General features: G+C 48.9%; 2 protein-coding genes across 3 annotated transcripts; both read right to left on the minus strand.

Moving 5' to 3' along the window:
* Nucleotides 1-3,667: 3,667 nt before the first annotated feature.
* LOC118581498 lies at nucleotides 3,668-21,700 on the minus strand. Its single transcript, XM_036183657.1, has 15 exons — nucleotides 21,592-21,700; nucleotides 20,309-20,525; nucleotides 18,315-18,419; nucleotides 17,219-17,350; nucleotides 16,453-16,537; nucleotides 16,300-16,363; nucleotides 15,820-15,905; nucleotides 15,018-15,200; nucleotides 12,875-12,928; nucleotides 11,962-12,114; nucleotides 10,906-10,973; nucleotides 10,708-10,753; nucleotides 8,625-8,688; nucleotides 5,804-5,883; nucleotides 3,668-3,697 (listed from the first exon to the last, which is right to left on the minus strand). Exons 1-15 carry the CDS (start codon nucleotides 21,698-21,700, stop codon nucleotides 3,668-3,670), a joined length of 1,476 nt encoding a protein of 491 aa, XP_036039550.1.
* A 4,698-nt stretch (nucleotides 21,701-26,398) lies between these two features.
* Nucleotides 26,399-59,753, minus strand: Bpifb1 (BPI fold containing family B member 1). Of its 2 annotated transcripts, none has more exons than XM_036186412.1 (16): nucleotides 59,725-59,753; nucleotides 48,325-48,481; nucleotides 46,250-46,388; nucleotides 45,522-45,629; nucleotides 44,577-44,726; nucleotides 43,822-43,903; nucleotides 39,387-39,450; nucleotides 37,620-37,705; nucleotides 36,093-36,272; nucleotides 35,640-35,693; nucleotides 35,142-35,300; nucleotides 33,960-34,027; nucleotides 33,082-33,127; nucleotides 32,125-32,188; nucleotides 28,499-28,575; nucleotides 26,399-26,561 (listed from the first exon to the last, which is right to left on the minus strand). In XM_036186412.1, exons 2-16 carry the CDS (start codon nucleotides 48,437-48,439, stop codon nucleotides 26,529-26,531), a joined length of 1,425 nt encoding a protein of 474 aa, XP_036042305.1. In that variant the 5' UTR covers nucleotides 48,440-48,481; nucleotides 59,725-59,753; the 3' UTR covers nucleotides 26,399-26,528. The 2 variants fall into 2 exon arrangements, with proteins under 2 accessions (XP_036042305.1, XP_036042304.1); XM_036186411.1 differs by lacking the exon at nucleotides 59,725-59,753 and adding an exon at nucleotides 49,550-49,582.
* Nucleotides 59,754-70,272: the final 10,519 nt, after the last annotated feature.

Genomic DNA, 70,272 nt, shown 5'->3' on the forward strand with positions numbered 1-70,272 from the left:
AGTCCTCTGTGTACCCAGTCAGTCAAGGCTGAGCTGAGCCCAGACTGTCATTTAGAACACTGTCAGCAGCACTGCCGTTTTGGGAGCCCTCTTTGGACCTAACAGTTATCTCCATGCCCATGTTCCTTAGTCTCAATATCACTATCTTCCTTTTTTTATTTAATTTTTTTATTCACTTTACACACCAACCACAGATCCCCCTCTCATCCCTCTACCTCTCCTGTACCCTCTCTTCCCTCCACCCCCAACCCACTCCCCATGCCCTCCTCCAAAAGTGTAAGTCCTCCCATGGGGGGCAGCAAAGCCTGGAACATTCAGTTGAGGCAGGACCCAGGCCCCCCCCCGCCCCATCAGGCTGAGCAAGGCGTCCCACCACGGGTAATAGGATCCAGAAAGCCAGCTCATGCACCAGGGAGAGATCCTGGTCCCATTGCCAGGGACCCCTCAAACAGACCCTGCTACACAACTGTCTCCCATATGCAGAGGGTCTAGTCCGGTCCCACGCAGGTTCCACAGCTGTTGGTCTAAAGCTCGTGAGTTCCCGTGTGCGTGGTGCAGTTGCCCTTCTACAGCCTACATTTATCTTCCAACGTGTTCTCATCCATTTCCAGTGGGGACCAATCTTTACCTTACCTCACTAAATCCCTTCTCATCCAAAGACATTTATTTCTCTTTTCATTGACCTCTCTTTACCAAAAACACACTTAAAATACACTTTATATCTCTAACTCCTTTGTATCTTTTTAATTGAATGGTGTTTACATCTAATTTTATTTCTAATAGTCATAAGTAAGGGCAGTATGTGGTCATCAATTTAAATACACTGTAAAAGAGAAGTTACTTTCATGACATAATCAAACACATGGGATTATTTGAAAATTTTTAAGACATCTTGGTATATCTTTGAGCAGGTTGTATAGTTTTTATTTTTATTTTATTTACTTATTTGTTATTGTTTTGTTTTAGACAGGCTCTCACTATGTATAGGTCTGGCTGTCCTGGAACTCACTAATGTAGACCAGGCTGGCTTTGAACTCACTGACATCCACCTGCCTCTGGAGTGCTGGGATTAAAGGCATGTGCCACCACACCTGGCATTTGTATCGTGTTTAAAATGGAATTACCTTAAAGTATTTGTATAAACATACATAACAATGGCTATACATGTATACTGTATGTACACATCTTAAAAATGACAGCTGGTAGCACACGACAGCACATCGGAATAACATGTAATGTGATTACATTGACCATTGAGAGAGCCAAAGGATAGAGCGGAGGGTTTTGAGTCTGTTTTGTGTAGTTTCTTAAGTTTTTAGGGACGCTTACTTGTGCAGGACGGAGGAATTCTGCCACCTGAGTGTTTTTATGTCCTCCTCCCTTTCCTCCAAAATAACTTGTCTTTTGTGGCTTGGCTAAGAACTGAGCTGCAGGTGGGTGGGAAAAGCAGGGGATGATCAAAGCTTTATGTGTTTGGTGTGTGGCTTCTTGGGGTGCTGAGGGGACAAGAAAGAGGTGTGGCCAAAGGTGTTTCTGCAGGCTAGAGAATGAGGGACTTCTCTGTGGGTTTTATCTGGACTTGGTTTGAAAGCCAGTTTTACTTTGTTCATGTGTCAGCAGCAAAGAAGGGGTAGGGTGGAGGGACAAGCGATTTGTAGGTGGAAGCAAGTGACTCCTTTCTGTGAGGAGCAGTGGCTGCTTCCTGTGTATGCAGTCCTGCAGGCAGGTCTGGACAAGGCACCCACGTGGAGGGCAATGGGCCAGGAGGCAAATGCTAGTCCTGGGCCATGGAAAAGGCGTGAGGAGCAGAGAGAAAGGGGGAATATTTGACTAGGAAGCTCCCAGAGAGAAGGAAAATCACCATGGGAAGGGATAAGACCGTTTTTCTGTTCTTTTCTATCCACATCTCCTATGCACAGTACCAAAGGCAGTGCTGGCTGACCTTGACAGATCTAATTGGTGATGAAATCTGCCTGGGGACGTGCAACAGACATAAACCCTACAGTTAACAATGTGTAGACAAGTAATCTTAATTTATTATATTACATTATGTGTGTAGTTTTGATTCAAATCTTTAAAAAATCAGACAATATCATTATTTGTTAATGTGACCATATCACATGACATTAAGAAAGGACATAAAATGGAAGGGAACCACTAATTAGAGGAAGAAAATGTTAGAAGGATGTCAGCAGAAAGATATTTTAGCAAAGAAGGGTTTCTTCTCTCTCTCTCTCTCTCTCTCTCTCTCTCTCTCTCTCTCTCTCTCTTTGGTTTTTCGAGACAGGGCAACTCAGCCAACCAACCCCCACGACCCATTTTTCTGCCATAAGTCATATAAAAAGTTAAGCCAGGCAGTGGTGGCAAGCACCTGTAATCCCATCACTTGGGAGGCAGAGGCAGGTGGATCTCTGTGAGTTTGAGGCCAGCCTGGTCTACAAAGTGAGTTCCAGGACAACCTCTAAAGCTACAGAGAAACCCTGTCTCGAAAAACAAACAAACAAACAAACAAACAAAAATAAATAAGTAAATAAATTTTAAAAAGTCCCCAAACTAGCAGCTTAATGGCACCCCATCCCCAGGACCTTCTCTTTCTACGTAGGAGCTTGACTTGCTTCCTCTCTCTTAAGCTTTCACCTGTGAACCTATAATGAACTTATTTCTAAAAGCTCATCCTCCTCATGGTCCATGACATTCACTTGTGAATTTATGAGACAAGAGTCTGGAGCCATGACTCAGTGGAAGGAGTTTTGCCTGACTCCTAGCTACTGATACCCAAACTCCTGAATTAAGACTGTCTGAGGCTAGAAAGTCTCTGTTATACTCAAGGACCCCACTTTCCTCATTTGGATGAGCCCTCGATGGAGAGGGCATTAGTGTGTCTTTGTTGATTAGCCGAGAGCCTCTCAGTAGACAGTAACCTTATGAACCTCCCGGCAGCCAGATAGTCGTGATGCAGGGCCAAAGATGCAACTCAGATCCCATATCTTTGACAAAGAAGTCATGTAACACAACAGATGAAAAAGGGTTGAAGGAAAAAAATCTACGGAAATAGCCACTTGCCTCTGCCCTGTTCCTTTGCACCTAAGGCCTCCAAAATGCCCCTGGGCTCCTGAGGGTCCCGCCTCCTAGTCACCTCCACTTCTTCATCTTGCTTCTATCTTTCTTCTTGACCAGAGAGGCTTTCCTGGTGTGCAGATTCGGCATTCTTCCTAGACGCCATCCTCGCAGGGCCTGATCTTTGGAGAGCCAAGAGGCTTTTGCTCTTTTCTCTTTCTCTTTCTCTCCCCTCTCCCCTTTGTGGCCGGGTCTCCGTCTAGCCTGTATTGACATGAACTCACTCTGTGGCCTAGGCTTACTCAAACACATGACAGTTCCTGTCCCTCAGGCTCCCTCCTTCTGGGTGACAGGTGTGAACCTCCACTCCTCGTTTTTTCTTCCACCGAGGACAGAGCACAGAACTTTCCTGAAGGGTCACAGGAGAACTAGAGCTGGGCAGGATGCCCTTCATTTAGACATTTCAAGGCCGCTTCCCAGCTGGCAGGAGACACAGCAAACTCAGACCCAGACTCAGAGGAAAGAAACATCTTTATTACAGCTGAGAACTCCACGGGGACTGATGCTGATCATGGACTGCTGGGGCAGGGACTGGGCCTCGGCAAAGCAGCTACTCGAGAATGGTCAGCAGTATGTAATCCTGTGGGGAGAGCAGAGGCCCTGTATGTGCACTCACTCTCCCAGTCTGCTATCCTGGAGCTGCTCCTGACACTCCAGAGAGGACCACGCCTGTGACTAAGAAAGGAGAGCCAGGGACTCTGGATAACGGTGTAGAATGGAGAGGAAGACGGAGTCTTGGGAGTGTTTATGAGGACAGGAAAACACTAGACTTTGGAGCTCTTCCTGAGATACATTGACTAGTGAGCAGAGGACCATGAAGGAATGAATGAACAACCAGGGCAGCCATGGAAGGGTGTGTGTGTGTGTGTGTGTGTTGCACACTGCCCAGCTCCAGATAGTCTTTAAATCACAGTCTGCATGGTGCACTCTGTAACTTGCAACCTGAGCCACGGTACTAGGCAGCTGCAAAGCAGAACAGCAAGTGAGCCTTGCTTTTCCCAGGTCTGGTTATGAGGTAGCACTTCCATGGCTTGAAGCACTGGCTGTGTGTCCTGTCTCTGGTCATTTGGATCTGTCACCCAGGGCAACACCTGACCTGGTGGCTCAGGACTGGTGTCATCATTTTTACGGCAGTCACAAACCCTGGGTTACCTGGATGTATTCTCCATGCCTACTCTGGTGGGGTTTTCTCTTGACTCTCTAAGGTCCCTAGGCTGATGTTCAGGCAGGAACAGCCGTGGTGGGGGCAATAGGGAGGGAGAGACACTGAGTGGCCCCATGAGGCAACAATGCCTGCTGCCTCTTCTACCTCAGGTTCTGGAAGGCAGGCTTCTGTCGTCAGGAATGGGGATGGGAGGCCCAAGGTCTAAGCTTGGGGTCCTAAAGCTCAAGATCGTTCATTTGCCTTTTTGTTTGTCCTTCTCCTTCTTTGTCCTCCTCCTCCTCCTCCTCCTCCTCCTCCTCCTCCTCCTCCTCCTCCTCCTCCTCCTCCTCCTTCTTCTCTTCTGTCCTTCCTTTCTTTCTGACACAGGGTCCCATTATGTAGCCCAGTCTGGCCTGGAACTCAGATCCTCCTGCCCCCACCTCCTGACTTCTGGGATTACACTACCTTAGAAATCATCTCAAGGCAAGAGAAGGAAATAAAGAGTATTTGTGAGCCCTACTCTTCCCACTTACCTACTTCTCCATTTCCTATCTCCCTGTCTCTGGCTCTAACTCTCTCTGTTTCTGTCTCGGTGTCTCTGTCTGTCTCTCTGCCTCTACCTTGCCCCAGTCTGGAGTTTAGTATGGTCATGTTCAGATTTCAGAAGACATTCCATTCTGGGAGATGTATTCTATTAACTGTGAGATTGTGTGTCTGTCTCCCTTCCAACCTGTTTTTCTACAAGTTCCTTTAACTATTTCTTTCACCTTTTTAAAAGGTGTCTTCATTTTTTTCTTTTGTTGGTATCTATTTGTCTGTTTGCATGTCTGAGAGTGTATGCCATGTGGTTTAGGTAGCAGTGGAACCAGGGTGGGTGCCAGGTCCTCTGGAGCTGGGGTTCCAGGTGGTTGTGAGCCAGTGCTGGCTGTGGGTGCTGGGAATGGGCCCTGGGTCCTTCAGGAGAGCAGCAGCACTCTTCGGCACTGACCCACATCCCTGGAACTTTCCCTCCATGGACTTTTCCTCTTTGGGAAGAAAAGGGAGCCAGGACAGGAAGCAGGACAGGCCTGGGGCAGATCCCCAGGCAGCCCCTCAGGGCTCTCTAAGCTTATTCCTGCTTCCTGCCCTGCCCTGGGGTGTTTGCAGAGAGTGGGCACCGGGTACAGCAGCACTGGCTGGGAACCAGGACCCCTCAGTTCTAGGGAGGTGGGTGGTCCTGGCTAAGATAATAGATTGGAGGTCAGATAAAGACTCCTGCTTTGTCACCCTTGCCCTGCTTTTCTGCCTTCCTGAGCCTTGAGCTTCTTCTCAGTCAGAGTGGGGAGAATAGCATTGTCTGTGTAAGGGGAGATGCTCTTGAGGAGCCCTGTGTTCTGGCTTCCTGAGGGACTCATGTTGGCCCCTAAGGCCTCAGTCACTTTTCTATAACAGGTGTCACATACCAGCATGGTAATAGAGAGGCAGAGGGTAGGAGGGGCCTCAGCTTCTAACTTCCTGCTCATTAGCTGAGCATCATGGGGAGACCCCTCCCCCTTCACCTACCTCAGAGAAGTTCACTTGGGCATGGTTGAAGGAGATGCCTTTGATGTTGGGTAGTGGAAGGCCATGCCCTCTGAGCCACTCTGCAAGAGGAAGGCAGGAGCTCAGGGCCTGGTGGTCAGGGCTGTTTGGCAGGTATGCTTGGGAGGTTCTGGGTGGCTACCCTTCCCAGCCAGGGGACCTTCTGCACCCCAATCCCCCTTAATCAGGCAGCCCTGAACAGCAGGTAGCCTAGGGAAGTAGACGTTACTAGAGATGTACAGCTTCTAACATTTCAACATGACATTGCGTCTGCAAATGTGTTGCCCTGGGACACATGCGTCCTGCAAGCCACAGACAGGATACCCCGATCCTCTCCTCGTCACCTTCAGGACCAGTCTTGTTTTTGGAGCTGAGGATCGAACCCAGGGCCTTGAGCTTGCTAGGCGAGCACTCTACCACTGAGCTAAATCCCCAACCCCCCGTGACCAGTCTTTTAAAGGAACATTCTCCTTAAATATATCCCAGACCTGTGACCACGTTTTTAGGAATCTATTCTTCTTTGCAGTGTTTAAGGAAGATACAATTTGTTGAAGATTGAAGGTTTCCTGGTACTCAGGAAACGCATTCTACCTAATGCTCACACTGAGCTTAAGAACTGCTGACATGTTGGTAGAAATAAAACATCTCACAAATAGACGAGACAGGGGTCAGAATCAACTGAAAACCTGAAATGCTAGAAATGTGGCTCCGTTAGACAATATCCACCGACTATATCAAAGAAGGCAAATATTCACAGATATGCTTGCTCGCCAAATATCTGAAAACTAAGCCTCAAATCAGTAAAGTCACAGAGCTGGCCAGCTTGCTATCAGTGCTTGTCAACTCTTTGGCTAACTGATTTTCATAAATGGAGTTGTGAAAAATTGAGGGCCTGGCATGGCCTCCTCCTGTGCCCACCACTCGGTGTTGAGCAGCCTTTCCCACCCCATTTCTCCCAGGCACTCTGGCCTTGGAGTAATCTGGCAATCCCTTGCTGACTTAATGGTCACTTGGAGGTCAGGTGTGGGGTGGATGGAGGAAGAAGAGCCCATGCATTTGTTCTTCCATTGGCCCTCAGACCTCACGGGGTCTCCAGCTTGAGGACCCCTCATTCTAGGTCTCTTCCAAAGGACTTTCCCAAGTCTCCCGACTCGTTTCTTTCTTTCTTTCTTTCTTTCTTTCTTTCTTTCTTTCTTTCTTTCTTTCTTTCTTTCTTTCTTTCTTCCTTCCTTCCTTCCTTCCTTCCTTCCTTCCTTCCTTCCTTCCTTCCTTTCTTTTTTTTTTTTGAAGCTGAGGATCGAACCCAGGGCCTTGTGCTTGCTAGGCGAGCACTCTACCATTGAGCTAAATCCCCAGCCCCAACGACAGTCGTTTATTATCTCAAGTTGTTTCATGTAGCCCTCTTGGGTTTCCTCAATGGCCTTGTACTGCCCTTTTCTCCTTTGGGTGGGATTGTAGTATGAGCAGCACCCCATGGCACTAAGCAGTCTCTTGGCCTGGTGTTTAGACCTTGCGTGACCACATCAACTTCTAGGCCTGGCCCACTTTCTTGGTTGTCTCTTGACCTTTGTGGTGTTCCAGGGTGTGACACACAAGCATTGAGTGAGAGCCTGTGGCGGGCACAGAAAGAGTGAACCCTATCTCTCCAGCCCCTTGCAGGTGGCATCCTTGCCTGTCTGGCCTCTCTGGCTGCCCTGATAGACCTTCTACTGCCCCTTGCTCTGTGCCCAGCTAGTCTCCCGTTTTAAACAGATTTGCTCACTGCATACCCAGACCCTTCCCTGGCTACCAGAGTCCCTCAGGATGGAAACATGGGCAGTGCTTGAGTCTCTGCCAACTTCTCAAAGTGATTGTTCTCCTAATGTGACTCAGAGCACAAAGACCATCAATTGAGAAAGCAAGAAGTCAGGATTCTAGACTCAGCTTGGCCAGAGATTTGCTGAGTTACTTCAGACAAGTCACTTAACCTCTCTGGGTTTATGGAGTGGGCCCATCTGAAAGATGAAAAGACTGAGCTGGATAATCTCTCAGGAGTAAGTGGGGCTGGGCTGTATATCCTATATACATTTCTTTGGTGTGAGTCACTGGACAGGATGCTATGGACACAATGAGAAACGTGAGTACCTGTATCCCTGGGAAACTCACCATGCAGTGGGACACAGGTACTGACCAGGTAGCCATGGAGATGTGTGATGGGCACACACTCTGCCCAAGGAATGGCCATGCTGGGAAGCCCAGGGCTATGGATTGCCCCTCCATCTTCCTGGCTCACCTCCCCATTTGTCTATACTGCCTTGTCTCAGCATCTGAGGAGCCCAGGGTGAGAAGGGAGTTTTGGAAAATTCTGGATTCCTGATAGCTAGAGGGGAGAGTGATGTACTGTGACATCCAGCTTTCAGCTGTTCTAGTCCTATACAAATGCCCACCCTGCTGATCACATTTACAGTGTGAGCTGCCTACTTTAGCCATCTTACTGGCCTCAGTCCATCTGGCATTCCACTTGGGACCATCGACCTGGCCCTGCAGTTGCTGAGGCTGAGTGGCCCCTCCCCCTCTGAGGGCCCCCTCCTTTACAGCCTCCCTGTAGCTGCCCTTCCTGCCACTGGTCCATGCTCTGAGCTTGCATCAGAGTTAGTTGCCTTTGCAACTGCATCTGACAGCTTGGAGAAGTACTGCCTCTTGCTCTGCCTAGGGGCCAGTCTCAACCCTGGCAGCTGTTTGCAGCCCCTGTGGACAGGTCTGGTGCTGCCTCCAGCAATATACTGTGACGTGTGGTCTGACAGAGAGGGACAGTGAGACTTACTGTTATGGTGAGGCAAGAACCGCCTCTTCAGGACCGCCAAGAGCAAGGCCTTCAGATGCTCTTCCTGCAGTGGGGAAACAGTATGCAGTTCAGTTGCATGCAGACTCTATCGGACAGATGCCACACAGATTCTGGAGAAGTCCTACAGATACCACCTTAAAAAATACCCAAAGTCTTCCTGTTCAGGCTGGGCTTGCTTTGAACGCACTATCCTTCTGTCTTGGCTTCCCTAGTGCTGGGATTACAGATGCCGCCACAGCTATCCACATGCCGCTTTCGAAGGACTTTGAAGTTTTGGGGTCAGATTAGTGAAGGGTCAGGGGAACCCTAAGGGGCCCCAAAAGGAGACCCCTCACCACCAGCCAGGTATCATCTCTGTAGGGAAGGAAATGGATGGGTCACAGGGACCAACTTTGGGTCAGTGTGAGAGAAATTCTTCTCGTACTGAGAGCTGCTGGCAGTGGGACACATTGAAACAGCAGGCTTCCCAGCCCTAGGGCTGCACAAGGGGGTCTTGATCAGGACTGTCCCGACTCTGGTAGATGCTTTTTGTCTGGTAGGAGGCTGCTATTACTACATACGTATTTTTACATGTCCATGGTGTTGGTGGCTTATATAGTGTATAAATTGTCACCCTGGTCTCATGGATGCCCTGTGATTTGTCACAGATGATATTCCTGACTGGAGAGAAAAAGAGTCCTAGTGCCATTGACCCAAATTATAAGCAAGTGAAAATCATGTGTTAAGGACCATAATATTCTGTACAGCAGGTCTGCCAGTGAACTCTCCCTACAGAGTTGCTTGGTTTATACACTCAGTTAACCCCATCTCCCTGTGACTCTTCTCTTTTAGGGTTGGAGTCTGTGACACAGGCTTACAGAGAGGACGGGTGGGCTGTGGGGAGGGGCCTACTGTGGCACTATTCTTCCCAAGCAGGAGCAGGAGCAACCCTTGGGGGAAAGGTTCAGGTTGTATCTGCAGTGGTGTGGGCTCAGGGACTGAAGGCCAGTATGTTCAGCCATGTTGCCCAGCTCCCTGCACCCCTATGTTTAGCCTGGAGAACAAGAGTGGCCCTGAAAATTTTACCCCATCCTAGATGACTCCCCACCTCCTTCCCCTTCTCTGACCTATCTGGGAATTTTGTTGGTTAGGACCACCTTCAAAAACGCCAGTTCCTGACTCTTCTGTGCTCAGCCACCACCACATCCCAGGAGCCTCATCCACCTGCTGGCTATGCCTTGCTGTGGGCCCTATTGGCTTCTCTTAGTGTGCGTCTCCTCTGCTCACACTCTCTCAATGAGGCTTCCATCTCAGTCTGAGGAGAGTCACCCCAGTATGACCCGCCTCCACTGCCCCTCTTGATGTCCTGCACTCTGTCCAGAGCCCTGGATCTTTCCTGAACCTTTGGGGGCACATTCAATACTGGGTCTTTGGTTCACCTCTTCCCTGATGTCTCTGGTCTCCCCGCTTCTGCTTAAAGCTCACCCCAATACATCCCCGAGACTCCTTTTTTTTAAAAAAAAGAAATGATTTATTTATTTTTATTTTATGTGCATTGGTGTTTTGCCTGCATATACACCTGTGTGTGTGTGAAGGTGTTGGATCCCCTGGAGTTACAGATAGTTGTGAGCTTTCCTGTGGGTCTTTTGGAAGAACAGCTAGTGCTCTTAGCTGCTGAGCCATCTCTCCAGCTCCCAGACTCCTTTCTGATGTTGCCGATCTCCATACTGACCCTGCTTCTTTCTTCATGGCGCTATCACCTAATTCTATGCTGTATAATTTGCTTTGCTGAAGCTTATATGGGTTTAGGTCTGCTAGCCTGTGAGGAGTGGGGACCTTTGTGCTGATACCCAACTCATCTGTGTACCTAAGGCAAGGCTAGGCATATATATTATATATATATGAAAGAGACAAGCCAGGGCCCCAGAGGCCACATCCTACCCCAGCAGGAGTCAGGGACTCCAGGGTGAGATGAAATTAGGGACAGATTAGGACTTAAGCTTTCAGCCCTATATCAATGACACAGGACTGTTTACATTGCATATGGATCCTTTAGGACACAAGGCTGAAGAAAGGGACTTACCTGCTTCTCGATGATGGTGGGGTAGGGACCCAAGGTGATCACAGCGCTGTTAGGAGTAAGTCAGTGAGTGAGCTGGGGGGGGGGTGTCTAAGTACCTGCCCTGCCCTGGGCACAGAAGGGGGCTGCCATCCCTAACCATCCCTTCTCCTCATCCCCCACTCCCAGCTGTCTTATATTTCCCAAGTTAAAGCCCATTACCTGTGTGGCATGAACTGGAGTTTTAGTTTCTGATTTCTTGAGGAGAACATAGCTTTGGAGAGGATTTGCTGAGATGGATTGAAAGCAGACAGGCAGGGCAGAGTTGGCGCTGTTTCCTACAGAGCCTCCCATGCCCCAATCCTGTCTCATCCCCAACCCAACTTGTGCTCTGTCCCATGGTCCTCACCCTGTACCCATGTCACTGTCTTCCCCATCCTATGCCTATATGGCCTCACTCGGGAAGGGGGCACTGGTGGGGCTGGCCACTCCTGGGCGGCTCAATGGAAAGGTCTTAGTCCTGGAATCATCATTTCTGGAAGCCAGCAGGCTTCTTGCCTGTTGGGATGAACCCAAGGCTTTGTACTAGGCTAGGACTCTACCACTGAGCAACAGTCCCAACTGACTGTATTATTATTATTACTTTATTATTTAAAATGGATTCTTGCTATGTTGGTCTCAGACTTCTGGACTCAAGTGGTCCCTCTGCCTCAGCTTTTCAAGTAGCTGGGATTATAATGTGCACCATCACAACTGGCTCCCCTTGGTTTTGTGGGGGAGTAGCTAGGCCTCTAATTCATATGTGCAGGTTCAGGGCTCTTTGCTACCAGTAGGGGGTAGCTACTTCTTGGTCATACAACGAAGTCTTAGATAAGATTCAAGGACCCCGCTACATCCTTAGGATACCATCCAGTGCACCTGTGGCGCAGTGACTCTTCTGCTTTCTCATCTGAGGCACTTTCCAATTTTGAGGTCAGGGATTTAGAATTGAGCCATTGGAATTTGGGGGCGGGCTATGTTTCCCAGAATTCTCCCCATAATGATTAGTATGGTTGCTTTGTGACTCAGGCATCCCTAGGGGAGTCTTTGAAAGCACTAATAGCACCCTACAGGAGGGTCTGGAGCTGAAACTTCTTCGGAGGTCTTTGGTGAGTACAGAAACCAGTATGTGAATGTCTTAGCAGTAGGCACAGTTGCCCACGTGTAGACTACTAGCAGATGGTGGTCTCCCTGCCCTCAGTCTGCATCTGGAAATCCAGTCCATGCAGTTTCACTCACCCAGGCAACTGCATCAGAGGAGGCATTCTTGGTCCCCTGTAGCATCAGTAAGCCCTGCTGGGTGACTGTGGCCCTGGAGCCATCCAGGTGGACAGTGGGTGGATCTGAGGTGCTGATGACTAGTCCCAGGCTCCCTCTGGTCAGATTATAAACCTGGATTAAGTTAAAGCAGGAAAGGTAGAGGGAGGTAGAGGAAGGTAGAGGTAGAGGTAGAGGCCCTGGCTGGGAAGGGTGGGAACAAGACCCTCTTGTAGGGCACTGGGTTTTTCTTCTAGCCCTACAGCATCTTGCTGTGTGGCTTACAGGAAGTTACTTAGATCCTGTGAACTTCTCTGAGGTAAGATCGCTGGGCATGCACAGTGCTGTGCTGGTTTTGGCAGTTAAAGTATGGATCTACCTCTGAAAGCTGTGTAGCCTGAAACAAGATTCTTTATCCCTCTGTGCTTTACATTTTTCATTCTTATAAAGTACCCACTCCACAGAGTTGTGTGGATTAGATGACCAACTGCGGTGCTCAAGAGACATTAGCACCTACGGTGCTACAGGATTCTCTGCTGTAATTGTTTGCCCATCTGGTGAACAGCAAGTTCTTTGGAGAGTTCAATGCATTCAGATTCTAGAGCAGGGACTGGGTTCAAATCAGGTTCTTCTAGTTACTCAGCAGTGATGAGCCCCACCTTGCTGTTATCTGGGTGAGTCTTAGCAGGGTGGGACATGCTCAGTGGTGAACAATGACAGCCCATGGTCACAGTCACTGTCTTGACTAATTCCTCTTGTCTTACATCCCTGACACTGTAAATGGGTGCACCTACTTCTGGAGTCCACAGCAGAAAAATGGAACATGTCCATGAAGTTCTTTAGGTCCAGCCTGCCTAGCCCAGGGTGCTGAAGGAGGGGCAGGCATCATACCTACCTCTGGCTTGGGCGTCTGAGCACTCAGGGACAACAGCTCCCAGAGGCCAGTTTCCTAGAAAGGTAAAGGCCGGGTCAGCTGTGGCATCCTGAGGGTGTGTCTGAGCAAACTGTAGGCTCAGGGAGATAGCTGCCTCTACTGGACACATTGTCTGCACACGAGTCAGTCTCAGCTCAAGGCCAGTTACATATCTGGCTTTTCAGAGCTGTTATTTGGAAAGATTAACTTTCTGTGGTTTTGATAATTTTTATCCTAACATTTTATTATATATATTTTAGCCAGGGTCTCGTATGTCATGTATCAGTCTTGCCTCAAACTCACTATGTAGCTGAGCTCCTGATCCTCCCACAAGTGCTGGGGTTACAGGTGTGCACAATGTCTGAGATCGAAGCCAGGGCTTTGTGCATACTAGGCAGTCTGCTCACTGAGCCACACCCACAGCCTCTTAACTATGAGAAATGCTACAAACACAGTGAAGCTGAGTTTCATAGAAGACATTTGCATGCTCGACACAGTGTTCTATTAATAATTTCTGCCGTTGCTTTATCATACTCCTACCCATCCATCTATGCTCAACTGATTTTCAGGGAGGTGCTGGGATTGAACTCAGGGCCTCACACATGTTAAGCTCATTTTTGACCTCTGAGCTACCTTGGATCCCTGCTCCATTGGTTTTCCAAAATCACAAATCATCATAGAGAAAACGATAGAAATGTCTGAAGTAAAATTCACTCAATATATCTTTCCTTTTCTCTCTGAATCCAATCTCAGAGGTAACTATTGTTGACATTTTGAAGTATAAGCAAATGGACTTTTTCTGCTCACATACAAGCATGAACAGAGAGGAGCATTCTGGCCCACATAGCCCTATGCCTTGTTAGTGCCACTTAGTGCCAGGACCTGTAGAACCATCTTGTTCTTACTAAGCATTGTGTCTTAGTTTACACTGCCTGTGGTCTTAGTAAGTTTACTAGTTGCTTAGTGATGGGCCACAAATCAACTTTGAGTTTTACTCTGTAGCAAACGTGGCTCTAAGGACTCCCTGCACATGTGCTCCTGCCCACCAGTGTAAGCATTTCTTCATATGTAGGCTTCAATTCTGACTGTCTCAGAACTGTCACATCTGCGGGGGACACAGGGAAGAGCAGGGGGAGACAGGAGACCTCATCTATAGTCAATTCCACTTGTGGGTGACCTTGAACCAGCCACTTCTCCAGTCTGGACACTCATTTGTGTAACTATTTAAAATAACTTTCTTTTGAGCAGTGATATCGGTGGCCTTGCCCATTGTTCCCATCAGCCCTGGGAAGTGCTTATTCTCTACCACCTGTGTGTGCCTCCTCACCACTAGAGGCCAGCCTCAGGTAAGCCTTCCCTAGTGACAATATGCAGGTGGCCTTCTGGCTGTCCTGATTGTTTTAAGCAAGGCTAGCTAGTTAGTTATTGTTGGGATGCACTGTTAGAACCCGACCTCTGCCAGGCCACACACTATATTTACAGTGGCTTCCTCTCACAGATCCGAGTAGGTACCTTCAGAGACTCAACCCTGGGAAGTGAGAACATCAAAGTCCTCACACCCTCACACCCTCATACCCGGCTCCCCACCCCTACCCTACCTCCGCCTGGAGATCACTGGGTCTGGCTGTGGGCTTGTGCTTCCTCTGCCAGGAAGGCTCTTAGCCTGTCTTCAGAGACATTGTTGCCCATTGTCTGTCTGTCTGTGGTGCAAATAACTCCTTACTCCCCAGTAACCCATCTCAGTGTCCCCTTGAACACTCACACCCAAACCTTTCACTTATCACATCCTTTTCTTGTTCAGTTTTCTACTCCCCTATGAGACTCTGATCTCTACATGATAAGAGACCCTGTGTTCATAGGGCCTACCCACATGAGGCTTTCATAAATATCTGTTGTGTAGAATGGGTATGTGGTATGAAAAGAACAATAGGCATGTGAGTGTTCCTCTCCTCAGATAAAGGGGCTTCTGGGAAGGGTTCTGAAGGATGAATAGGAGCTAGTCAGGTTAGACTAGTCAAGTCCAGAGTGGGGAAGTGACTTTTGCTACTGGGGCCTTGGCTTTTTCATGTAAGAAACAGGACAGGAGCATTCTGTCCCTCCTTCCTGCCCACCTCCCAGCTCTCACCGAGGAGTCTTGAGGCTCCACGAAGATCTCCTGGCTCATGGACAGACAGGACAGGATGTCATTGTAGATTTCTAGCCAAAAGGCAAAATCTGCCGTGCTGTCCTGGGCTAATCCTGGGAGAGGTGGGGGAACCACATGCTCCGGCCTTGAAGCCCGCTGATGTGGGCCACAGGGAGTCACAAGCTTCAGAGAAATGGTGGAAGAAAGATGGTCAGTGGGGACAGCTCTCCTGGTGGCACCTGGTCACAGCTCACCTTTCCGACCACAGCAGGCACAGTTTCATTTGAGTCTACCAATAGCATCACCAGGGGGGAGTCATTATGGTCACTATCTGACCACAAGGAAACAAAGGCCTGGGATGGTGACGTCACTCACTCCAATCCCACACAAGAAGAGGTGGAGCTGAGCCCCTGAGTCTGGCTGGCTTCCTGGTTCCCATCAAGCTCCACTCCATTCTCCGAACCCTGGCCTTCCTGGGCCCTCTTCTCCCTCCTACCTTCCATTACAGAGAGACATCAAGGAGCAGGTGGACAGAAGCTGGGCAGTCCTCAGCCATTCTCTGCCCTCCGTTTCCCTGCCTGGGAGCTGACGCAGCTTCTCTCTTGCTGGGTCTGACTCACTCGCCTGTGACCTCCCCATTCTCTTTCCTCTTTTGCTGACCATTCCCTTTTCTCACGCCTCGCTCTCCTGTCTTCCTCTTTCTCCCTTGCTCCCCACCCTGTGAAGTCCCATCTCCCCTTCTCTTTGCCCGTCCACTCCCAGCAGGTTCCCCAAGGGCCCATGGTAGCCTAGGGTTGCCAACCTGCACTGTCATCAGGATGGCTCCCTCTGTGAACTCGGTGTTGGTCACATAGTACTGGAAATCATCAGGACCCGAGATGATTGGAGCTGTGGAGCAGAAATGAAACCTAACTCAGCCGGAAGTAGAGGTGGGAAGGATGTTGCGGGAGGCAGGGAGAAATCCCTTTTCCTCTGCTCAGCCTTAAGTCCCTTGATGGCTGAGCACATGCTTCCTAGAACAAGGGACAGTTATTGCATGCTGTCATTTGTGCCAGGTCGTTAATATTATTCTAACAGGCGTTATCTGTGGGCCTTTCATTGATCCTGTTTGACAGATGGGGAAACTGAGGCTTGGAGGGGAAGTGACATATAAAGGTTACAAGCCATGTTGTCCCCTCTTTTTCCCCGTTAGAAAGTATCCCCCCTGTAGGTAGGACTGTCCTGTCTCTGGGTATATTCCTATAGACACATGGCAAGGGACAGTTGACCAGCAGCAACATACGAAGAGCGATGTGTAGCAGGTCTTCCAGCAGGAAGTTGAGCAGGTTTGTGGCCTCAGGGCACACCTAGAGAGAAGGGAAGTGGGGGTCCTGCTGGCATGAGGCCGAGGTGGAGAGGCTCTCTTGGGGGAACGCCCCTCCCCTTGGCGACTCACTATCTTCTGGAGGAGGAATGGCAGGGATTCCTCCAGGATCTCAGTCACCAGATTCAGCAGCTGGTTGGGCAACAGGGTCTCTGTTCTAGGGGAGGGATGACAAGGTAGAGACAGCCATGCGGTGCACCAAAGGTGTGGGCAGGGAAGGGGGAGGTGAGCACCACTGAAGCAGGACAGCAGGACCCACATCGACGACTTTTCCTTCCCTGGCATTCCCACCTCCTCTCCATTTTCTTCCTCCTGTCTTCCCCCTCCATGTGTGTTCTCTCCAGTTTTCTGCATTATGTCTTGATTCGTATTCTCTCCTTCATAAAGGTCTTTGGGATTTTCAAGCAGAACGTGGCCCCACTGGCGATGGAGAGATCATGTCCTGCTTCCTGGAGGCTTTGGGTTGTGTCAAATGATGAATGATCATCTCCATGGGTGTCAGTTTCTGTGCTATGTGAGTGGGTTAGTACATCTCCTCCCCAGGACCACTCCATGTGGGCTGGGTATCATAAGCAATGCAAATGAGGCTCCCAGAAGTCAGGACCTGGCCAGGACCCACTGTTAGGATTAGCTAAGCAGAGGTTGAGTCTTAACCATGACCTTCAGTGTGGAGGCAGGAGAGGCTGACAGACAGGTGACATGGACAGTCTGTGGCTTTGAAGGAGAGGCAGCCTGAGCTCTGGGTTTCAGAGAAACCACTGCAGAAAGGGTTGGGCCAGTGCAGGAGGAGCCACTACCTATCACAGCCAGGGGAGGCTCAGAAGCACCAGGTACTCACTGCTTCAGGATCTCAACGTTCAGGCTTCCAGGGGGCGCGTGGCACTCCTCCAAGGCCACCTGGGTCTTGTTCCCTGTCTGCTCCAGCCGTACGCCAATGCGTATGTTCTTGATGGCTTCTAGCCATAGGATCCTGTAGGGACAGTATGTCTGGGCAGGCTCCCAGCCAGACTCCAAGGTTGAGACCAAGTCATGAACTGGCTGTTGCTGCTGCCAGCAGGCTTACATTAGAAACTAGGAGAGCTATTTAAAATATGGAATCTGTTGGCAGACTGGGCAGCACCGAGCCAGTGTCCTCACAGGGCAACAGACACCTGCCCAGAGTGTGACCTTGAGATGGGACACATTGTCTCCCAATTGCTGAGGTCCTGTGGGTCATGAATCTTACTATTGCTACACTATCCTAACCAAGGCGACAATATGTTCCTCTGGGAGCAGAGACACATTTCTCAGGGCCCCCTACTCTGTCATAGTGTTTCCTTGGGTTTGTATCTGTCACCCAAGCACTAACGAAGGGTACTGCTTAGCTCCCAACTAAGCAGAACCATCCTAGGGGGAATGGTCATAGAATGCTCTGCCATTAAGTGGTAAGGTCACACCAAAAAGTCATATTCACCAGAAAGGCAGGAGCTGGCATGTTTCAAAGTAGCATCCCTACTTCACAAGCCAACATGAGTCTGTGTCACTGCTGTTGCAGATGTCCACATGTACAACCACTCACAGTTCAGAGCTATGCAGGTGGACACTTTGCTTCCTGTAGCAGGGAACTGGAATTATACCTGGTTACAGACTCATGTCCAGGGAATGGATACTCTTGCTTCAGCTGCCCAGCCCAGGAATCCCGGACTCTTCCTAGACTGCCCCATTAGTGTCAGTGTGCCCACATGCACAGATAGCATGGGAGAGGGCTCTCACAGCAGACTCACTGTATGATCCTGGGCAGGCAGGGCTCTTCTCCATTCTATACCTGTTTCCTCAGAAGTCAGTCTTTGAAACATGCCCAAGCGGAAAGGACTTGTGATCCTTGTAGTGGCACATGGCTTTTGTTAGTCTCGCTTCCTGGCAGCATGTGGGGAGGAAGTACCATGGGCACTTACTCTAGGAGCGAGAGGTACAGTTTGCAGCGCATTGTGATCTGCAGCAGGCTGTCACTTAGAATTTCCAGGGTGACTTCTGGCCCCTTGGCATCTTCTATGACCAACCTATGGGAGGCATGTGGGTGATGTGTCTGGCTCCATGTGTGTCTGGAGTAGCTAGAATGGGAGCTGATGTCAGAAGAAGTGGAGACAGCTTTGGGATAGTCTGTCCTTGCCCGCTGGCCTGCCAGAGACCACAGAACTCAGCTTCTAGTTTCTAAGCCTTGAGGATTTTGCCCTTCTCTGGTCAGCCTCTGAAAAACCAGGAACTATGGCTTAAGGCTGTGCACACACAGTCATCTGCATCCAAGTACAAGCCTCTGGGGCTGAGGCTGTGGCTCAGTGGGAGAAACCTTGCCTTGGGAGCCCAGGGTTGATGCTTAGGTCTAGGGAATAAAGCTCTGTGAGCATCTCAAAAAAAAAAAAAAAAAGCCAGCAGGCAAGAGTGTGGAGATGCAAGAGTCCTGGGCAGCCCCTCTGCCATGCATGAAGAAGCTATGGGTTCTGCTGAGCATCCTCAAGCACTGTGTTCCCTTCTGAGGGCTCAGCTGTCTCCTGTCCCTGGCTCAGAGGGGTCAAGGTTGCAACTGGTGATTCCCCTGGAGCCAGTGAGTCAGGCAGCAACATGTTCTCTCACAGGGGAAACCTGACCACCAGCATGGGGCTTTCTGGAGGGGATTTTCCCCCCTGTTTGTTTCAAAACAGGGTCTCAAACAGCCTGGGCTAGTCTCACACCTCCTACGTAGCTAAGGATGGAACTTCTGATGCTCTTGCCCAGCCTGGAGGATATTTTTAGGATCAGACCATGTTGTACTTTCCTTTGTCCCCTCCAAGCCATGTCCTGGGATAGGATAGACTTATAGCCATGGCATGACTACCCCAGTGGGGTGGGGGAATCAGTGGACAGTGCCAATACTTGGCATGGCTGGCATGGTATTTGACTATGTTGCCTCCCAACTCTCCCTGGGCAGTTCTCCTCATACTATAATTCTGTAAGTTCTTACTCCATTTCACACCCACCAGAAAATCCCTTTTGGAGCCTGGGGTCTTAGGACCTATGGGTCTTTCCTGGCTCATGTTGGGGAGGGACTCATGCATTCAGGGCTGAGCCTGTGGCTGTGCAGGTCACCTTGAGGGAGACATGCCCTCAGTCAAACTCAGTGCCATTCATTAAGGCAGGTTCTTGTTCTGCAAGGAGGCTCCAACCCAGGGCTTTCAGGGCTGAGCAGACAGCATGGTGGGGCATCTGGGGACTGGCTAAGGGACTATAGACCTGACACTAACATTGACATGTGGAAGGTCAGGACAGGTGTGGCCAGATTTTCATTTTAAGGACAATCAGAATTATGGGTGAAGTCATACTATACATACATCCTAGCCTAGACTATAACCCAACATAGCTGTGTTCTTACAGAGAGGGAATTTGGACCCAGGAGGATACCCTGTGAGATAGCAGTATCAGGCAGCAGGTACCAGCCCCAGTGATTGCTAGTGGATGCCAGGAGCAAGGACTGAGCCAAGCTTCCAGGAAGCAGGGGCAGACCCCTGCCCTGGCCTCCATCTTCCGCAGGGAGACCACTTGGCTCTGAACACTTTAGTGTGGCTGTCCTGGCAAACTGATACAATTGGGAAACCTGTACTTTGAGGAAAATTCTTGTTATTCAAAGGTAGGTGATTAACTGAAACTACTTTGGAAACACTATTCCGATTTGTAAAGTGGGGGACCACAGAGGACGCTGCACCACCAACCCACTTTAGTGTAGACCTGCTTCCCTCCTAGGGGTGTTTGGAGAGGCCTGGAAAGGTAGCCACACAGTAGGAGGAAACCTGCTTCGTGCATTTGAGGTTGGGGAGACGCTGTGGACCCCAGGTTGCCAGCCCACCTTTGTTCCACTTGACGGGGAAAAGCCTCCTGAAGGAGAAGAGAGGCAGAGGCTGCCTTGCTGGCCACTCACCCAGCTGTCTCTAGTAGCTTCTTCAGCTCAGGCATCATCTTCCCAGAGAGCAGGTCCCCCACAAGTGACAGGTCCAGCCCACTCTTCTTCCCAACAAACTCCTTTTTGACGAAGGGCAGACGGTCCAGGACAGACACACCCTCACTTGGGGATCCAGTCACAGGCATCCTGATGATACCTTTCAGGACCTCATGTTCTAGGAATAGATCTGAAATATCTGGGAACAGAGCATCTCCTCAGGGTCCATTCAGCCATTCAGCAAACACTCACTGGCACCTGTGCCCAACTGGCAAATAAGATGGCCATTCATCAGCAAGTACATATGAGGACACCAGAGCTCAGGACTCACTGTATTACCCAGGTTGGTCTCAATGCCTAGGCTCAAGTCACTCTCCGGGCTCAGTCTCAGCTTGCCACCAAACTCAGTCAGCAAGTCTGGGCTCAGGGAGCAGCATGGTTCCCACTGCCCCGGAGTCGACATGTTAGCCAGGGAGAAAGACAAACTTATACTCAGGTCAGCAAGTAAAGTATGTTTTGTTATAAAGAAAATGAAACAGGGCTGAGTCAAAGCATGGTGAGTGAGGAGCATCTGCTTTGGACATGATGGTCTGGGAGAGCTGCTCTGAGGAGGAGGAGGACGAGGCTTGGGACAGACATCTCACGGAAGTGAAAGATCTCATTACGGAAGGTTCCAGGGAGAATCACAGCTCATACAAAGGCCTCAAGGTTATGAGCATGGTGAATTTGCAAACCAGATCCTGGAGCTGGGACAAGAAGCACCTCACAGACAAGAGGCAGGAAGAACAGTAGACAGACAGACAGGCTGACAGACAGGTTGGCAGGAGCTGTATCTGGACAAGGCCATTGAGGTTTCACCAGAGGGCTGTGGGAGCCAGAAGGATAGACCTAACTGCTATAGGGAGATCAGAAGAGGTTTCTTCAGGAGAGGAGCTAAGGACTTTGTCTTGCAGGCCCAGTTGGAGTATACTACACTGAAGAGGGGAGGAAGGGGGAAGGGCCCACACCAGCCCAAGGAGGCAGCCATGACCTCTATGTGGTGGACAGGGTAGGTGGTGGGGAAGACTCTGGAGGTATGGGGGCTTTGAATATCAGGGTGAGGACTACCCATGACAAGTGGGCCATGCAGATGTTAGAACCGAGGAGGGACAAGGACAGCAGGGAAGGCTGGTAAGTGGGAGGCCAGAGGAGGACAAGCCCAGAGCTGTCCCCTGCTCTGCCCTTTTGGAGCTCGTGCCTCTCCAAGCTCACTCCTTGAGACTCACTTGTTTCCAGCCATCTCTCGTTGAACCGCAGGAGGAGAGGACTATGGGTTGTCCCTTGGGCTTGGTGCAGCAGCCCCCAGCACAACAGCGGTGTCCACATCAGCAGCATTCTCCCGTTGGGACCTGTGGGCATGGAAGTGAGAGCTCCTGTCCTCTCCAGGGACCCGCAGCCCTGTGTCCCCCACTCTATACCCTCTATATCCATCTTTTTAAGTCTTAACAGTCCTGCTCTGGGCCCAACTTGCTCATGGTGATACAGTAAGTGGCAGAGCTTGGATCCGAACCTAGCATGACTGAGTGCTAAGAATCTCTGCTTTATTTCACCACGTGACAATGGGGCACAGCCTGAGTATGCGGGTGCTGCCAATTTTGTCCTTACCACTCTCTGAATGGACCTTCTAGAGTCTCTCAGGCCGGTGTCACCAGCTTTCTTAAAGGACTAGTTTTATACGCCAAGCTCTGGAGTGAGGGGTGGGCACGTGATGGGAAGTCAAGGCCCCTGGCCAGGTCTTGGCACGCTCAGGAGTTCTTCAGGGGAAGAATCACTCCTCTTGGCCCCCTGTAGCCAGGGGCTTTTGGCCAAAACTGATAAAGCCTGGTACTGAGGTGGGGGTGGGGACAGGAGGGGCAAGCTCAGCAGACCCCAAGGAGGAAGTGGGCTGGGCCTGGGCCCTTCCTGTTGGCACATCTTCAGCTCTTGTGAGGGGTGCAGAGGCTGCTAATGCAAGATGTGACTAGCATGGAGCCCAAGGGGGTGAGGATATGTGTGCATGTGGCGTGTGTGTGTGTGTGTGTGTGTGTGTGTGTGTGTGTGTGTGTGTGTGTAGCAGTTGAGAGGCAAAGATAAGGGTAGCAGTGTCCGTGGTCACCTTGTCACTGTATTCTCATGCCTTTCCTATGTATGTCACCTAGGCTCTCATCATTTCTGCCCAGCCGTGGTCACCAAAATTGCAGACAGGCCCTGGAATGGTTGCTGTGACTGTGTAGGAGCTGAGAAATGGAGAACAAGTCATGTTCATTCCTTTCTAAACCTCATTCAGAATATGATAAACATGCCTATGGCTTTGGGGGGTTGGTGAAGGTCACTGTGGTAATTCATACAGATGTGAGCACAGGGCCCAGTGCACAGGAAGGGTTAACAAACTGTTAGGACTATTTACATTCTATACATAAGGGAGCTGAGATGCAGAAGGATAAATACCTCCGTCAAGGTCAGTAGCTTTCCCAGGGAAAGTTGGGATTTGATGTCAGGGCCCAGAAAGGGCACCAGGATTTGTTGGTTCTACACAGCAGTTCCAGCCCTGAATTCTCGCCACCTAGCTGTGCAGAGACCCTGCCTTGTGGGGACCCAGTCCACCTTGCTTCTGTATGCATCTAGCTAGGTGAAGATGGCTCCTTTCTTATTACATGGCATGGCCACCCCTGAGCAGACAGGACTATCTCCAGTTGGCTTGGGATCTTCTCCTTTACAGTCCAGGGCACAAGCAGGGTGGATGTTCGCTTCAGCTTTATTTTCTTTTTGTTTGAAATTTAGTTCTTTGAGATTATAATATCATTATACCATGTCTCCCCTTCCTTCCCCACCCTTTATTCCGTGAGTTTCAGCTCTCACCTGGAGATTCAGGGATGAGAACTAGCAGAAGATGGAGTCCCAGGGAAACAGCAGATACCCAGAAAGTGCAGGGTTGACCTCGGCTTGCTTTGAAGCTCTTCCTTTAGCAGACAGCACAGGCTGGCAGTGAATGCTCACGTGATTTGGTGGAATATGTTGGAGAAGACTAGGCTCTTTTTTTTTTTAATTTATTTTTTTTAAAATTTATGTGTAGGTGTGTGTGCCTGAATGAGTTTATGTGAACCATGTGTATGCAGATGCTTCGGCAGCCAGAGGACACCAGATTCCCTGGAACCGTAGTTACAGGTGGTAGGGAGCTTCCTGATAAAGGTGCTGGGTCTTCTGTAAGAACAGTAAACACTCTTGATCTCTGATCCACCTCTCCAGCCCAAAGAGTGGGGGTCTTTTTTGTTTTATTTCATGTGTAACGGTGTTTTGCCCATCTTTATGTCTTGTACACCCATATGTGAGCTTGGTGCATACAGAAGCCAGAGAGGAGGCATTGGATTTCCTGCCAATGGAGTTACTGATGGTTGTGAGCCTTGATGTAGGCTCTGGGAATTGAACCCAGAGCCTCTGGAAGAGCAGCCAAGTGCTCTTCACCAATGATACATCTCTCTAGGCCCAAGATTTAAGTCTTTTTAAATATAAGATCTTTATTGACAGGTAATTCATATAGTATACAATTTTCCTGTTTGCACAACTTGATAGACTTTAGTTCAGCATCCTCATAGACCCATGACACCATCATCACTTCCTTTTTTAGAACATCGCTGTCTTCAATTTCTCTCTCTCTCTCTCTCTCTCTCTCTCTCTCTCTCTCTCTCTCTCTCTAATGCCGAATGCCGTTTGTTGAAGGAGGGAGGAAGTCTTAAATACAGGCTTCCAGCACAATGGGAGAACCCTGGAGAGCAGAAGTTCGCTTGTGATTTTTTTTTTTTTTGAGCTGAGGATCGAATCCAGGGCCTTGTGCTTGCTAGGCAAGCACTCTACCACTGAGCTAAATCCCCAACCCTGCTTCTGATGTTTTACAATCTTGCATCTAAGCTGTTAATACCCAATATGCTGGATACACAGACAAGGAGCTTCCCTTAAGCATTCAGGAGGGTGGAATCTCGCAGGGAATTAGCCTAGGGAGAATATCAAGGCCAAGGTCAGCAAGCAAGGCAACAGTTGCCCAAAATGGGGGCCAGGGCCCTACAGGGCCCCCCCTTTTACTAAAAAATGAACTTCTGACTTAGGTTGCATGGGACGTCAGCAGGTCACCTTACCCATCATGGAGACACCTGCCCAGGCCACACAGGTGCTCTGTCTTAGGTTGGTGAGAGCCCCCAGGCATTACCCGCCTCTGAATACTCATTATCATATAGGCTCAATCCTGTGAGAGCTGCAGAGTTAACTGTTGCCAAAGATCTCTAAGTGGCGCTGGGCTTGCAATCTGTGTGTTCAACACAGAAAAGACCAACAGATATCTTAACCCACCCATAGCTGGTAGGCTAAAGGCAACTGAGCCATTCCCTTCCTTAATGAGCCTTACTGCTAATTGGAGTCCTTGTGAGATGGTATCCCGAAAGCAAATGGAACTTGAGGTTGTAAATTTATACTTTCAAAGCCAATTGAAATGTATATAACTATTGATTTAAATTTGTCATGCCCAATAGAAGATTTGAGTCTTTTTGAAACATGGTCTTGTGATGTAGCCCAGGCTAGTCTCCAACTAGTAATCCTCCTGCCTCAGCCTTCCAAGGAGCTGGGATCATAGATGGGAGTCACTAAAGGATAATATGTAAGACCTCACCTGGAATTTTCTCTTTGCTGTTTCTGAGACTCAGATTAAAGAGAAGGAGTTTTTTCTCTGTCAAGGAAGGGTGCAGAGGCTCAGAGCCTTGCCTGTGGGATTTGGGAACCCCTACCTCTAGGGCCTCCTGTCCCTAGTCAGGGATGGCGTTTCAGGGTCCTGTCATTGAAGGCCAGCTCAGGAGCACTTACTCTTCTTTGCCATGGAAGGTAGAGAACAGAAGAGGGTGGGTGGGGAAGGAGCCTGAAAGATCAGACAGTGACAGGCTGCTGATTGGTGGTGATGGTGACTTACCAGAACCCCAGTTTGCCACCTAGTGAGGGGAGAGACTTGCCATAGTCTGTGGGGGAAGGTAGGTGATTAGTCACCTCTAAGATCCCTCTAGTGTTAACCACATGGAGCAAATGGTCATGGTTCGGGTCCCCAGCAGTAGACTGATATCCAGATTTGAGTGGCATGTATTTAGGAGATGACCCACACAAACGTAGGGAGTGGGATGTGACCAGCTGCTGAGGGTACCCAAGCTCCTTCCTGTGGGAGAGTGGGAGCCACAGGAGAGCTGGGGTCTCAGAGCTGTTCTTTGCCCAGGGAGTAAGGATCCTGGACTTCTTCATCTGCCACTCTAGGAGGCCCCAGGGGATGACGGACTTGGAGAGCCTTGGCCATATTAGGGAAAAGTCTTCATGCCTGGCCGCTCAAATCTGGAAGAACCCACCTTGTGGGGAACAGGTGGCACTGCAGACCTCTGTCTGACAGAGATGATGCCCTGACACCAAGTACTGTCCCTTCCCAGATGCCACCCCTGTCTTCCTGTAAGGGCTTTTCCATGACTGAAGGCTTGGTTGGGTGTGGGTGCAACCCAGGCCTAAAGAACAGAGGCCTATTGTCTTGTCCCAGAACACCGAGGCTTCAGGGAAGCCACAGAGACAATGGCCCTCACGCATGTCTAAGTAGGAAAGGTCTGGGTGATAAAGTGTTCCTTGAGGTCGGTGACAAGTGCCTGTTATGCCATGGTGCCACTGGCTGAGTGCCAACAGGTGCTTCATTTAATCCTAACCTCAGCTCTGCAAGGTGAGAACCATGGACCTCCCTACGTGACAGAGAAGGGCACAGAGGCCCACTAGGGGAAGCTGCTTCCTGTTTGTCTGTTTTCAGAACCACAGGGCTCAGAGAGCATATGACCAACAAGATCAAAAAAATGGGTGTCCCTGCCTCAAAAGCCACCCAAAAGGGTGGTGATCCCAACTGTGGCTACTATCCTTCTGTGGTCATCACAAAGACTTATCCAGGTTGGCTCAGAGGTGTCTGAACCCCATCCATATGTCTCTGTTCATATCCCAGGCCTGCCAGAGGCAGAGTGACTCCCATGCTGGACAAAACCACCCTGACAACAAGAGCCACTGGCAAGTGTTTATTGATTGCAGGGGGATAGTCTACATAGATGGCTCCCATACTTCCAGCTGGGACCTGGCCTGTTCTGGCCAGCTACTATCCAGGTCTTCATCAGGAGGGAGGAGAGCCAGGGTTCTAGGAGGAGGCTGGGGTGAGCTTGAGGGCACCCTGGAATTGCAGAGGAGTCAATCTGGTTAGATTTTGCTTTGCTTTGCTTTTCACTTCCTACCTTTTTGGGGGTTGCCCTGCTTTTGTTCTCCATGAAGCTTCGAAGCCTGGGTGTTGGGGGAACAGTCGTGACTTTGAACATGTGTGTGTAGAGTGCATAACACAGTCAGAAGTGGAGTGTTTGTGTATGCACAGTAGTATCTTCCAGCACTCTGTGGCCCAGTCAAGGTGTGTGTGTGTGTGTGTGTGTGTGTGTGTGTGTGTGTGTGTGTGCGCGCGCAGTGGCTGGATTGTGTAGGATAGTTGTCTTCAAGCCCATGGTGGAGCTCTAAGAAATTTTGTAAATGCAGATTCCTGGCTGTCTCTAGAGGACACCTGAGTTTTAAAACTTGCTCTGGTTTATCCCTTGGGGTTGTTCTCTGATCTCTTCTCAGCTCCAAGCAAAGTAGAAGTGAGTGATGAGCACATGACCCTTGTCACCTGTGTTCTGCCCTCTCCTCTCATATGCTGGCCTTAGCTCACTCTGTTTTCACTCTCTTCCCACTAATTTAGATGTGTAGTGTCACCAGCTCTAGAACACAGTCAATGAATTGCTGGCCACAGAGAAACCAATAGAGCAAAAATTGGACATTTGGAAATAGGGGGAATATGGACTTAGATCTGTGGATTTCTCTGTAATTAAATGACTCAGGAGCTTGGTTGCCCTAATGGGCAGCTTGGGGGCAAATGGGGACTTGTAAGAGTCACGGGTTTGGCCCAAAGTGCCTCTGTAGAGTGAGGCTGAACACCGTGTCACAGAAGGGCGGTCAGCAAGTTGCCTGTGGGCTTTCTCATCGCTCTGACTGTTTTAGCATCCTTCCCTCTACTACGGAGCCAGAGGCTTCCTTCTGTTTGGTTCATGGTTGTGGCCAGTGTCTGTATGCAGTAGGTGCTTAATAAATGCCCACTAGCCAGTTGACCAAAATGGATACTTCCTTGACTGGCTCATGCAGAAGTTGGAGCTAAAGCAAGAGGTCATTGGGACAGGTTTCAATTGCAAATGTTGACTCTGCCACCAGTAGAATGTGCAACTTTCGAAAAGATCTTGTCATTGAGTCTCAGTTTCCCCATCTGTAATAGGAGATCAGACCAGGTCCACCTCATGATCTAGGTGTGAAGATGACAGCACAGTTGGTGTGACATCCCTGAGGAGGTTGACAGTGGATGTGAGGTGCCTGACACTGCTACCGCCCTTTCCTAGCAGAAGCCAGGAATGTTACTTATTTACCAACCATTTATCTAGTGTGTGTCAGGCCTCACTGACTGAACCAGGACAGCAGTAACTCTGGTCTTCTCAAGCTGAGGTCACTTAGCCACACAAGTGTGTATGTGTAATCTGAGGTCTATAGTCCTTGGGTGCTACCTCATATCCAAGACCTCTTCCTCATCTTTCCTGGAACAGCAAACATCTCAGCCTCAAGTCCTTTGAACTTGCTGGTCCTTTTGTAAAACACTTTCCCCACTATCCAAAGGGCCTTTTCAGGTATCAGCAAACATCATCTTTTCAGAGAGGACTTTCCTGTCCACCCCATCAAAACCAGCATCCCACCTTTCTCTTCAGAGCCTGCCTTCTTTTACTTCCCAGCCCTTATTTACTTGATGCTGTTTATTAGTTTATATAGGTGTCTCTTTTGCTAGAATGTAGGCTCTTCCAGGGGGGACAGGGATTTCTGTTTCTGTGACCTGAAGCACTAGGAGCCATTCCTAGGACATATTACACCATCAAGAAATATTCCTGAATAAGTGAGTGAAGGGATGAATGATGTCAAGGGGTGAGAGAGAGAGAGAGAGAGCGCTGATTTTCCACTTATGGTGCCCACACCTGGCAGGGCCAGGAGTAGTGGCATATAGGCCATTTCTTATCCCAGACAGTTTGTTTATTTCCACATGCCTCTCACCTTGTTCACAGACCACACAGATTTCTTATATCCCAAGGCTTTCACCATTGACACAGGGATTCCATTTCTCAGTTTGCCTGAAATAACAAATGTAATCAGATAGTGGTGGGTTAGTGTGGGCCTGGATAGCAATGGGCATGCTCACAGTTCCTGGAGGTGAGCCTAGGATCTGGCACGTAGGGCCTGTTCTGTTTCCATTCTTCTGCATGCCTGTCCTCTCCTCTGGCATTCACATCACCCTATCTGGCCCTCTGGCACCATCTTCTGGTTGTCCCACAATGCAAATGTCCTCTAACACTTTTGCTCAAGAACAGCCATTACCCACTGCAGAAGTTTCTCTACCTGAGATTTTTCTGCTCATAGAGCAAATTTAAGAAGGTGATGATGTCACAGGTACCAGTCTTCCCACCCCTCACATCATCTCATTCCCACCTCTGAGGAAAGTACTTGTATTTATCCCTTTCACAGGTGGAGAACCCAAGGCTCAAGAGGACCAGGCAATTTGTTCAAAGCCAGGCAGTCAGCAAGAGGAGTTGGACACTTGAGCTTAGTCTGCCTATGGCCCCTTGAGTGAGTTCTAGCTGTCTATTTGCACCTGGTTCCAGCTGGCCCTATGAATCTGGTGTCTGCCTGCTCTTCTCTGCCTGCTTTAGAACTGTCCTTAGTAAAGGACCAGGCTGGGAGGGGGAGGCAAAGAGGGAGATTGGGAGGGAGGTACAGGAGGGGGAGGAAGAGGGAGAGGCAGGAAAGTCTTCTCCATTTGGTGACCAGGAAGGCTCCTTAGGGCAGAAAGAATTTGAACTAGGCTTAGAAGATGGGTGGGTGTTGTAGTCTGAAAAAAAAATGGCCCCCAAAGGGAGTGGTACTAGAAGGTGTGGCCTTGCTGAAGGAACTGTGTTACTGTGGCTTTGAGTTCTCCTATGCTTAAGCTACCCCCAGTGTCAAAGTCCACTTCCTGTTGCCTTCTGATCAAGATATAGCCAGCACCATGTCTGTCTGCACACCACCAAACTCCCTGCCATGATAATGGACTAAACCTCTGAATTGTAAGTAAGCCACTCCAATTAAATGTTTTCCTTGTAAGAGTTGCCGTGGTCATGGTGTCTCTTTACAGCAGTAGAAACCCTAACTAAGATAGAAGTTGGCACCAGGAACTGGGGTATTGTTCTGGGGTATAGGCCTGGCCATGTTTTTGTTTGGAGGAATTTAGACTTTGATACTTTGGGTTAGAAAAGCAGTGGAATGCTTTAAACCCTGCTTAATGGGCCATACTAGTAGGAGCATGGGAGACAATGGTGCTGAGAATGATTTGAACTGTGGGGGATCAGAGAATGTTAGCACGTGGCCTAGAGATCATTCTTTGTTCTTGTGATATTTTGGTGAGGAAAGTGGCTGCTTTTCACCTTGTCCTAAGAGTCTACCTGAGACAAAAATGAAGATTTTGGATTAATTCTTTTGGCAGAGGGAATCTCAAACAGCCTAGTATTGACTCTGTTGTGCGGTTACTAGTGTTAACTCTGATGAAGATTTATAATGAAAAGGAGCAAGCTGAGCAAGGAAAAATACAAAATGTACAGATTGAGAAAAGGGGCACCAGTAAGGGATAGAGATAAATCCTGTGTTCAAAGAGATAAACAGATTAACAAGTGGAATAATGGGAGTGCTGACCTCAGGGCACTATCCCACCCAGCTAAGTTTCCTACTTGTGAAAAGGAATTAAAGAAAGTCTTAGAGCCAAGTGTGGTAGTGCACACCTTTACTCCCAGCACTCCAGAGGTAGAGGCTGGTGGATCTCTGAGTTTGAGGCTAGCCTGGTCTACAGAGCAAGTTCCAGAACAGCCAAGCTTAGGCAGTGAAGGTAATCATCAAAACCAGAAAGATGGTGACGATGGAGTAGGGGGCCATGTTTCAGCCCCAGCAAGCAGCAGAACTTGGCAGCTTCAGGCATGTGGTTCTGGCTTTAGAGTTTAGGATAGAAGAAAGGGACAATGGAATTTGCCTCCACGTCTAAGGAAAGTCACTGAGGCCAGGCATGTGTCAGGGATGTCCCTGAATGGAGGCCTAGAGAGGCCATTGAATGAAGCTGTAAAGTTGAAGCTGGATTGCTTTGGAGATCCCAAAATGTTGGAGATGCCAGAGTCATGGGATACCTGCTGAGGAAAGCTGCAAACAGCGAGTAGAACCTGTGGTGATGTTTTAATTGTGCTGAAATATGATTTTATTTGTATGCTAATAAATAAAGTTTGCCTGGAGATCAGAGGTCACATAGCGAGCAATAAGCAGAGTCAGGTGGTGGTAGCACACGCCCTTAGTCTGATCACATGACAGGCAGAGTCTCTGTGTGGCCAAGGACATAGCCAAACGTGGTGAGAGCCTTTAATCCCAGTACCAACCATAGAGACCTGGAGGTCTGTATAGACAGGCAGTGATGAGGAAGTCATGTGGCTGGGCTTAGAGCCAATGAGAAGGCAGAACAGAAAGGCAATAAAAACACAAGTCAGACAGGAAGAAACTCTGTCTGGGGAATCAACAGCGGTGAGGTGGTAAGATAAGGTAGTCGTGGCTCTTTGCTAGTGCTCTGATCTCTTTGGCTATTATCTCTGTATTTGGCTCTGTATTTCTTATTTAATAAGACTGTTTAGAAATTCTACTACAGGAACCAGCCCAAAAGAAAGAAGTGTGTTGCAGTCAACAAAGCTGAATGGAGTTGGAGATCTGAAGAGCACTTTGACATAAGACATGGAGATGCAGAGTTTGGAATTTGCCCAGCTGGTTTTTGGTCTTGCTTTGGTCCAGTATTTCCTCTCTATGCTCCCTTCCCTACACTTTGGAATAATAGTGTGCCATTATATGTTGGAAGTATGTCATCTATTCTTTGATTTTGGTTTTACAGGGGATTACTGTTAAGAGATTTTGTGAATCTCAGAAGAGACTTTGAACCTTAGACTTTTTTTTTTTTTTTTAGATTTATTTATTTTTTATGCATACAGTATCCTGCTTGCATGTGTCCCTGCAGGCCAGAAGAGGGCACTAGATCTCATTACAAGTAGTTGTAAGCTACCATGTGGTTGCTGGGAATTGAACTCAGGACCCCTGGAAGAGCAGTCGGTGCTCTTAACCACTGAGCCATCTCTCCAGCCCGAACCTTAGACTTTTAAATAAATTTGAGATTGTTATAGACTCTAGGGACTTTTGAAGTTGGACTGAATGCAGTTTTGCATTATGCTATAGCTATAAGCCTTTAGGGGACCAGGGAGTAGAATTTGGTGGTTTGAAAGAAAATGGTCCCCCAAAGGGAGTGCTATTAGGAGGTGTGGGCTTGTTGGGGGAAGTGTGTCACTGTAGTAGTGGGATTTGAGTTCTTCTGTGCTTAAGCTCCTCCTGTAGCCAACATCATGTCTGCCTGCACACCATCATGCTCCCTGCCATGCTGATAATGGACTAAACCTCTGAACAGTAAGTGAGCCACCCCAATTAAATGTTTCCTTTGTAAGAGTTGTGTTCATAGTGTTGCTCATAGCAATAGAAACCCTAACTAAGACAGCTGGTCATGAATAAAAGGTGCCCCAGGGGAAGGCAGGAGATTCAGCAGCTTAGGAGAGGGTACTGGGGGCTGAGGGACTCACCATTCTCATTGGGCAGCAATGTGTATTCAAGGATCTTGGTCAGGGTGCCCTTTAGGATTTCAGGCTGTGAAGAAGAAGGAAGCCATTACCAGGCTGATTGCCAGGTCCTCTGGGCTATTACAGGTTTCCTAACTTGTCCCCCATGACAAGGGCAGCCAGCAGACATGTGTTGGAATACCAGATCTCCTGCAGGCTGCAACTGCCATAGTCAGACCAGATAGACTTCGAAGAGGCCCTCACTGCTCTGGGTGTGGCTCATTGAAAATGCCCTACACTCAGAATTCCCCGAGGGGTTCTGCTTTTGAAGAAAAGCCAGATGTCCCGATTTTTACAAGTCTTGCATTAAAATATTGGTTTTTAAACAAAAATTCACGGAAACTAATGAGGCACCAGGTGTGGTAATGGACATCTAGAGTCTCAGCAATCGGAAGGTAGAGAAAGGTTGACTGTCATGAGTTTCGAGGCCAGCTCCAGAGCTACAAAAGAAAAACCACCACCAAGAAAATAGAGCAAAGTAAAATAGAAAACAAACAAGCAAAACCACCACTTACAATAACAACAACAACAACAACAACAACAACAACAACAACAACAACAACAACACCCAAAGTAATACAAAACCCCAAAGATTCAGCCTAGCTGAGCTTTCTTCATGCTAGGACCTTGGGAAACTGAGGACCAGAGGGGAGGGGCCACCCAGGGCCAGTGGAAAGGGTTTGTTTACAATAGAGAGTGGGCACACATCTGTAGTGACTGGTGTTCTCAGTTATGTTTGCATACAGTGGGGGCTCAGTAGAAAGAGAGTCTGCAAGCTAAACTTTGGAGGGTAGTGAGAAGACCCCCAGCCCAACCTGGGGTTCCTGTGATATCTCTTTAAAGCAAATCCTGGGTGCTGTCTCATTTTAGAATGGCCCATTCAGGCCCCAGTGCCCTTAGAGATAATCTGTTAATACTTACATCAAACAGTCCAATATCTGAGATCATCAGCTTGATGCGCTCAATACTGTAACAGAAGATACCCATGAGAGTGGTCCCTTGGGGTCTCAGTCAATAACTTCATTGTATGCCAGGCAGGCTCTCACGAGACAATGGTGAAGCAGGAAAGGTACCTGCTTCATGGTGCTCACATTCTAAACGGGGTGGACAGTGGCTCAAAGGACAGGGAATCACCCAAGAATGAGGGAGGATTGGTGAACTAGTTAGCAAAAGTCCTTTCTAGATGGTCCCTAGTTCCCATTCAACCACTTGTGTAGACATGCCAGCCTGGGCAACGGAATAGTTTGATAGTCTGATTTTTTTTTAAATCTGTCTGCCTGCCTATCTATCTATCTATCTATCTATCTATCTATCTATCTATCTATCTATCTGTCATCTTTCTCTATGTATGTATGTATGTATGTATGTATGTATGTATGTATGTATGTATGTATCTGTCATCTTTCTCTCTCTCTGTCTATCTATCTATCTATCTATCTATCTATCTATCTATCTATCTAATTTCTACCATCTTCTACCTAGCCATCATCTTACCCTGTGTGGGTTGATCTAAATGCTCCCCTGAGCCTAACTTTATCACTGGAGCCTCCAGTTGGAGTCCCTGAACTCAGTCTGGGACAGAAGGTGACTGACTTTGCAGGGCTGGCAGGGGCACAGATGTCACTCGGTGCTAGGCCCAAGGGTTCAGTATCTGGGGCTGTTACCTCTTCTGTCTTGAAAATTTTCAGAATGGGCCATTGTAAGCCTGCGGTGATGCATGGCAGTTTGCTGGAGGTTTAAAGAAACCCGCTGCTCTGGGCCAACACTCTGCAGCACCTCATACAGATTCACACATTTACCTGATGTTATTGAAGTCTAGCATAAGCCGGTCACCTTCTGTGAAAAATCGAGCTTCATAATTGGCCTCCTGCAACAATAGAACCCAGTCCCCAATTTTTGAAGAGAATGTATCTAGAGGGAGGGTTATACAGGAAAGATCGAGGTCGAGGAGAGCTGGCCTGAATCTCGGCTACTGGCTCTGTGACCTTGGGAAAGTTTAACCTCTCTGGGCCTCACTTTCCATGCCCTAGTGCCTGTTTCAGAGGTGACAGTTCAGGCCTGGGGATGACAGTTCCAACACAGTCGACACGTACTGGCGGCTGCTCACTGTGTGTCGGCAGTTCAAATGCTTTCTTCAGTAAGCCCCACCCACCATCCCTCGTGGTGGGGGGGCCCTGTCAGTCCCCTGGTGTCCATGGGAGGAAACCGAAGGGCAGAGGACGTCAGGGGCTCTGGTAAGCCCTAAGCACCGTTAGTATGATTGCAAAGCTCAGAGGCTAAGTCCGGCTTGACATACAGGGCTCAAGACTTGTATCAGAGGCCGAGTGCTGAGCTCCATTATAGTGGAGCCTAGAGAACCAATTTTTCTTGCAGTGTTTCCCATCGGTCGTGGAGGAGTCACCAGGGAGTGAGATTGGCCTGGAAAGTGGGCTTCCATACTGTCTTTCACTGAAAGGCCAGAATGTCAAGATGAACTCTCTGAGAGGAACCAATACACCTATAGTCTAGAAAGGGATCCCTGAGATTATGTAATGCAGAACTGCACATAGAGACCCCTGCTATCAGGAGGCGTCAACTCCTACTCACACCAGGTACTGCTCACCCTCTGGGTAAGCCTGGCTGGCCTCACTCGTGAGTCTACCCTTTGCCAGTCTTCTTTGCCCTCTGGAGTGTGCATGTGGTTGCTGCCCTGCTCTGACCCACCCCTTCATTCCAGGAGGGGTTCTGTTGCTCAGCTGCTGCACATTGCCTATTCTCTGCAAACTCCCCTAGCTGGAATGTGGCTGCCTTGATGGGAGTTAAGGTCCCTCCGTCCCTAGGGCTGCTGGTGGCTAATGACTGACCGATGGGCCCCCAAAGTTCTTGACTCTTGGTTCATCATTCCTCCTCCTTTCCCTGTTCCTGAGTGACACCCCAATTGGTAACAATGAACAAGAAGACCTCCCCAGTCTTTGTCCTACGCCACAGACACTTGAACTCACAATGCCGAGGGAGAAGAAGGGCCGGACGTTTGTGTTGGTTGGGAACACTTCCAGGATGATACTTTGGGCTGCTTTGGCACCATCCTCATTCAGCACAATCTGGGGGCTGCTTTGAGTGGCCATTTTCACCATCTGGGTGGGCCCCAGCTTGTTTGCTGCCTGGAAAGACATCAGACCCACACATCTGGTCACAGTGCACAGGCCCTCATGGACCCTGTGGTGTTTCCAGTCTCTGTCCTTTCCAGCACCCCTGTGTGGATGTTCTCTGGTTTCTCAGCCTGGAGCAGGGCTTAGAGTTACCCTCATCAATTAGCGCCAGTCCACCCAGGCAATCATCAGATTCAAGCCTCTCTGCTAGACTAGAGGAGTCTCTGGGCTTCCAGGGGGCCTTGTCCCCATAGTGGAAAACGAGAAAAGCCCACATCTGTTCTCCACTGCAGAGACCTATGGACAGAGGCAGTGAGCACCCAGAAAGCTACAGGTGAAAAACAGACCCACCTCTGCATTGATCTCCTTGATGTTCGCCTGTAGCTCTCGGGCCACCTCAGGAATCTGGAGAGAGGGGAAGGGATGTGAGTCAGTTGCATTGGTCAGGCTGCAGTAAGGAGATCAGAGTATGTGTTGGCACTCAGGCTCAGGAGAAATGAGGACCTCGATCAGGTAGTGACCTGTGCTGTTGGGGTGCAGGCACCATCTCTGGGTTCCTCAGGATCCAGAATTCTCGTGAGCTCCCCCAGGATATTTGGAGGAGGAAACAGGTACACCCAGTCCCTTAAGGCAGAACTAGGACCCAAGTTGGATGTTAAGGGGACACTTTTAGCTCTAGTATCGAATGTCAGAAACAGGGTCTCTCTGAGGGAGGGCCGAGCTGATCATTACTGTGAGCTTCCACCTCAGTCTCCTTACAGACGCCACAGAGGTGAGTCATCCTCTGTTCTCAGTGGGGCTTACCACAAATCTAAGCAGGATCACAAGGTCCTCCTTGGGGACCAGGGTGTTCACAATGGCGTTCACCAGGTCCTGCCTCACAAGCAGGCTGAAAGGGGCCCTGTCGGGGGTGGTCTCCATCAGGGAAGCCGCAGAACTGTTGAACCACTGGGTCACCCTCGCCTGTGAGTCCAGCAGCTTGGCCTGAGGAGACACAGAACAGGACACAGTTTGAGGACTTTGGTCCTCCATTGTATCCCGTAACCACCTGGAAGGGAATAACTGTGCTGAAGGGGGAAGTTGTTTCCCCAAATTCTCATGTTGGAAACCTCACCCCAGTGTAACAGGGCCTTGATCAATGGTTAGTGCTGGTGCAGGAGTGGCCTAGTCCTGGGAGTAGGGTATTTGAAAGTAAGCTCAACCCCTGGCTGCCTTTGCTCTCACCCTCCCCCACTCTTCTGTCTTCCACCATGGGCTAATGCAGCGTGGAGGCCCTCCCCAGAAGATGCACCATGCTCTTGGATTTCCTAGCTACCAGGGCCACGAGCCCAACATGCTCCTATTGTTTATAAACCACTCAGGTACCGTGTTCTGGTAACACAAACTAGACTAAGACAGATACCATTCTGCTTTGCACCCTCGAATTTGTGTCAGGAAACCTAGACTGATGAACACAGTGACTGTCAGGTACCGGGCAGCTCCACTCCTGACCGAGTCCCTTAGATTTTCTCTACCCTCTCTTCCTCCCTCCCTCAGTTTCTTTTCCCACCCTTCCCTCTGCCATTCTGCCTCACATGGCATCTGCCTATGCTGCCCAGGGCAGCCCCTAATGCCTCAGCTTGAATGATCTTCTGGGCTCCATCTTCAGAGTGCCTAGGATTGTGGATGCATGCTGCCTGTGCCTAACCTGTAACTGAAATGCTTGCTTTTTACTTAGGCTTCAGCCTTCAAACCCTCTAGATGAAGGGAGGATTCAGATGCAACAGAGCTGAGGCAGCCGCCTCATGCTGTGGCTTTCAAGGGACTCCTGAGAATAGGTCTGGGACTCACATCACCCACAGGGAGCACTCCCTGCAAGTGTGCAGTGCAGTGTTTTATAGAGGTCCACCGGTCCTGAGTGCTTCCTGTCTTGGAAGCCAGTGTGGTCTATCTCGTTGTCTCCTAATAATTGTATTTTATAGTCAAGGAAACCGAGGCTCAGAGAGATGAAGAAACCTGTCTACAGCTACACAGCCAGGGAGTCAGGGATCCAGGAAAGTTAAGGCCGTATCATCCTTGAGGATGCCTCTGTCCTGAGGCCATGTTGCAATGTTAGCAGAAGTCTGGGGTTTGGCAGGAGCTTGCCTGAGAGAAAGACCCAGGGACCCATACATACATAGGGTCAAGGTCTGAGGTCAGGAACCCGGTGGGTGGGGCATGAAGTTCTACCTGCTGGCTTTCACAGGGTACTTAGGGTCTGACTTCATCAACTGCATGCCCTGATGCTGCATTGAACCCTGGGTGGTCACAGAGGAACAGCTGTTCCCCAATGTCTCTACTTTGCACACTCACCTTCAGGTTGAACACGATATTACTGTCACGGATAGCAGGAGACAGAAGGCCAAAATCCAAGGCTCCAGGGCTGAGGGCAACAGGTGCTTCTCAGGGCAAGAAGAAAGTTTGTGAGGATGGAGGGTGGGGATGGGTGGGGTGGTTTTCTACTGCTTCCAGCTAGGGACACTGCCAAAGTCAGGAAAAATGATGCTGTTGATGGTAACTATGGCAACGGTTACAGGGACCATTCAAAATCCCAACACAGAGCTAGACTTTTATGTGTTTAACTGGAACCCATCCAGTCCTTTGCTAAACCTGAAATGCTGTGTATAACCTGTGCCTCCCTCACCTCCCTGTAACCCACTCCTCAAGGCAGGTAGGGGCTGGACATTGAACTCAGGTGTGCACCCATTGGTTCATCCATCACCTGTGTGTGCCTTGGTTTTCCCCACTTGGTGGACAGAGGGTGGAGACTCTGCTCAGCTGTTGGATGGACAATGAGAGTGCATGTGCCTATCCTTGCCCTCCTCCAGCCCCTGTCACTAAGAGCAGAGTGGCTAAATAGACCTGGGAACTCCCGTGACATTAATATCTTCCTCTCTCCCTCCCTCCCTCCTTCCTTCTCTCTCCTAGAGTCTCATACGTGCTAGGTAAGACATGGCCATATCAACCCAACAGCTAATTGGAACGGGAAGAATCAGGTTCCAGCTTTCGGTACCATGAATCTCCTCTGTGAGCTCAGATTTCCCCACATGTGCAATGGGGCAGTTGGGTATGCCGAGGAAGTGAGACAGAAAGGCCAGTCCTGGCTTTAGCTCGTGTGCACCAGGGGCTTTACTTGCTCCTTGTCTCACTCCGGCTACCCTGTGACGAGCCTCTTTAGATCCTAAATCAGCACATGGTAGGGTTTTCTTCCCCCTTGTTGATTCCCACTCTGAGGGGGTTGAGAAGGACCAGTTTCCAAGGCTGAGGGCAGAAGCCCATATTGTCTCCTCTTTGCTGCTCTCAAGGAGGGAGAAAGACATCTGTTCTGGGCACATAGCTAACTTCTGCCTTTGTTCTCTCCTCTCAGTAGCACACGGTCAGTAGTCAGTTTACTATCCATCCATCCATCCATCCATCCATCCATCCATCCATCCATCCATCCACTCTGCCAGCCAGCCAGCCAGCCAATCAGCATGCATTTATTTTTAAGCAACTCCATGCTAGGTAGAGTATTCTATATGACCAGAACTTTCCTATAGCCTTTAAGTGCTGACTACAATCCTTTGAGGTTGGGAGGTAGAAAGCCCCATTTTACAGATGAGGAAACTGAGGACAAAGGCTAGAGTGACTTCTCCCAGATCAAGGAGCAAATCAGCAGCAGAGCTGGGCTTTAACTCGGCTTAACGTGAGTATCTGCTTATACAGTACAGTGGTTCTCAGCCTTTGGGGACTGCATATCAGATATCTTGCTTATCAAATGTTTGCATTACAATTCACAATACTAGCAAAATTACAGTTATGAAGTAGCAATAAAATAATTTTATGGTTGGGGGTCACCATAAGGTGAGGAACTGTGTTAAAGTGTTGCAGCCTTAGGAAGGTTGAGGACCACTGCCTTAGAACCTTGCACATGTAAGGTGATCATGAAGTTGCAGCATCTAGGCAGGGCTTTACAAGTGCTTATGCACTGGCGCTGGGCCCAGGGTGCTGATCAGACATGAGGGGGTGGTCTCTCCTGGTGGGGACTGAAGTCCAAGCCTGTAGTTATAGGAAAGACAGTGGAGACAGCAGAGCCCCTACCTGTTGCCAGCCTCAGGAAGTCATTGTACATGTCATCGAAGGCTTGCTGGATCACAGGGCACAGCTGCAACCACACAAACACAGGGCCACCAGTGAAGAGCCAGTTCCTTGCCCATGGCGTCCTGCGCCTGGTCTCCACCAACCTTAGTCCCACTGCAGTGCCCCAAGTAGTAAAATGTTCATCTGTGGAGTGGAGGACTCACTGATTTGTCCATCTCTGTTTCTCCTTGCTGTTCAGAGTTCATGGCTGTCCTAAGGGCCATCTAGGTCCTTTTTGCAATGGTTTGCCTTTTGCCTTGTACCCAGATTGTGCCTGGCCTGCCAGATACCCTCCCCAGGACACCCATGATTGCTTAAAGGAGCTCATGGTTCTTTAGAGTAAGCCAACAATTCACTTGTTCATTCTATAAAAACTCAGAGTTCCTTCCATATCAGACTCTTACAGCAGAGGCCCTCTGGGCTGTCCCACCAAATGCTAAGCAGTGTCTGTATCTTTGTGAGTTTCCAGCCCCAACTCATCCATGTGCCACCAAGGAGTTCCTTGCCTAACATGGACAGCACCTCTCAACAGGGAACGATTTTGGTCTCTGGCAAGACACTGTGAGACATTTTTTTAGTTATTATAATGGAGCATATGAGCTATACTGACATCTAGTGGACAGAGGTCAAGGATGTTGCTACACATTCCTCCCCTCAGCCCAGCACCAAAGTATCAAAAGTATCAATTGTCCCCCAAAGCACCGTGGGTTTAGGGGTTCTACTGAAAGGGGGTAAACATTTGCCTTGCAGTCTTAAGGACCCATGGACCTTTTGATGTTTAGCTGTTCTAATGGAAGGGCCGTCTCACTGGCTACCTACTTCAATATTTTTGTGTGAGGAAGGGCAGTGCATTTTGAGAAATGCTAACTTGTGAACAATGGTTCCCTGCTTCCATCAACTTTCCTAACCCATGATCCAGAGAGGAGGAGGGATAGTTGGGGAGACATCTTGACTCACATAGCCAGGGGACTGACTGTTCCCTGCAGGAAAGAGGCATCTTCCACAATACCCAATCCTTCACTTCCTTCGACCCTGTCCACATATCAGTAGAGTCTGGGACAAAAGGTTCTCACCAGACCCATTGCTTCTGAATCTGGGGTGGGATGGAACGTCCATTTTTATAGCTTTCAGATAGTTGTGAATCACGGCGTTGTTGAGTGCCATGTCCACACTGAAAAGGGGTCCTTGCTTTCCTCTATGAGCTCCGTCAAGAAGTCCCCTCCTTAAGTGACACTCTGTGAATTACAATGGTGACCACTGACCCCTGCCTCAAGTCACTACAAATCCATGAGTTAGAATTAGCTTAGAATTCTAAGTTCATGCCATCCCTTCTGCTGGGGAATCTATTTTTTCTATTAAAATATATTCCTGGGTAAAATTTTGAAAATATTTGCATCTGGGTCCTACTCCAAGAAACTCCTTTAAACAGAAAAATGAAGTTCTTAAAATGTATCTACTGGTCATATTGGCATATGCCTATAATCTCCACCCTTGGGATGTGGAGGCAGGAGGATCAGCAATTCGCCTGGTCTATGTGATACCCTTGACCCCACTCTTATATCATTCTCATATAATTTGATAACAGGCTATGCCCTTCTCTGAAAAAACTGGAATGAAGAACCTGCATTCTCCCGAGCTGGATGACCAAGGCAGATGGGTTATCTGACAATCACTGCCATGAATTTATTGTTATTTAGCAAATCCTGAATTGTGGAAAGACATGTATGTCTTCATATATGTTTCTGGCACAACATGTTCATGATAGTGAGACGAGGTCATTTAACAAAGTGGTTTCTTTCCATTTCTCTTTAAAAATACCTTTCTGGATATGCACCTCAACTAATGTTCAGGAGTTTACAATTGAGTTGGAAGTCACATATAAATACTTACTCTCCCATTTCCTACCTCTCTCTCTCTCTCTCTACTTCCCCTCTTCCAAGAAGAACCAGGAAGTTCCTTCCCTCCTTCTCTCCCTCCCTCCCTCCCTCCCTCCCTCCCTCCCTCCCTTCCTCCCTCCCTCTCTCTCTCCCCCCTCCCTCCCTGAGGAGTGATTCCAAGCCTCACACAGGCTTGGCAAGTGCTCCACCACTGAGCTACTTCTCTAGCCCTCTTGGCTTACTTTTAATTTTGAGGAAGAGTCTTGCCAAGTTGCCCAGGCTGGCCTTGAACTTGCTGTATAGCACAGACAAGCACTGAACTTCTATCCTTCTTAGTCTCCTAGAAGCTGGGATTACAAGCCTATTCCAGACTGGCCAATACATATATATATTTTAAATTAACTCTATAAAAGGCAAGATCCAGGGCCTGGGGGAGGCTCAGCAGCTAAGAGTCTGCATTACTCTTCTAGAGGACCCAAGTTTGAGTCACGGCACTCATTCTAGGCACTCAAACCTGCCTGCAATTCCAATTCCCGGGACCAGATACTCCTGGCCTCAGTGGGCACCACATATGTAGAATATACTCCTTATCCTATATACATCATATATGGATGATTAAGAATAAACATCTTTACAGTAAAATAAGATCTCATTTGTGATTTCTGTGTGTGTGTGTGTGTGTGTGTGTGTGTGTGTGTGTGTGTGTGTGTCCTGGGCCTTGTGCATGCTAAGTAAGTGCTTTGTCATTAATGTACACTCTTAGCACTTAGGTTTTTGATAATTTAATTGTTTTTCTTTGTTCTCTGTAACATGTAGACATTTAGTCTACTAACAACAGATTCAGTAGACTGTTTCCCAGCATAGAAAAAAGGATTGAAGCTTTACCAAGAATGAATAAAAAAAAAAAAAAAACCAAACCAAACACAATTCAGTATTATACAGTAGACCATGATTAACAGAGGCAAAATGCCACATTGTATTTTTCTTGAAGGTGATTTGCTAGGATTTGATACATTTTGAACAAAAGGAAACTGATACTCTATTGTTTTAAAATCCCATCATGCATATGAAGCATTGTTTTAAATATCACTTGTTTTGCCGGGTGGTGGTGGTGCACACCTTTAATCTCAGCACTCAGGAGGCAGAGCCAGGTAGATCTCTGTGAGTTTGAGGCCAACCTGGGCTACAGAGTGAGATCCAGTACAGGCACCAAAACTACACAGAGAAACCCTGTCTCAAAAAAAAAATCACTTGTTTTGAAATAATCTTAATACAACCATTTCATTAAAAAGATATTTTGGTAAACAGTTAAATGTGATCCAGCTGTTATAATGATTACAAATGTTAAATGAGGACAGGGAACATCAGGTGCAGTCACATACAAACATGAGTGCCTGTGGATGAGCTGGAGATGAGCAAATGGCCAAACAGCTGCCAGACTGGACTGGACACATTATGAATGTTTTCTTCTAAGTTGTGCTAGTTATTATGTCATCTATTTCATTAAAACATTACCATGGCAACAATGAAACGAATGACATCTTGTCAGCTTATGGCAAAACCAATGACAGCTGCTTGACAAGGTGCTCTGAGCCCTCCGGGTAACTACTGAAGTGACTGCATCTTGAATTTACAATGGAGATCACAGGTAAATCTGAATGGAACCACTTACAACATTTCAGTTTACCCGTGGCATATTAGGGACATACATATCGAAGGAGTCACAGGGTTGCAGCTGTCTTCTGTGGTAGAACGCTTGCCCAGCAGGTGTGAAGACCTGGGTTCTGTCCCCAGCAAAACACACACACACACACACACACACACACACACACACACACACACACACACACACACACACACACAGCCTGAGTTTACTGACACAGAAGAAGTAAATGCAGCTGATCTGGTGGGATGCAGTGTCTACAAACCACACCTGGATGGCTGAGCAGGGGCATGCCACAGCCTGCTTATGACAGTATTCCAGGACAAAATGCTAGATGTTCAGGGATTTCCAGGTTAGTTTTTTTTTTTTTTAAAGTAAAGTATATAGACTTACATAAAAACGTACTAAAATAAATTTAACAAAGGCAGAAAGCCTGTCCCTTCCTAGGTCATTTGCTCAGCATCCACTGTTGTCCACTGCTCCTGAGGTCTGTTGCTCTTGCCTACTGTCTCTTTGGTGGCAGTACCACACAGGGGCATGCTACTGTGAAACTTCTTCCAGTTCTGCTCCCTGACATCACTTCAATAGATAGACTGGGATTAGCCTGGAGGTAGGATTTATAACTGGGAAGTCAGCAAAGCTATACGTAGTGTCCCCTCCCTCAACCCTTGTAGAGACAAGTGTTAAAAGTTTAACCAGCACACCACTGACAAGGTCTCCTGGCCTTTTGGCTGTTCTGTTACATTGATGTGGATGATCTCACTAGCTCAGTGGCTCCTTTGGCACCAGCTTGCAGTTTCACCCCAGTCCTACAGGGGGTGCCATCTCCATAGGCCAGAGGCCTGATTTTACTCACCTGGTTTTTCACCATTTGGGGCAGGGCTGGCACCAGGAGATTCATGACATTATTTGCCAAGGAGTTGACCATGAAGGAGAGCCTTTGGCAAATGAGAGTGGGAGATTAGGAAGCGTGTAAGAGAGAATTGTCCCCGTGTTATAGAGGTGACACGGACTCCTGCTCAGGTTTATCCAGGATGTTAGCTAAAGCTGTGGCAGAGGCTGAGCTGAGGGCAGACATTGACGTGGGTATTGCCTTTACAGATCTGTACTGATGTTAGGATGCCGGGTGCTGACAGGTCCCCGGAGGGGTGACATGCACTCTTATGAGTGGGTCATTCTTGATGCCTGCAAAGTGTTATCAGCAGCATTTCCAGACCAGGAAAGTGAGACATGGGAATGTGACTTGCTCAATATCACCCAGGCAGTCCAGGAAGAAGGTAAGCTTGCTTTGGACCCACCTAGGTCTGCCTGGGTGGTGGCCTGGGAGCCCTAGAGGGAGGCTCTGCTCTGTCTGCAGGTGCTTGCCCCATGCCCCCCCCCCCCCCACCTACCCCTACCCCCACCCATACTCACCCCCACCCCTACCCTCCCAGCCTGGTATTATGTCACCATTGCCGTTTTCATCTGTGCTGTCCAGAGCTGCTTTGGCATGCCGGAAGGAGCCTTAGATGGAGAGTCAGGAAGGACACGTGTCCATTCCTTCAGCGTTGTCCATGTGAGAGCAAGCCACAGTCTGCTTCTCCTGCCAGCATGGTGGGACCCAGCACTCACTTGTTCAGCAGGCTGAGGCGCAGGGTGTTCTCACTGCTGGAGCAGACGCTAAGGTTCAGGTGGGCGGGGCCTCTCTTGCTTTTCTCCACCCGGATGAGGGCTTGGATCTCCGTGTTCATTTGGAACTGCACTAAGGTCTTGATCAGTGGCCTGTGAGGACAACAGTGGTGACAGGGGGTGCTGTTCAAGACCACGTAGGAGCCACAGCTGGGTGTCTGTCCCTCGCTATCTTTTTGGCTGGTTCCCCTCATCCCTCCAACATCTGGAGTCCTCTCCTGATCTCACCCGTTACGGATGCAGTGGGACTCCAAGTCACACACTGTGCCTGACTCAGATGTCCTCTGAGTCCCTCAGGATAGCATGGCAGCAGTGGATTCCACATCGTCCCCCTGGCCTGCCGCTTTCAAGCTTTGTCTTGGCTGCTGGCTGCTCCTCTCAGATTGATGTTGGAGCACACCCTGAAGTAATTCATTCTCTATCTATCTATCTATCTATCTATCTATCTATCTATCTATCTATCTATCTATCTATTCAATGCACCAGGAGTTCCTGTTGTTTCTGCCTGCTTCTAACATGGCTAGAGTCTGTCTGATTACTCTGACCGTCTATGGGGCATCTCCACCTCCACTCTGCCCACACTTTCCCCCATAGCTCTTCCTTGGCTCAGACTTTCTGTTGCCCATGACCCTCATACTCTGTAAAAGCCAAGTTCTCATCTTGGCCGGTAAAGCCTTGCGTCATCAGGCTTCAGCAGCTTGCTGATATCGCCTCTAACTAATCCTCCTTCTCTTGGTCATTTCTGAGCAAGGCAAGTACATTCCCACCTCAGGGTCTTTGTACTTGCTCTTCACACTTTTGGATTCTTTTCCAGATATCCGCATGGAGGGCAGAGAGTGAGTAGATGAGGCTGTTAGTTCAGCTGTGTCAGATTCAGGGGACACTCACGTGTTGAGTCCAGCCACCATGTCCAGGGGGATTCTGACAATCAGCTCCTGGTCATAGGTTGAAGGCTGCACAACCAGCTGGGGGATGTTAGCCGAGGTGACCTTCATCCTGGACAGGGTGGAGGGGAGATGGAATCACATTTGCACTTAGATAAGTATCACCCCAAGCCTCTTACCATTCTCTTTCCCGACTTCTGCACACCTGACCAGACTCCAGTCTACTAACCCTCTCTATCATGGCCCTACCTCTGTCTCTTCCCTTCACCCTTGCTTGCCTCTCTGCAGGTTCCTTGGCTTTTAGCCTCAGCCTGTTGGGCTGACAGTAAGCCCCTCTGTGAGCCGACCTTACTGGCCTGTCACTCTTGGCTGTGGGAGTTTGGAATGCAATCATTCTGAGTGACTCCTACCCCTCCATGGTTTTGCCCGACTGGCCCCTTTGCCCAGAATACCAGTTTCTTGGTGTCTCTGGCTTAGCCTTGACCTCCACGAAGAAGCATCTCCTGGTCCCAGCACTGTCCCACCTGGGGCTACCTACCTATGTGACTGCCCTCGTAAAGTACCAGTGGCACTGCCTTATGGTCACCATTAGCCATGCTGAGTGCTTTTCAAAAGAGGGACTTGATCTGGTCCATCTTCACTAATGTTTGTTGACTGAGAACTGAGTAAGCAGTGTACATGGGCAGAGGTGTGGGGGAGAGAAGGCTCCCTGCACTGTCCAGTGAGACTCACCAGACAATGTATCTCAGAGCAGTGCGCATGAGGCTGTCCAGCATGGGGATGCTCCCAGGCCTATTCTGCATGGCACTAAGCAGTGGCAACTCCTGGAGAATGGCAATGGCGTTGTGGTCCTCCAGTGCTTGGGTCAGTTCTGCAGGTAGATCCAGGGATTAGAAGTCAAGAGGAGGTGTGAGGACGGCCATCACGCAGGACTCCTTGGACCCAACATGAGATGAGGGTGGTGGCCTTGAGACAGTGGGAACCGTCACACTCAGAATGTTGCCAGTCACTGCTGGGATGCTGGACCTGTGTTCTCCCTCTCCCTAGCCAGTGCCAAATGTTTCTTGAGCTGAGTATCCCATCGGGGACAGTTTTGTGACAAATCACACTTGCTCATGGTCTTCTGGCTCCCTTACTGTTTGCCCTGTTGTCCAGAGCACCTTAGTTGCTAGCAGAGGAAGGAGGAAATGGGAGTGAGGGCCCTGGGGCTGCTCCCTGCTGGCTTTTCGCCAGTGGCCAGAGCCCATTCCAAAGACCCTGTTCCAGAGCCATGCCGGTCCCAGTGTTTCAGAGTCTTATCAAGCATTTGCCTATTCTGTACTCATGGGGCTGAACCCATGGAGCATTTTTTCTTTGCCAGTTGGCAGTCTTAAACCCCATCAGTATAGACTCTTGAGGGACATGGAGGGGCAATTCCCTGAAGTGTGCCTCTTATCAGCTCTTGTGGTATCACTGCCCATGTGACATCAAATTGCCAGTTAACAGGGCTCCTGAAGACTGAGAGCAAGTCCTGAGGGCCTCTGGCAAGCTTCCAGGGGCCACGCAGAGATGGTCCTCTAGAGAGGTAAAACATCCAGGGACATCATCCAAAGGACATCATCAGCTGAGGGTAGGGGTGTGCTCAGTAGCTACTGCTTGCCAGCATCAGGCCAGCGCTGGCCTAGAACAACATGCGAGCTTTCCTCCAATTCAACAGGCCTTCATCACACCCAGTCCCAGTGGGCCTTGGGAGGGGTCTCTGACTGTGAGTGTGTTCTGTCTTTGAGTACCACCTAATTGCTGGGTGCCCTTTAGAGTTAGTTCCCTTTCCCCGCTGAGCCAAATCTTCCTTCTGATGTCCCAACATAGTCCTTTACATTAAATGCTCCTCCCAAGGATTATGGTGTGGCTTTTATCTTCTGATGGAGTTAATGGGTAGAGTTGCCTAGTGGCTTCTGGCCTTTGGAGGTCACTTGCTTGGGTGGGCCCACTGACTCTCCTGCAGGGATCTTGGGAATCTCCTTCTAACCTCTATTGGTAATAACTCCTTGACTGCACACTTCCACCATGGCTACTCACCCCAAGCTCCCTGGAGCTCAAATGCCACATGCTTGGGAGTCACAGGATGGACCTCAGCTCATCTGCTTCCCCCAGCCTTTGGAACAGTGTTTGTCCACCAGGTAATTGCCACATTGTCATAGGAGACATGTGTCCATGCCTGGGTGGAAGGTGCTTCTAAATGTCTTCTACCACACAGGACTGTGTCCCATGCCAGAGAGGAGCTGTGGAGAAGGCTACCAGATCCCCTGTGACCCTCCTCAGTTCCTATGGTGTTGTGAGTTCTGGATGGCTCAGGAGGAAGGCCTTCTCATGTGCTTATGGAGAGTAAGCCTAGACCCAGGGTCACGGAACTGGAGTAACAAGCCTGTGTGTAGTACTAGGCCACCAGACTCTGCCTAGGACTCTGATTTGGGGACCAGAAACATGCTGGGTCTTAACTCTGTTGATGGGAGTTCAGGCAAGGACAGGGTTAAGGTGCATCCCTGCATGCAGTGGCTATATACCCCCCATAAGGCTTCCAGATCTCCAGAATAGTGTTTTTTTTTGGAATAATATAATTTGGGGATATCTTGGCGTCACCAGCTCTTGAGATCATAATACCCCAGACCTTCATTCCCCAGCCACTACTCTTGCCTCACTCAAGTCCTGGGCTCTGCCCATGCCTGATCCACCCTTTTGACAAGGAACTCCCCTCCGTTTTGGAGGACTGCTCCATCTGCTCCTTGCTTTATGGTGGTGAGGCTTGAGGGAGGGGAGTCATGACTTACTATCCTTGATGACTTCTGGACCCAGGCTGAGCATAGCAGGGGGCCGAAGGTCAGCTTGGACCAGTGTGGCTCCCAGCAAACCATAGAGGAAGGTGACAATCCATGGACCAGCCATCTTTCTGGGTATTGATGAGAAGTAGGTGACAGGTACCAGGGCCTAGGGTAAGCACAAAGGGTCCTTGCTAGCTGGACAGAGGAGCCCATGCCTGGGGCACAGTGTCCAGAAGAGGCATTCAGGGCAGTGGTTAAGAGCCAAGGCTTAGTTGTGCATCCTTGAATAATCAACCAAGACACAAGTACCTCTGTGCCTTGGAATCCTCCTCTGGCAAGTGGACGGGGTGAAGCTTCACTTCATAGAGTCTCTGGGATTAACAGTATCTAGGAACCATTCAGTGTGATGTTTTTCCCACAGGAAGAACTTGGGAGACATTAGCCGTTTTTAGTGATTACTGATATTGGCATCAGAGGGAACCATGCCACAGTGAAAGCCAGAAGGCAGAGCTGGCAATCTGCATTGGTTGACAAGGCAAACCACACCCTCAAACCATGTCTTTATCTTCCAAACACTTTGGCCCTGCTTGCCTCCTTCTCATGTCCACTGCTCAGCCTCCTGATCAGACAAGTTCTGAACCCAGAACCTGCAGTGTTGTCTCTTATGGGAGACATCGTCTCCCACAAATCCCAGCCGGTGCCCACCCACCATGTGGTCCTCAGCCCCTGCCCTCTTCATGGATGGTTTTTACTCCCTTCTAGCATCTACTAAGCTTTGCATCCCACATGCTACCTCTTCCAGGAAGCCTCCTCTGACTGCCCTCTCTCTGGCCCTGGGCCTTCCTTAAACACAGTAAGCCCACAATGGTCCCTTGGGAGTTCTTTGATGGTTGCTGTGACTGATGCTTCTTTTTGTCCCCAGCAACAGCTCAGCACACACAGGCATTGCACAGCCAGTGTGTGCAGAGCAGGTTGAAGTCCCTAGCCTGAGGATTGGGAAAGATCAACCTGCTTCATGCTGCCATCTTTGCTCATGGCTTTTGGATGAGCGCACCAGCACCTCTCTGCCTCTCCCCTCCCCCCACCCTAGAAACCATAGCTGACAGGGGCATTATTAGCTCCTCAATTCTCCCTTAGCAGATGGGCTGACCTCAGCAGGAACACTTCCAAACACAGCAGGTTCCCTCTGAGGAATCTTGACTTCCCAGGCTTCTGGAGCCTCCCCACATTTTACCTGGATGTGCTGGAGTCCTGGGTCTGCCTGCTCCTCTCCTGGGTGGTGGGTCTGGAAACCCAGCCTTATATCCTGCAATCCTGACTTGGGAAGCCACCCTGAGCATGTGGGCCAAGACCTTAGGCTGAGGTCTCCAAGGTAAATATTTGCAGCTCTTGGTGAACCAGAACCCTTCCTGGAGGCAGTCTAGGAACTCCAGCTTCCTGAGGTTTGGAGAAAGGAGGGTCCAAACTGGCTGGAGGGGCAGAGGGAGCACTGGGGCATGTGGCAGGAAGGTGTCTCAGGCACACAACAAGCCTCACAAGGGGCTCCTTGCATCAATGCCACAAGACCATGCAAGGGTCTCTGCACCCTCCATAGCCAGCAGTCATGATCCGCAGGAGGCAAGAGGCAGTTCAGTTCAGTATTACTCAGTAGCTGGTGTTGATTCAAACTTCTGACCCTGAGGAGTTTATTTTAGGTATATCTAAGCACAACAGCATTCGGTGAAAACTTATTCCAGTGATAATTCACTCAGTCTCACATTCACAACAAAGCATCCATAAGTCTCTCTAAGGAGCAAAGTAAGCTAAATACAAATCAGACGTGACTACATTGAAATTATTGTAAAGTCCATAAAGACAGGTTTTATAGATTGACCAGGAAAAACAATTTACAATAAGGATCTTGAGGGAGGGGGGAAACGACCTGGTGCCAGAAAAATTCTCTAGCCACACAAATAGAGCAAAGGTCACCAGGCTAGGAAACATGTCCTCTCTTAGCGTTCTGGGAAGATAGAAAGCTAAGCATTCCTTCCCCTGAAGGTACAGCTCTGTGTGTTTACTATTCCAGATCCCCCTAGCATTTATCTGTAAGCACAAAGACCTCTGTGCTTCCCGAAGTACCATAATGACCATAGTGGCAGTCTCAATGAATGAACAGCCCCGACACGGCAGGCCTTATTCGTGTTTTCCATCAGTTAGGTTGATGGGTGTCACCCTCATGTGTGATCAGCCAGTCATCCTCCTCCTTTAGTGAGGAGGAACCAGCCGCCATGCTCAATAAACGGAAGAGTGAGGATTCCAAGCAGAAATCTGGCTTTAAAAGCCATCTGGGCACATCTCAGCAGCTTGGTAGACACAGAATGTGTGTTAGGGGACAGACCAGGGTCAAGTCCTGGCTTCACTTTTTCCATTCTGAGTGATTTGGGGACCGAGCCTCTCTGTTTCCATGTGAATTGGGCGTACCCAAGCTCCTCTTACTTAGAGGGCAGGTAGCTGGGGGACACTGGGCCTACCCAGAAATGCTCAGTAGCAGTGTGTTTGGGGCTGTTGTCATTGGTACTGCTTACAACAGGATGAGGTTTGTAGAGAGGCGACGTTAACGGTTTAGTCAAAGCAACCTCCTGGAGGGGAGAAAGGCACAACCTTGCCCATCTCACTTTCTCCCATCCACCAAGGAGAGCACATCTCCACTCACTGACTCCTGTAAGAGAACAGGTTAGAACCCCACCTCTGCTTTTCTTTGCTGTGCTCCCTGGGTGAGGTGCTTCACTTCGCAGGGCCTCTCTAACCTTCTTGGTACAATGGGGTTTATGGAAATGCTGTCCACTAGGCTGGCGAGCACGTCAGCTAAGCTATGGGCCATGTGACCTTGTCATGGACTTTGATTCGGTCATTTTATGACCCGCACACATCTCTGCCTCAGTCACACTGCCAGGAAGGTAGTGGATGTTTGTGGAGCGATAGACTAATGAGCAACAGACCATGGACCAAGGGACAAGTGTGAACTGGCCAGAGGGACCCTGGTCACCCCCTCCTGGGTGCAGGCTAGTCTCATATAGCCACACAGCACCCAAGGGACAGTCCTGCTTTTCCCAGGAGCATTGAAGGCTCAGGGGATAGTGATTTGCTCAATGTCACAGGACCAGGGTGTCAGAGAGAGGACTTGAGCACTTAGTGTAAGCCACACACTTCTAACCACACTGTTCTGGTGATCCCTGGTTAATGTTAGGGTCAGTACAGATGAAGATGTGACCTTTGGCACCACCTGGGCACATGTTATGGATTAGGGCTAGGAGATCCATTGTTGAGTCTTGTCCCCATCCATAGTGTGACGAGAGAGGGGCAGAAGTCACACAGTCCCTTGCCGGTCACGGAGGAAAATGTGGTTTGCATCCTGCCGTGTCTGGAACATTCAATAGGCCCTGAACACTAAAGGCTAGCTGCCCCAGAGCCAGAAGGGCTCTCCGGAAGGACCCTGCCAGTGCCTCGGGCACATGTGAAAGAGACATACACCCCTGTTTGGCTCCTCAGCTGCCATGCCTGCTGCCCAGGGACAAAGTCCCTCTGTGGGGTGGTGGAGCTGGTGCCAACGCCAATGTCCACATCTGCTCCAGCTTCCTGCCTGTCGGCTCAGTCTGGAAGGGTTGAACACCGTTGTGCACCCTTGGACTGTGTAGCTTGTCCCGGGGGCCTCTGTCCTGCACCTCTTGCTCTGGCCTATCTTCTCTCAGATCCTCACTTTCTTTGTGTGTCCCCTTCCTGGGACTCCTCACACCTCACACCTCCTTCATGGGCCTGGTCAGATGGCTCAGTGGTTAAGAGCACTGGCTGCTCTTCCAGAGGACCCGGGTTTGATTCCCAGCACCCACATGGCAGCTCACGACTGTTTGTAAGTGCAGTTCCAGGGGGTCCTGTGCCATCTTCTGGCCTCTGTACACACACACACACACACACACACACACACAGACACACACATAGACACACACACACACACACACACACACACACACACGGTGCACAGACATGTATGTATGTATATATATGTATATGTGTATGTATGTATATATATATATATATAAAATAATAAAATAAAATAAAAATTTTAAGTTAAATAAAAGAAAGATCTTTTGTGGTAGTGGCCAGAAGGAAACCTTGGAGTTTGAGACATGATTTTCACACTTTCCTGTGCTGTGAGCTGTGGCCTCGCTGAACACTCCTCCCTTCTGAGGAGAAAATGTCTGGCTCATCATCCACAGAATGACAATTTTACCTCCATTGCACAGCTGCCTCCATCAAGGTCCAATCCAGAAGGGAATATCCACCCAGCCTGATCCCTGTCATCTTACCCTCCTGTGAGTCCTCAAAGCCCATACTCTGTTCCCAAGATATGAACCCTGCGCCCTGAGGGGTGTTATCTGCCTTCTGTTCCTCCATTATTCCTTATTCCTTCAGCCTTTTAAAATTTATTTATTTATATGATGTGTGTGTGTGTGTGTGTGTGTGTATGTGATGTGTATGTGCACGTGCATGAGCATATCTGTGTATGCAGAGGCCAGAGGTTGATGTCCGCTGTCTACTTCTGTTGCTATACCCTCCATCTTACTATTTGATTGTCTTTTAAAAGAATTATTTTTAGTTTTTATTCATTTGTCTGTGTGAATGTACATCATGTGTATGGAGGTGCCCATGGAGCCAGATGAGGACATCAGGTCCCTTGGAGCTGTAGTTACAGACAGTTATGAGTTACTTAGTGTGGGTTCTGGGGACCAAACGCAGGTCCTCTGGAAGAGCAGCAGATGCTCTAACTACGGGGCCACCTTTCTAGTCCCCATCTCCATTTATGTTTTGAGACACTCTCTCACTGAACCTGGGGCTCACTGACTCAACTAGACAGGCTGGCTGGTGAGTCCCCAGAACATGCCAGTTTCTGGCCCTGGCTGGCCAGTGCTGGCGTCAAACACATGCTGCTGTGTATCAGGCTTTCATGTGGGTGCTGGGGATCCAAACGCAGGTTAACATGCTTGCACAATAGGAACCTTGTGCACTGAGCCATCTCCCTGCCTCCTCCCTCCCTCCATTCTTCTACAGGTCCCTCTTGGTCTCCGGGTCTTCACCTTTAAGTGTCTCTCTTACCAAAAGTCCAATCCTCCCCAGTAACCAGTGGCCTTTTGTAAACAAGTCTTGGTGAAATTCGCCAAAGCCTGCAGTGATTTGCATGAGAACCAAGCTCTACAAGACCCAGCTTGGCTACCTATCTAATCGTTCATTTCTCACCAGTTTGCCCTTGCCTTCTCTCATTCCCACCTTAGGGCCTTTGCACATGCTGAACCTTCTCCGAGGCTGGCTCCTTCTCCTTGGAGAGGCCTTTGCTGGTCACCTGACTAGGACAGGGTGCTTCTGGCTGTGTGCTGGTGGGTGTTTACACCAGAATTGACTGGAAGCAGACCTGAAGACTCAAGTGTGCAACTCTACAGATGCTATGCAACAAGGAGATGGGCAGGCCACAGTGCAGGTTGGGGGATGGGGAGCAAGAACAAATACACAGTTCTCAGTTCTACCATGCAGGGCCCTGATCCAGCTAGAGGTAATAAGGGCAACCAGAGCAGAAGAGTATATTTGTGAAAGCATCCCTCCATTCCTATCTCTATACTCCTTCCCTCAACCCCTCCTCCCACCCTTCCCCTCCCTCCCTTTCTATTTTTGACAGGATTTTCTAACGTCCCTTAGGCTGGCCTTGGACCCTTTGTTTTCCTGCCTCTGCCTCCCAGATGCTGGGAATGCAAGCATGCAGCACCATGTCCATCTCTGTGAGGCATTCCTTAAGGGACTTCTGTGGTCTCCCAGCACAGAAGCAGGGTGTCTAGAAGGAGAGGGCTTTCCCAAGACCACTTGGGAGCTTGAGACTGTGTTCCTAGAGTGTGATGCACAGCTGAGTTCTGTATGGGTGGATGAGCTGCAGCTGTGGAGGGCAGAGTGACGAGTTTGGGAAGTCCCTGCTGTGGATATCATACAAGCTGAATGGACCCAGCAGGATAAGGTTCTGGCCTATCAGGAATCATGTTTGGAGAGGAGAGGAGGTGACGTCAGAAAGACAGGGACTGAGGAGGACCAGGGAGGGCTGGAAAGGATGGTTCAGTGGGCTGGGTGGGCAGCAGGGAGGCTTGGACAATTGCAGTCTGGGGAGCTCAGCAGAGAGCCTTAGGGAAACTTCCACAAAATGCCACTGAGGCCCGGCGCTTAGCACATCCTGTCCACAGAGAGCAAGAGAACCTTGTCACACTCAGGCCATGCCTTCCTTCTCTCTTCACCACATACTTGTACTCCATTCCCAGATGGTGAGAGTGAGTACAGCTGCCAGTCATCCCAGGCAGCTTGGATTAGGGCTGAGGAGAGAGGCCATGTCATATCAAAGCTGATTGCTCAGGCAAAGCAAGAGGCGGAGTGGAAAAGACCATCAACCTCTACTCTACCGTCAAATAGACCCAGAAAGGAGAAAATATCATGTTGGTAGCCCCCTTTCCAGCTGAATTGGGTTCTAGGAGAAGAACAGAGGCCTGCCTGAGTTCCCACAGCCCTAAAGCAGGAGCTAGAAACTATGTGAGCTCTTCCTGACTTTGTCCCCTACTCTGCCACCCTGTCCAGCTGCAACATGGGCAGCCTCTCTGGAGAAGGCTGTGGTTGCATAGAAACAGAGAGTGTGGGAGGACATGGCATGGCAGGGTTAGTCGGGTGGAAACCAGAGAGCTTGCCAACTGTTTCTTGCCAGGAAGAAAGGCAAGAATTCAGGCTGCTCTCAGCAGACTCAAGTCCTTTACACAAGGGCTCTTCTTGGCACCAGTGAGCCTTCACTATTGTGCCAAGCCCAGCCATGGTGGTTGAAGTCCTCAGGGTCTGGGTCCAGCAGAAAAGGATGTGACAATTGATTAGCAATGTCTGCCATGACAATGCAGAGGCCTTGTACTGCTGCTTCCTGCCCCATCCCTGTTAAAGACTGTCCGTCCCGGTAAAATCCCAAAGACATGAGGAAATGGAAAGGGGAACCTGTAGCTGACACAGAGTTTGCCACTGCTTCCAGTGGACTGAGTTTGGATAAGTTGGTTCCTATCTCTGGCCTCAGTCTCCCCAAATGCAAAATAGAGATGTAGGTTCTGTGATAACGTTGGTCAGGCTGTTTTGTATAAGGCTGTCCACAGCAGAGGGAGCCAGCTGATATTCAAGTTGGGGTGGCGGTGGCGGTATGTGTGTGTGTGTGTGTGTGTGTGTGTGTGTGTGTGTGTGTGTTCCACCCACTGTGTGTTCTAAGATAGGTTTGGCTCCTTGATTGGGGGTTGTGTGGTGCTCTGCTGAGGGAGTTACCCAGTAGTTTGGGAAAAGAATTGTTGTTAGTGTGCTGCCTGCAGTGTGGTTACTTGTAATAGCCCCAAAGCAGGGCTGGTGTACATGTCCAGCTAACTGGGGGTTTGTTCAGTCCTGAGCCACCAGGCAGCTGTCACTAAACAACCTAGGGAGACGGAGGCAAGTGAAATTAACCCAGAGAATGTTCCGAAAGGATATGGTCCCCTAGAAAACATCTGTTCTTTTCTTTTTGGTGATATGATCCTAGGTGACTTTTATGATCTCCTTGGTGATGTTAAGAGTTAAATATTTTTACACAATGCATTTTTTGGATCAGCCAGCCACCACACTAAACAACTTGAAGATGAGTAGAAGGAGGCTGGCAGAGGTCAAGAAATGCAGGAAGACCTCCCTTTCCCAGGGCCTGAGTCATAGCCCTGCCCACTCCAGGTTAGCTGGAAACTTTGCCACACTATCACTGATAAGTGCAACAAAAGCTCAGTTGCATCAGCCCGGAAATCCCGTTCTGGAAGCTTCTGGGCATAATCTCTCTTTTGTAGGGCAGGAATAGATGAAATTGAGTGCAAATAAACCGTGGCTAAACCAGGCTCAGTCACAGCCCTGCCTGGAAATGAGGACCAGGGCCCTGCCCTGATGAGGCTCATAGTCAGGTCCTGGCAGGTGCTAAGTGGCCTTTCACAGCTGGCAATGGTGGGGCTTGGTGCTGGGACTTCCTTCCCCACTGGCAGCACGCCGTCATAGGAAGATGGAGGCTGGGTGCCTCAAGGACAGGACCTGGTACAGTGTGATGCATTTGTCTGCTGCAAGGCGTCCAGGTCAAGTGTGGCTTGTTAGCATGGAGGTTTGCATGGAGACTGTTTGTTGTCAGGGCCTGAGAGTGTGGGATGCACAGGCAATGTGTAAACAAAAACAAAAGCAACACACAGTGTTGACACACATCAGCACTGATGCAGGTTGGCACCCATCTAGGGTGTGACTGTCCCCAGAATCTCTGTTGAGGCCTCCCGAACAAGTGCACAAGAGGAGGCTGGATTAGAGACAGCTTCTGAAGTGGTGACCTTTGCCCTGGGCTGGAAGAAGGTAATAACTAAGAACTGGGTATAGGGGGAGGGAGGCATTTTGTGTGGGATCCCACATTAGCAAAACAGTGAGCCTAGGAGCTTGTCTGAACCCTGTGGCAAGCATAGGGTAGATTGTAGGGGCCCCTGGCTCATCCTGGGATGCCTTAGTTTGCACCAGAACCTCCTTGGGTGGGATTCTGACTCCCTGAGTCATGCCTTGAGGACTGCTGTTCCATCTCTAGCCCCAGTTTGCCTTCTCTGTGTCTGGTTTCTCCAAGCCTCTGCCGCTTTCCTCTGTCTCCTTCTCTCTCTTCCTTTCTTTCTCATACCTATCTTTCCTGGTCCCATGTCTCTCTCTCTGCCTCTCTCTCCTGGTGTTTTTCTCTCTCCCTGTGCATCTCTAGATGCTATCACAGAGGCCGGGATGGAGCTGAGGCCCCAGGGAGAGCAAGGTTTTGGCATCTGGATAAAGCAGGTGACCCCTCCCAGTTATGTGGCCCTGGATATGTGTCTCACCTCACTGTGTCCCAACTCTGGGCACCCAGCTATGTCTAACCTCAACTGAGTAACACCTCTGGGGCATGGGCTTGGGAAGCTCAAGGTGTTGTCTTAGAGCAGGGCCTGGGCCCAGGAAAGTTTTTTTTTTTCTTTGTTTACTTTGTTTTATGTGTACGAATGTTTTGCCTACATGTACAAAAACCGCACGCATGCCTGGCACCTGTGGAGGCTTTGGAAGTTTTGGAACTGGGGTTTCCTGTGATTGTCAACTACCACATGGGCACTAGTCCTCTGCAAGAACAATAGTGCTCTAAATTGCTGAGCCACCTCTACAGCCCCAAGGACAGGGACTCAGCCTGAGCAGCCCTGATACCAATACTGCACGCACGTGCTGAGATTGCTGTGAACATCCGTGGCTGGAAAAAGGAAAAAACCCAGTGGTCTGGCAGTCCAGACTTCTGAGAATACTCCCAAAGGCATGGCTGTGTGTGCTGGGGGCCTAGGAAACTGGGGATCTCTGCAATGAGGATGTTTCTGAGCCGAGGAGTCACTCAGATTGAGAGCTTCAGTTTGGAAGCGCACTGGGATTAGCCTCATCTTCCCCTGGTTAGGCTTGGTGGAGATAGACTCTTAGGGCAGCTTCTACTCTGCTCCAGGGCAGCCCAGGGAAGGGCCCACTGGCATCCCAGGCCAGACCAGGGAAGGGCCCCCAGGGCAGGCCAGGCCAGACCAGGGAAGGGCTCCCAGGCCAGGCCAGACCAGGGAAGGGCCCACCAGCAGCCTAGGACAGACTAGGGAAGGGCCTCCAGGGCAGGCCAGGCTAGGCAAGGGAGGGGAACTTCAATATGTGATCTTAGTAGTTCACCTGCAGCAGCATCTCTCCCTGAAATTTCTATTTCTTTAAAAATCCAGGAGAGAGAGAGAGAGAGAGAGAGAGAGAGAGAGAGAGAGAGAGAGAGAGAGAGAGAGAGATCGGTCTAGCCAAGAGCCGAGCTGGCTAGCCAGCAGATGTGTGCACTCCCCTATGTGTGAGCAGAGTTCTGTAGGCCTTGGACATAGCAGGGGGCACATTCTCCTGGATTAAAGTCTCTGGGCAAGGTCGCGTGAACTAGAAATGCACCAACTGACGTAAGACCACACTACTCTATCTTCTCAATGTGAGGACTAGAACAAGGAGGCAACTGGAGAGGCTATCAGGATGGTCTGGAGGTCTATGAGGTTTCCGTCCCACTGAAAACTGGAAGGCCCCTATTATACCCAACACACACACACACACACACACACACACACACACACACACACACACACACGCACACACACACCCATCTCTCCTTGTTCAACTTTCATGTCTTTGGGTTTACAAACGATTTTGGGAGCTGCTTATTCACAGAAGGGAGGGGGTACCTGGCATGCTGAACAGACTGGTCCTGCCATCTCTGGATGCTCAGCAGCCACAGGCTGGGCCTGAGCCTTCTGGTTTGATTATAACCCCCATTGCACAGACGAAGACCTAGAGGTACTGAGTAACACTCATTCAAGGTCACACAGTGACCAGGGCAGGAAGCCAGGATTTGAACTCAGGTCTGTGTGACGCCAGTACTTGCGCTCTTGTCCTCCTGCCAGGGTCTGCTGACACCTGTGTTTAGACGCTATCTTTTCCTGTCCACAACCTCCTCAGAGGACCCCCACCTACCAACTGCTGAGATTCCTAATTATCAGCATGCATTTTGGCCCATGAAACCACCTTGGAAAACCTGAATAATTTCAATGTTCTCCGCCCAGTTGGAAATGGTGTCTCACTTCCTAAAGTGAAGAACGCCACTTTCCATCAACAGAAAGTTATAGTAGGGCCACAGTGATGGCAGTGATGGTGATAACCAACTTAGCGGGGGTGTGATGGGTGCTAGGTCCTTTGCTTTGGCTGTTTTTATCTGTGCAGCCCCACACAGGTGCCTGGACACGTGTGAATGGGGTTTGGGTGAACCTTTGTGTGTGTGTGTGTGTGTGTGTGTGTGTGTGTGTGTGTGTGTGTGTGTGTGAGAGAGAGAGAGAGAGAGAGAGAGAGAGAGAGAGAGAGAGAGAGAGAGAGAGATGGATGAAATGGCTTTTCTCCACCTCAGTGCAAACAGAAGCATGCTATTGACCTCTGGCGACCAACGCCTCCCCCACCCCAGTGCTGGGGATGGAACCCAGAAGCCAGGTCTGAGCTGCACTCCACCACTGGGCCCCACTCTGGGCCCTTGCTCTCTCCTCTCCAAGGGGAGAGTTAATGAATGGTTGGAGATATGTTGAAAACACAGGAACACCATGTCCAGCTTTTCTCTGCGTTATCATCACAAAGACCGAGAGAGTAGGAACGAAAATCACTGCCACTTGACAGTGCCACAGTGCCACCCGGCAGTGCCACAGATTCCAGAAAACCCTCCCCCAGATATCCGGCATCAGCCATGCTTTGAGGACACCCTAAGCCCATAACACCAGGATTGCAGTCTCTCACCTTGGGATGCTGTGTCCAGCAGCAGAGTCTCTGAGTTCCCTCACTGGCTCTTCAGCCTGGGTCCTCCCCAGGCTTTGAACATCTTGATGTTTGCTTGACCTGACCTCCTGGGGGCCAGCAGGGGTGCACAGGGGAACCTCCCTCATGGTCCCCTTCACAGGGTGGGGTTTCTGTGCTAACAATTACTCATTCGGTCACCAGGTCGTCCAGGAGAACGAGGCAACCAGGAGTTCAACCCTTGATAAAGGCGAGCCAGGTTCACCACTGGAGAGTGGGGGACTGGCTGTGACTCCGTGCTCTCTTTCCGTGTGTCTCTCCCACCCCATCCCTCTTCATCCCTCTCTTCTCCTTCTGACAGAGACTGTTCCATCTCTCTAGAGCAGACCTGACTTTGGGTCATTCTTCACTTCTGTCTCTGTCCCCCAGATCTTCCACAGATGTTGCCTCTGGCTACCTCTCCTCTTTCCCTCAGCTGCCCAGGCCTTCCCTCAGCTCTCCTCATTTATTCTTCACAGGCCTCCCTGACTCCCCCAGCCTGCCAGATTGATTTCTTGTCACTGTAACCAGAGCCATCTTCTCTAATCCTAGTAATTTACTACAGACCTTTCCGAACAGTGTATCAGGTGCTGCCGTGTTACTATGGATACCTGTCTCTGCTTGCTTCATTCCCTGCTATCTGCCTATGGTGGTATTGTTGAGGTATTTCAAAGAAAGCTGCAGATGGCTGTGTACCCTTTACCTCTGTACTCTGGAGATGTTTAGAGCCTGGAGTTCAATATTTGTTAACAGTCTGGTTTCAGCTTGGAGATGGCTATCATATTAGCTTTCTTTGTTCAATATCCGGGTTCATCTGATACTAGTCACCTCCACCACCTCACTGAGCTGATCCTGGGGAAATCAAAGCCAGGCACTTGCTGTGGAATTCGACACCACCCATTGGGCCTCAAAGTAACTGGAGACTGGGAGGGTTTAAAACTCACAGTACAAATGATGTTCAGAATGAGTGGGGTCAGCATGAAAGATGAGTTGCCTTCATCAAAGCTCCCCAGAGACAAAAGGAGGCACACAGATATAAAGTGTGGTGAGAACAGACCCTTGGTGAGATTGGCAACAGTGCCCGCCATAGCTGGTACCAATCCTTAGACTAGAGAACTTTCTGGAACCAATAAAACATTCCTGGGGACTGTGCAGCCTGTGTGATGCAGCTCTCACGACAGTATAGTTGACATTTATCGTCATACTGCAGAACATCAGATTAGTTAAGTGCCATAACATTAGTTAAATGCAAAGTGTGGCTTGTTCAGTGTTGACAAAAGCATATATGCCCATGTAACCCACCCCCTGTGAAGATTCAGAATGTCACTATCACTCCAGAGAGGTCCCTTGCAATCCTTCCCAGCCATTATCCCTTGAGCTCCCACTGCAGGGATAGGATCTAACTTTTTTCCACCGTAGATTAGTCTATTCTATTCTATAGTTTTAAGCACACATGTGCATCTCAGTCATGCTCACCCATGAGTTATCACTGATAATGTTTTGGTAGCGTCTGGGTCGCAGCCAATCCTTTTGACAGGGGCACAGTCTCCCATTGTATGAACATGCTAAAATGTGCTCATTCATTCTCCTTTCAAGTGGCCCCCTGAGCAGTTTCCAGTTGTGGGTATACTTTTTATAAATGTTTTATGCAAGTCAATTTGTAAATATGTTTTCATTTCTCCTGGGATGAAATTTCTGGGTCATAGGGCTAGGTGTATGATTAGCTATAAAAGAAACTTCCAGAACCTTCCAAAGTGGTGGTACCACTCTGTACTTTCACCTGCAGTGTTCTGACAGCCCATTTCTCCACTAACATTTGATAGTGTCAGTTCTTGTGCGTGTGCTAATGCCATCTTTACAACAAATCATGCCACTGACTCTTTGTGTCTCTCGGGAGAAGGTTTGGCTCCTAACTTATTATTCAAGTCATCCATGTTTCAGTCTATCTTTGCCCAGTCTTGAATTTTCCATGTTTTCCTCCTACATTGATGTGACTAGTTCTCCTGTGTGTGATCAAGCAATTCATTGTCCTTTGCTCTTATGTAGTGGTTTTCTCTTCTGAAATGCATCTTGCTGCACTGATCTGGAGATGTCCCATTGGTTTTCTAAAGATTCAGCTTAAGGGCTGGGGTGTAGCTCAGTTGGTAGAAGACTTGCCTAACATGCACAAAGCCCTGAGTTTGAACTGGAGGCAGGAGGGCAGATGTTCAAGAGACAGAGACAGAGAGACACAGAGAAAGAGAGACAGATAGACAGAGACTGAGAGCTCAGCTTAGATATCTTCCCCTCCCTGAAGCCTCGGCAGACACTGATATTCCGGTAAGAAGTCATGCTGTCCTCAGTGTCCTGAGGTCCTTTCTAGAAAGTCTCCCTGCAGCTCCAGGCACTTTGTTCTGTTTTTGTCTCACTGTCTGGACTATGAACTCCACGAGGAAGACACTGTGGGATTCACCGTATCTCCAGCACCCAGAGCACCACTCAGCGGGATCCAGGATTTAACAGCATGCATAGCTGCAGCAGATGCAGCAGAGACAGTGCCTACACTTGCTGCCTGCATTTCCCACAGGGACATACATCACACTTCTATTAATCCTCACCTTCCCTGCGAGGAAGGGTCATTCTTGTGACAGAGTTAGGGAGACAGGTTCAGTGTCAAAGTGAGAGGCTTTCTGGGATCCTCTGCTATTTAGGAATCTTTTTAGCTGTCCCCCTCCTTAAGGGACCTTAAAGATTACCTCCCTGAACTTCTTCCCATTTGGTGGGCTCCTCAGACAGTGTAGACTCCTACAGTGATCTTACTAACTCCAGTGTTTACGTGTGATTGTCTGCCCTTCCCTGTCCCATGAGTGATAGGTACATGACAAAGTCAACTCATGTCCACTCTGTCCCCCATGCACATTGCCATATGGTGAATAATCACAATAAATCTTCTCTCTCTGAATAACGTGTGCTATTAATAAGAAAAAAAGCATTGATTTGATACTCAGAGGGGACTCAAGAGGTGTGGGCTGAAAGTGGGGCAGTGTCCCTGAACTCAAAATGTTTAAGAAAAGACAAGTATAAACACAACGGATGCACACGGGTTGGAGAGATGGCTCAATGGGTAAGAACACTTGCTAGTTAAGCTGAGGGTCTCTGAGTTCACACTGCCAGAATCCATATAAAAGGCAGAGTGTGAGTACCTGTAACCCCAGAAATGTGGAAGGGTGAAGGGGTGGGGTGGACACAAGAGGATGGCTGGTGTTTGTCAGCTGCCATCCAAGCTCCAGGTTCAGTGGACTCTGTCTCAAAGGAACATGGCAGACTAATAGACATTCAAGATTCTCCTCTAGTCTCTGTGTGCATGCATGGGTATGCATACTGTCTTAGTCAGTGTTCTATCGCTGTGAAGAGACACCACAACCAAGGCAATTCTTATTAAAGAAAGCATTGGGGGCTTGCTTACAGTTTTAGAACTTTAGTTCATTATCATCATGGCATCAGGAGCATGGCTGTAGGCCTGCATGGTGCTGGAGAAGTAGCTACAATTTATAACCTGATCTATAGGCTGTAAGAGAGACTTTGAGCTTGGCATGGGCTTGACATGAAACCTCAAAGCCCATCCTCAGGGACACACTTTCTCCAACAAGGCCATAGCTCTTAATCCTTCTAATCCTTTCAAATAGTGCTACTCCTTGGTGACTGACTACACATTCAAATATATGAGTCCATGGGGGATATTCTTATTCAAACCATCTTACATACCTTTACATACATGTGTATATACACCACATACACATACCACGCTGACACACATAAATCCTCCCCAAAGTAGTACGCAGTTATACTTAAAGATATGTACCTTTCACTGTGTATAAAATTTACCTTAAAATTAAAAACATAGGCCACAGGCAGGAGAGATGGCTCAGTAATTAAGAGCACTGGTTGCCTTTGCAGATGACCTGGGTCCCTTCCTAGCACCAAAATAGTGGCTCACAACTACCAGTAACTCTGGCTTCTGGTGATTGTATGCCCTCTTCTGGCTTCTGTAGGCACTGCATGCATGTGGTGCACATATATACATGGATAGAAGGAGAGGGTGGGTAGATACACTGTGAGCTGGCAGGCAGAGCAAACCACTAATTACAGTCTAGCAGTTTTATGGGAGTGTGCCCACTACACAGATCAAATTATGTGCCGGTGTGGAGATTTAGGATTTGTTGGTTGTTTATTTTTGAGACAGAGCCTCATGTAGCCCAGGCTCAGCTTAGATTCCGTATACTTCTGACCCTCCTGCCTCCACCTCCTGGGTGCTAGGTCACTATAATCAGTTCATGCAGGGCTGGGGATGGAACCCAGGGTTATGCAATCACATGGCCAACTGAGCCAGTGGCCCAGTCCTAGATACTTGTTTTACAAAATGTTTGGGGAAAGCGGCTTAGCTGCTAGAAAAATCTTCACTGGAGTAACAGGAGATGGAGTGTCTTGCAGACAAAACTCCTTGGCCAGCCCACTCTGCTCCCTGCGGTTGCAATCACTGCCAGCACCTGCCTACTGGCCTTGCAGAGAAGGAAGGGCTTACCTGTTTGTTCCCAGGACAAAGGACTCCAAGGTTCTGTCCCTGGTCTTCTACCTCTTGGGGCATGTCTTGGGGATTACCTTCCCTTCTACCATCTAACCATATGACATCACTTCCCCCTCAGCATTCCAGTGTCATATTTCAGCTGCAACTTTGACACTGTGTTCTGAGAGGAAGGCATTCTTTTTTTATTATTTTATTCTTCTCTCATATATTATATCCCGACTGAAGTTTTTCCTCCCTTAGAGGAGGGCATTCTTATTTCCAATAGTCCCATTGTTGACAGCTAGCTCTGGGTACAGGTGGGGCATGTTCTTTGGGGGCAGAATTTCTGGATCTGTGGGCACCTATTTTAGTTTTATATTCTGACTATGTTAGGCATGGTTTTCTAGAGGAACAGAACCAACATAATGTTGACCATAAAGGGAGATGTTTTTTTTAGATTGGCTAGGTAGTCAGCAATGGCTGTCTGCATGCAGAAGAGGCAGAGAAGCAGGTAACTGCTCAGACATGAGGCTAAGTGCTTAGGCAGTCCCAGTCTGGTGTTGAAAGCCTGGAAGCTCCCCGGAGAGTCCCATGTTGGAGTGCCAGTGGCAAAACCAGAGCCACAGCTCCACATGGTGCCTGTAACAGTTCCCTTCAGAGATCTCTACTCCTGTGATGTCAGATTCTTGACTATGTCCCAGGACAGAATTTCACGAGGAGCCAGGAGGAAGCAGGGCTGGGTGAGGACTTTATCAGGAAACAGCTTTTGAATGTGTGTCTAAGGTGGGGATAGGAGTTCTTAGGAAAGGGATGGGGCAGCCAAGTGTGAGAGCACAGGCTTCTTCTGAGAGAATTGTGCTCAAGTGATATACTGTTTTGGTGGCTTCTTCTTACATCATTCAAAGGGTTTTGGAAGGCCTTTCCTACTATTTTAAAAAGTACTTATTTGTTTTTATTTTTTATATGTGAGTGTTTGCCTGTAGGCATGTGTGCCTGGTGCCTGAGGAGGCCAGAAGTGGGTGTCAGATCCCCGGGAACTGAAGTTAGAGCTGAAGTATGAACCATCATGTGGGTGCTGGGAACCATCATGTAGATTCTGGGAACCAAGTCCAGCTCCTCTGCCAGAGCAGCAAGTGTTCTTAACCACTGAGCCACTTTCTCAGCCCCTTTCTATTTTTTTCCTTTTTGGTAAACAAGGTCATAGGCTAGCTCCCAAAGTACACTGGATAGGATTACAGCTGATAAGGTAAAACCATAGGTCACAGGAGTTGCACAAGGAAATTAAGACACACTTTTGCTATAAGTAAAGTTTAGAGTCTTGTTTGTGAGATTCCCAGAAAACTGAAAGTTTGCATCTGGGGAAGAAGTCAGCCCTACTTGAGGGCCATGTGCACATGGGTGTTTGTTAAGCCTGCTCCATTACTGTCTTTGCTTTCTCTTGAATCTTTCTGTATGAGAGGAGACATCAAACTATACAGAAGCAATAAAGCATTAGCAGATGGTTTTGCCTGACCCCAAGACTGACCCCAAAGCCAACATGACTTTTTTTTTTTGTTGTTGTTGTTGTTGTTTGTTTTTTTTAAGACAGGGTTTCTCTGTGTACCTTTGCGCCTTTCCTGGAACTCACTTGGTAGCCCAGGCTGGCCTTGAACTCACAGAGATCTGCCTGGCTCTGCCTCCCAAGTGCTGGGATTAGAGGCGTGCATCACCACTGCCCAGCTGCCAACATGGCTTTTATATTTTCTTCTATCACGAGGTGCCTGGTAACCACAATGCAAACAAATCATCAAAACCTATGGCAGAATCGAGCCCAGATTTATGGGCATGCAAGCTGTGGAGGACCAAGGGCACACCTTGCCCTGGTTGTCAGGTAGATGTGCACAGTGCTCTGCCTCACAGTGGCGCGGCTTACTCCTGTGTGCTGACATTCTAGCAAAGGCCGTTTGGTCTTGTCATACAGCCGTCTTCATCATCTTCTGTGCCTAAAAGCAAGACTGTTTGGGTGATTATTGTTATTTTGTTTTGTAAGACCTGAGGGTGGTATTCTGAGAATATGACAAAACAGCAAAGAACAGTCCTAAGAAGGAAGCCAATGGAAAAAAATATAGGAATACAGAATGAGATTGTAATCATTGAGTATATGTGACTCTATAACAGTGCCTAAAAGAAAAATAATGAAGCAAACCAGAGCATAAAGTAATGGTACAGTTGCTGGGGGGATTACAAATGGAACTTACAGCTTTAAAGAAGTTAATATGTAGGGAGCTGAGGAAGCCCAGATTGAGTGAAGTCTTGGGTAGATGTGTATTTTGACATGGACATAGGCATGTTGAGTACTCCAAGGCCAATTGACTTATGGGAAATTGGCAAAGCTGTTACCTAGACTCAAGAGAAATGGCAAAGCTTTTCATTGGGGGGTCTGAGTCTGAGTGTTTATAGACTACTGACCAGTGTGTGCAAAGACTGGTTACTGCAGCTTCCTCCTCCGGGATGTTATGGTCGGCCACTGCTCCCTGCAGAGACCGCCTACGGACTAGCCCGCCCCTCCCCACTGCGCTGCACCTAATAAACACGCAGAGGTTCCAGGCTGTGGTGGGAGCAGAACCCCACCTGCCAGCTTCCATGTAATATGTCTGTTCTGTTTTTCATTCCCTCCCCACCCCTAATCAGGGTTCCAGGACCCAAGCCACGCGGCATGAAGATACTGTGCTGTCTTGTTTGAAGAGAATTTTAAAGAGTTCACAGCTCATTCTGTCAGCGTCCTTCTCCTCAGGATATTCTTGAGGCGGTGGAGACTCAGAAGGGAGAAGTCTATCCGGAGAACAAGCTCTTGAATTCTTGCAGCCGGAGTGAGTAGGCCCTTATTTATCTTGAGAGGTGTCAGCAAACACCAGAAGATGTTTACATCTATAACCAGGAAGTGATTGAGAACACTCAGGTGTCAGTATTTTTCCTCAGAATGTGCCCATGCTTTGCACAAGATGAAGGAGAGGCGGTGGCCTAGTTAGTGTTACAGGAGCATGCAGACAGGGTGTTATGACTTTTTGGACTGAGGACTTCATGGATTTTTTTTCTTTTTCTTTTTCTTTTTCTTTTTTTTTTCCCAAAAGGCACAGTGGCTAGAACGGTTGATGTCTGTCTTTTGAGATGCCATGAGTTATGAAGTCCCTTGCTAATGTTTTGCTCTGTGTGGGGTGACAGAATCTTATATTCCCCTCCCCTGCCCCTGTGTCTACCAGTTATTTTCAATGAGTCTTTATCCTTTCTGGGTAATCCATTCTTTCTCTGCTTCAGGTGGGATGGGGTATGTGGCAGCTGGGGGTGGGGGGAGTGCATCTCTCTGAACCTCAGAGCATGTGTTAATCCCAAAGACAGGAGGAGAAAGACCACTGGCCCAAGTCATCATGGCCAAATTAATTAAAGCAAGCTTTTTTATTCATGTACATGGGCTGTCTCCCTATAAGGTGGGGTTTGAGAGGTCACCATGGAAAGTGAGAAAGACAAGGCTTTTATAGCTCAGGGGTAGGAGTTTTCCAAATGGGGGATTTGGCTGGCAAAATAGGCAGGGTTCCAGGAGCAGAATATGAGCCTAGCAAGTTAGCCCCTCCTGAAACAAAGACATGGTCTCAAGGTGGGCATCACAAGGTAATCAGGACAAACCATATGTGGCCGTTTGAATGTAACTGACCCCCTAATCTCATGGAGAGTGGCATTAGGAAGTGTGGCCTTGTTGGAGTGGGTTTGACCTTGTTGGAGGAAGTGTGCCACTGTTGGGGCTGGCTTTGAGGTTTCATATGCTCAGGATAGCACCCAGTGTCTTAGTCAACTTCTTGCTGCCTTCTGGTCAAGATTTAGCCAGTACCATGTCTGCCTGCATGCTGCCATACTACCAGACGCCATGTTCCCCACCATGAGGATAATGGACTAAACCTCTGAAACTGTAAGCCAGCCACTTCAATGAAATGTTTTCTCTCTAAGAGTTGCCATGGTCATAGTGTCTCTTCAGAGCAATAAAAACTTAATCAAGACAACATAACAACCTTTTTAAAACAAAGGTAGGGTTGCTAGATTGTTATAAACAACTTTTTCCCCTTTATTGTGCATACAGTGTTCTGCCTGCATGTCAGAAGAGGGCACCGGATCTCATTACAGATGGTTGTGAGCCACCATGTGATTGCTGGGAATTGAACTCAGGACCTCTGGAAGAGCAGTCAGTGCTTTTAGCATCGGATCCATCTCTCCAGCCTGGTTATAAACAACTTTTTGAAACAAAGACATGATTGCCATTTTTGAAACAGGCAGTACAAAGCCATTTGTAGTTAAGGTTACAGGTGGGTCATAGCCCAATCCTTGAGAAACAGGTTTAATGATCAACAGGAATGAACCTAGTTTGTCTTTACTATAAGATGGCTTTTAAGCCTAAGGTGGAGGCAGGATGGGTTGATCCCAAGGCTGGGCTGATAGTAACTCTTTTGGCTTTGAGCTTTCCAACCAGTGCTGGTTACTCATTTAGAGAGGATTCCTGGGTAAGCTGCTAAGATAGAGAACAAAGCCCCAGTATTAAAAAAGAAAATTACCATTTTTACCTGATATTACCCGTCTAGGGGTTCAGGGGTAACATGAGAATTATTGGGTTGTGTAATGTACCAAGTTTCTCCTTATTGTAAGATGGCTTCCGACTGTGCCTTGCCCTGAATGACTCCATTTTTCAAATCAACATTTGGCTTTACTTTGAACGCATATACAGAGGCAGAATAACCCTGCATCTTTCTGTACACAAACACAGCACTGGTTCTGCGCCAACCACAAGGCACAGAATGATGTACAATATTCTTAAAAGAAAATGATGCTATCTATCAGCTTATCAAAGTAGATGGGAACACATGTGCATAGTGGTATATTAAAATCATATCAGAAAGTCAGGTGGGAGGACTTCAACACTGTAGACTAACAAAGAGCACACCATTCTCACCTGGACCCCATGAGGAGAAGAACATGTACCACTGTGATGACAGGTGATCACAGGCCTTGACATGTCATCTAAATACTCAATGTGTGTATCAAGTCACCAGCAGGCAGAGGACTTCTGACATCCCCCAGAGTTTCAGCACAGCTTGCCCCCCACTGCTTGACTCAGCTCACTCAAATTGCTGTCCATTTGTCCATCCACCCACTCACCCATCCACCCACCTCTGTACTCAGCAGCCCACCTGCCCATCTACCTATTGACCCATACCTACTGACCTGTGGAGTAAGCATTAGAGAAACCAGGATTGTCAATCACGTGGCCTATTTTCTTCAAAGGAAGGAAATGAATTGATGCCTGGTCACCTGGAATGCCAGAGTGGCAGTGGTCAGACAATCTGGTGACCCTTTGCTTGTCTTTTAGGAGCCAGCCTCCACCGGAATCTTCCCAATATCCCAAGCATTGTTTAGGCCCTAATCCTAATTCCAAGCTTTGTCTCTCAACGAATAGAACGCATCCCTATTCAAGAGGTCCCATGTACTTTGCATTCTCCACCAATAGAATCCATCCTTATGCTTATCACAGATCCTTACTCTAGGCCCCAGCCCTGAGCTCTGTTTATTAGCCAACAGAACTCATTGTAAGGGTCACAGGTGCTCTGCCACCTTGCTAGGGAGTTTCTATGTTACTACGCCTAAAGCTTTGTTGTGATAATTGTCATGTGGAAATCCCTTCCCAAACTTTTACTATGCTTAAATATGTAAGAGGAATAAAGCATGAGGTCAGACCCTGGAGGGTTTGATGCAAAGATGGCACTGACTGGAGTTTTGTTCTTTACCTCATGCAGATCACCTCCCTGCTGAGGCTTGTGGGGTCCCTTACACCTGTCCATCCATCAGGACCCAGTCCTGAATCTCACCTTCACAGCCCTGTGATCCTGCTGACTCAACCCTGTGGCTTGGCTCTGGGGCCTCCGACGGCTTTCCAAATAGTTCAGTAATGT

The sequence above is a fragment of the Onychomys torridus genome, chromosome 4, assembly GCF_903995425.1.
Source record: "Onychomys torridus chromosome 4, mOncTor1.1, whole genome shotgun sequence".
Classification (NCBI taxonomy): domain Eukaryota; kingdom Metazoa; phylum Chordata; class Mammalia; order Rodentia; family Cricetidae; genus Onychomys; species Onychomys torridus.

Coding starts and splice junctions, on each gene's coding strand:
- LOC118581498 (XM_036183657.1), bottom strand. CDS start 21,700: ATGCTGCTGATGTGGACACCGCTGTTGTGCTGGGGGCTGCTGCACCAA. Junction 18,420..20,308: donor AAGCTACTAGAGACAGCTGG/GTGAGTGGCCAG, acceptor TGCCTCCCATAG/GTTGGTCATAGAAGATGCCA. Junction 15,906..16,299: donor CCTGCTACACATCGCTCTTC/GTATGTTGCTGC, acceptor TCTGCTCCACAG/CTCCAATCATCTCGGGTCCT.
- Bpifb1 (XM_036186412.1), bottom strand. CDS start 48,439: ATGGCTGGTCCATGGATTGTCACCTTCCTCTATGGTTTGCTGGGAGCC. Junction 35,694..36,092: donor TGATCCTGCTTAGATTTGTG/GTAAGCCCCACT, acceptor CCCTCTCTCCAG/ATTCCTGAGGTGGCCCGAGA. Junction 32,189..33,081: donor CAGATATTGGACTGTTTGAT/GTAAGTATTAAC, acceptor TCTTCTTCACAG/CCTGAAATCCTAAAGGGCAC.